The sequence below is a fragment of the Anastrepha obliqua genome, chromosome 3 (assembly GCF_027943255.1).
Source record: "Anastrepha obliqua isolate idAnaObli1 chromosome 3, idAnaObli1_1.0, whole genome shotgun sequence".
Taxonomy (NCBI): Eukaryota; Metazoa; Arthropoda; class Insecta; order Diptera; family Tephritidae; genus Anastrepha; species Anastrepha obliqua.
The window spans coordinates 112,949,817-113,021,905 of NC_072894.1; the positions used below are offsets into that span (position 1 = coordinate 112,949,817).

At 34.0% G+C, this 72,089-nt stretch overlaps 1 protein-coding gene across 1 annotated transcript; it reads right to left on the reverse strand.

The window, feature by feature from the left end:
- Positions 1-15,639: 15,639 nt before the first annotated feature.
- Positions 15,640-42,388, reverse strand: LOC129242161 (uncharacterized). Its single transcript, XM_054878725.1, has 3 exons — positions 42,020-42,388; positions 41,518-41,936; positions 15,640-15,694 (listed from the first exon to the last, which is right to left on the reverse strand). Exons 1-3 carry the CDS (start codon positions 42,026-42,028, stop codon positions 15,640-15,642), a joined length of 483 nt encoding a protein of 160 aa, XP_054734700.1. The 5' UTR covers positions 42,029-42,388.
- Positions 42,389-72,089: the final 29,701 nt, after the last annotated feature.

Genomic DNA, 72,089 nt, shown 5'->3' on the forward strand with positions numbered 1-72,089 from the left:
ATAATCATGAGTGATGAGGCCCATCTCCATCTTAGCCTTTTTCTTCGAAGACGTCGCGGGCCAAACGGTTACTGTGAATGGTAAGCGCTACAGAGCAATGATCAACGAGTTCTTTTTGCCGCAACTTGAAGAATTGGGATTGGAAAACATGTGGTTCCAACAGGACGGTGCATCGGCACATACTGCACGTGCCACAACCGATATGCTGAAGGATGCATTTCCCGGGCACCTAATCTCCCGTTTTGGCGATTTGCACTGGCCAGCAAGATCGCCTGATTTGACCGCTCCAGACTTCTTTTTGTAGGGCTTTTTGAAGTCGCGGGCTTATGTCAACAAGCTTTAGACTCTTGCAGCTCTTAAAGACAATATCCGTCAAGAATGTGAGGACCTATCGCCGAAAGTTTTGGCCGAAGTGATGGAAAATGCCATAAAAAGGGCTCAAATGGCAATCAACTGTGGCGGCGGCCATTAACATGACATCATATTCTCGACTTGATGTAAAAAAATTAAAAGACCAAATAAAAATAATCCACAAGAAGAATCAAAGTTTTTCATTTTTTTTTAAATTACAGCCAAAAACATCGCAAGGTTACTTTTGCGCCACCTTGTATTATTATTCACCGGTTTGCATCAGCTAATGCCTTTATCGCGGCTTTATCAGTTTCAACTGGCCTTCCAGAACATGTATCAAAATTGTCGAATCGAAATTTTGCAAATCAGTTCTGGCACTGGCGTATTGTCAACACATCTTCTCGACACACATCGGTTAATTTCTTTCTGGTTCGAACAGCATTTTTACCTTTTATATAGTAAGGAAGTAAAATATGACGAAAATGCTGCTTATTGCTCTCCATATTTAAAGGGCACCGACCAAAAACTACTGCGTAAAATCAATTGAACTTTTTCACACACAAACCTTGCATATCAGCTGTCGAAATATATAATGACAATGCGACGTAAGTGTGAAGTTAGTTGTGAAAAAATACAATTAAGTCCTTTGTCGGGAAAAAACTAAATTACTTTCCGAACAACCTAATAGTACAGTAAATTATTATTATTTTTTTAATTATTAATATTCCAATAGGATGATTAACTTTGCGCTACCCTGTTTAATAAAACTTTTCACCGATTTAAATGCAATTTCTTTGCATTACCACTAACATTTAATTTTTAGCACTTTTATTTAAATGCATGCTGCTACACCTGCGAAAAAAAAGATTCTTGTCTTATCAATCAAGAAATACATTTCGGAAAATTATACTTTTTGTGCTTGGCTTTAGGTGAATAATATTTCGATTCACTTGAAGAGGTTAGAATAAGCACAAACCTGCCTCTATTGACCAAAGTACTTGAAATAATTTCAAATAACTATAAAATTAGCAACTAGATTTTATGATTTATGAGCGATTTATAAAAAGAAGTGTGGCTTACGAAACACCATCACTTAACTAATGGCTTTGGAAAACTACTACAATAAGTCACTTAGAGGATTTCAATGCGTATCAATTGGCTTAGTTACAGCTATGTTTGTGCAACACTTAAAAACTAATAAATTCACTTGTTTGTTATTGACTTTATGTGAATGTTGTATTTGTATTAAATCACAAATGTCAAGTATGTTTTGGCTCTTTTGGGTGATTTTAAACGCTATATATCATTTATGTATGTGTATGTGTGTGCTATAAGCAAGTAAAATATGTATAGCCACTGTATTGTTACACAATTCCACATTAATGATTATTTATTTTTTATTTTGTTTTCGTGGTTCATTTAATTTGTGATAATAATCAGTTTTCATTAATTTATTATGCCACATATTTGAACTATTTTGGAAATTTGTTATTTCAGTTATCACTGTTGTAAATTTATGAGGTGTAAGAAATAATCACAAATAACAACCATTAGGTTTTTCTTTAAAACAATGAAAATCAATGAAAAAAACATTAAAAATATTTGTAGATTTTTTAAACCGAAAATCAAAATAATTTATGGAATTTTTTTTAAAGCGGCGATCTTCAAAAAACTAAAGACAATAATGAAAAGTAATATGTTTTTTTTATTTTCTATAACTTTTGTAGATTTTTTAAAGTGGGAATCTACAAAAAACGAAAATTAAATAAAGAAAATATTGACATTTTCTATTTTGTTTTTAGAATCGGTGATCCTCAAAAACACAAATAAATAAACAATTTTATGGAAATCCCTAGAAGTTTTTTTTTGATTTTTTAAAGAGGGAATCTCCAAAAAACGAAAATTAATTTCATTTTTTTATTTTTTTTTAATATTTTTGAAGCGAAATTTTGAAATAAAAAATGTATGGATTTTTTTTAACTTTTTGTAGGGTTTTGAAAGCAGAGATCGGTAATTATGTAGAAGAGCGGCCCTTCAGAAAATCAATATTTTTGTAATTTTGTGTTCGAAAAGGAGTTCCACGCAAAAATACTGTGGATTGCGTAGCCGGAGTTGGACTGATGAGGGTTATTTTTTTGAAGCGCGGCCGAAGGCCGCCCACGCGAAAAGGAGTTCTACGCAAAAATACTGTGGATTGCGTAGCCGGAGTTGGATTGATGAGGGTTATTTTTTTGAAGCGCGGCCGAAGGCCGCCCACGCGAAAAGGAGTTCTACGCAAAAATACTGTGGATTGCGTAGCCGGAGTTGGACTGATGAGGGTTATTTTTTTGAAGCGCGGCCGAAGGCCGCCCACGCGAAAAGGAGTTCTACGCAAAAATACTGTGGATTGCGTAGCCGGAGTTGGATTGATGAGGGTTATTTTTTTGAAGCGCGGCCGAAGGCCGCCTAGGCGATAAAGAGTTCCACGCAAAAATACTGTGTTAATTAATTTAATTTAATTTTAATTACTTTATTATTTTTTTTAATACGCTTAATATCATTGTTTTTAAGTTTATTCTTGTTGTGTCGCCCGCCGGATTTGATATTCATATTAACAGTAAATCCTACATAAAAGTATAGTTCCCCCGTTCTTAAACACTCTTTTACAATACATTTTATTGATATCATTGAAAAAATTTTACAAAAATATTGATTTTCTGAAGGGCCGCTCTTCTACATAATTACCGCAGAGATCTCCAAATAATGAAAATCAAACAAAAATTTATGGAAAATTATGGAAATTTTTTTTAAAATTTTTTTTGAAGTCGAACAGCAGATTAACGAAAATCAATAAAAAAACGTATGTAATTTTTTAATTTTTGCAGATATTGAAGAAAGCGGTGATCTCGAAATAACGAACACCAATAAAAAAATGTATGGAAATTTTGTTAGACTTTTTAAAGCGGGGTTCTCCAAAAAACGAATATTAATTTTAAAAAGTTATTGAAATTTTTTAATTTTTTTTAAATATTTTTGAAGCGAATTTGTGTAGATTTCTGAAAGCGGTGATCTCCAAACAACGAAAATCAAACAAAAATGTATGGAAAATTATGGAAATTTCTTTTAAGTTTCTTGAAGCGGGAATCCCTAAGAAACGAAAATCAATAAATTTTTTTTAATTTTTACAGATTTTGGAAAGCGGCGATCTCAAAATAAAGAAAAAAAAATTTTTTGATAAATATTTTTTCAGAATATAAAATAGAATATAATCCAAATATTTTGGAACGATGCTGCGAAAAATCCTTCTATACTAACTGACCCACCCTAGTGCACATAATTGTAATTAGCAATAATTAAGTGAATCAAAATGCTACCAACTGTACACATACTAGTCAATGATAATGATGATCAGTTAAGCCTGGTTTAAAATATGGGCATATGCCTACCTTTAAAAATCGAAAAAAATTAAACAAACTGGAGAACAAATTTTCTTTATTGATTTCAAGGATTTTGTATATCTAGCCGCATGCAATTTTAAAGGTCGAGCCAAGAAGCACCGAAAGATTTGGTAACTCCTAAAATACCCAAGGTAAAGAGCCTATTGTATTTAAAGCTCTGTAAAGTAAAGGGTAGATAGGCAAGGAGGAAAGGAGAGAAATAACCGAAGGAAAATGTTAGGATAGAGTAGAGGAATGGAGGTATCATAGTCAGAACTGTGAGAATTTTCCAGATTTTTTTGTAAATCCGAAAATATACTCCAGCTCCTCCTTCGATGCCGTCTTTATCTCGTCAATCGTAGCGTAGCGTCGTCCTTTCATGGGCCTCTTCAGTTTCGGAAATAAGAAAAAGTCACAAGCGGCCATATCTGGGGAATACGGTGGCTGTGGCATCATTAGAGCGTTTTTTTTTTGCCAAAAAGTCGCGCACAAGTAGTGATGTGTGAGCAGGGGCGTTATCGTGATGGAAGAGCCAATTTTTGTTCTTCCACAAATCCGGGCATTTCTGGTGGATTACTTCAGGCAAATTGCGCATAACTCGCAGATAATATTCCTTATTGACCGTTTTACCCTGTGACAAGAACTCATGATGCACAACGCCCTTACAATCGAAGAAAACGGTAAGCAAAACTTTTACATTCGACCGAGCTTGGGGCGCTTTTTTCAGTCTTGGTTCGTGCGACAACTTCCATTGAGATACTTGAGCTTTGGTTTCCACGTCATAACCATAAACCCACGATTCACCACCAGTTATGAGCCTTTGGAGCAAATTCGGGTCGTCGATGACGGAGTTCAACATCTCATTAGCAATGTTCATGCGATGCTGCTTTTGGTCGAAATTGAGGAGTTTTTGTACGAATTTTGGGGCAACCCGTCTCATGCCCAAATCATTAAGAAAAAATCGAATGGCACGAGCCCATCGATATATCTAGGTCCTCAGCAACTTCTCTTATGGTGATTCGACGATTGGCCGACACCATTTTCTTCATTTCATCAATTTTGTCTCTGTTGTTGAAGTGCTCGGGCGTCCGGCACGCTTTTCGTCGTTCACATTTTCTCGGCCTTCTGAGAACATTGCCACCGTCCAAAGTAGCTTCTCCGTATGACACAGTCAACACTCGGAATGCATCCGCGCACTTAATATCGTTTTTCAAACAAAATTTTATACAGTTTCTTTAATCCATCTTTTTGAATAGCTAAAAATCGAAGACGAGCCGAAATGCTTAAATTAACCAATACAAGTCTTGTGGTGCGTTTAATTTTTCCACCAACTCATTAAGTGTTTGTGAACTTCAAAGATATCTAAAAGATTGGCGACTACACACATATGTAAATATACGAGTATATACACATACATACACACATACATTCATGCACACATCCATACATACATATATACATTAATCTTATCTTGGTGGTAAAATTTTTCAAGGTTCGCCGACCTTCCACATGAAAACAGTTAAAATGGAGTTGGGGCATGCCAAAATAAAATAAATACATAGCCTAAGTCAATAATTATTATCTACATATCGCTATCGATAAATCCAAAAAAAAATTTGTGTACCCTTGTCCCATATTCAAAAAAAAAATACCATATAATATGCACATATTTCTTCTCCAAATAATATAATATTCCTGTTATTGCTTCAAAATCTGTTTGAATTTTTCGGGTGAAGTTTTAAGTTTCTCTGCCTTACAACCGTAGTGATGAGAAACTAAAATAAGTTTAATATGGCGTGTTATATTCGCCTAAGAAATATAATTATAAAATTATTTACATTTCTTTCATTCAATGATGTAGCGTGATTCAATGTGGTCGAACACTCTGATCGCAGTAACGATGCTATGAGCTGCCTACAGAGAAAGCTTTGATGAAATTGTAAGATATGCCAGAATAGATATTTGCTTCAAGTTGCTGCGTAAAATCAAGCTGAGTGTTATACTGCTCAAACCATTGAAGTTCGGCAAAACTTTGCCAAGCTATAAGAGCTCATCCGTTCTCATAACTTTGGTGGGTTTAATGAAAAACCTCAAATAATGAAATGAAGCTAAAGAACTGGCGTTTGATGCTGTTGCTTCTTCAAGTCAATTTCACGCTCAATACAGTGGAGTTGTATTGAACGATTATCAGACAGAACGAGGAGTGTTTCCATAAACATTATTCCATTTATGACTTTAAGACTAAATTCAGTAGGGGTAGGAGTAAGGGGTAATTATAAATTACTACAAAAGCAAACTTTTTACAAGTTGATAAGGTAACGGCAATGGATTTTTACATAGAGAAGGCAAAAAATGTACGTATAAAGCTAACGGCTGGATTTTATATTAGACGTGGTCAAAGCTGTCACCCTTTTCGCGTTCTTATGTTAAATCATCTTAGGAAACTATGTGTTTCCTACGTTTTAAATATATGTTGGTTTCAGCAGTTCTATCTGAAAAATAACGCGGAATATTTGAGTGAAATATTTTAACCTTCTAAATACACAATGGATGGGCCTTTCATGTCTCTTTTTTGCAGGGCAAAAATTACTCATAATATACGGATACAACGGCCTAAATCGAAATGCCAAGAAATTTGACTATGAGCTTCTCAGCTTCCTAATACACCATAACTCAAAATTCAGTTGCCAGAAATAAGTCAAAACGGAAATTTTGAGCGCGCAGCCAAACAAATTTTTTTAATCCACACTAAAGAAATTAACCCGTGAACAGAGCTACCTAGAAACTCAAGTCGTTAGCTGAAAAAGTCTGGCCAGACCCGGGTTCATACAAATACATATATATATATATAGAAATTTAGAAGATATGCAGTGCGAGTACTTCAAAATGCATTGTAATATTTTCTGAAACACATTTGATATTTTCTGATCTGAACTTTTTTCTTTGTTCTAAGCCTCTTTCTACGAAAGTTTTATAATAAAAGAATTCTGTTTTGAGATGTTGAAATTTGTATTTGTTTTCATTTGATACATTCTCTACGTCAGTTTTCTGAAAACAAATTATTTTTATGGTGGTTGAGATTTTGTTTTCTCTGTATGTTGGGGATAGTTTCCATGTAAGTTTTCGGACAACAAATTCGTTTTAGGGTAGTCCGAAATATGTTGTTTTTTACATTTCTACATAAGTTTTTAAACCGGTAGTAGTTTTTCGGAGATGAAAATAATATAGTAATCATGGAGCCCCTTAGCACAATACGTCGTTTACAAAAAATCCATTTGAATGGCGAAATAATGACAAAAAATTAATTTAAAAAATTTTTTGGGTGGTGGAAAATATTTCTTTTGTATTGAGCTACTCTCCACAAATAAAATCACTCTCTTTCTGAACTTTTTTTTCGATAGTCTTTACAATTTTTTTTTTACTATTTTCTTTTTTCTTCACTGTATTACAACCCGCTCTATGTACATATATATTATTACCTATATATTTACTTATACATGCGCAGATACATAAATTAAGTTGGCTAGACAACTGAAAAGTAATTGAATCAAACAAAGTGTAACAAGAAAACTTGTTATTGAATACTAAAACCAATACTCAAAGCACGTAAACAGAGATAAAATTTACTATAAATAGGCAGATAGTAAAATATGAAAGCTCGAACGTGTTGCTGAGACGCCATAGCAAGCAAACAAGTGGTGGGAGCTGGAATAGGAGGAACGGCGTTTGCATGAAGAAGTAAATAAAAAAAATTGATATAGGAAATTGATAGGAAAATTGTAGGTTTTTTGTTTGTGGTAGGATTTTTATGTATAGAGAAAAGAGGATATTGTTAAGAAATCTGATAAGAATAAATGAAATGAAAAATATCATACATACGTACATAATTATTATATATCTATGAATATTCACACACATATATACAGATTTTGAAAACCGGAAAAGTACTCGGCATGCGCTTTAAGTGCAATTGCGCCATGTATAAGATCCAGCTGAAATTCCATTTAGTCTATAACCCGTAATTGTGATAATTACATTTTATTATTAATATTGATTAATTGTTTCTTGACAAGTTGTTTCAGAAATGCAAATGCCGAATTTAATCCTCTAACTCGTATTTAACCCGCTATTGCACTTGGACGCCGATGGGCGCAAACTTTTAAAGTTATTTATTTTTACTATAACTCATTTTTATACGGCTTGCTTTTGGTAGCTTTCAAGTAAATTTCTAAGAAGAAAATTAGATCAATATGTAGGCATTGTGTTGGAGGAATGAAAAGTTATTGTCAGAAGTCAACGAAAAACACAAGAAAGTTGACTGTCTGTATTATTTATTTATTTATTTTTAAGTTAAGTTATTAAAAAATCTAATCTCTAAGAATCGTAGCTTAGAAAAAAATGTTGACGCCTAAATATCGTCTTTAAAGGTAAAATGATATTAGGTGTACAAAAACAGAGGGATGCATCGGAAATTTTAAAATTTTGAAATCTTCGAACAACATTAAAAAATATATTATAATATAAAAAAATATAAAAATGGGCGCGTTCACTTCTGTTTGGTGCTCGGCCAAGTTTTTACTCTTATTTACTCTACCTCACACAATTGACGAGGTTAACTTAAAGACGGCAAGAAAAACGCGATCAATACTATTCAAGGTACGACAAAATTAAGCTTTTACATGCCAAAGCTCGTCTTCATTCACTGAATTGGGAATTTCTACCTCACTCGCAGCATTCACCCTAAATTTTCGCTTTCACCCTTCCGATTATCACCCTTTCCGGTCGATAGCGCATAATCTGTCGGGATGCCGACATGGGACTAATCAACCAATGAGCCGGATTTAAGCGACATACTAAATCTGTGGCATGGCATGAATATCTGTAGTAAGAAAGAAGAACTACAAATATCAGCTGAGTTACGTCAGATGCTTGAGAGAGTATCAACACAGAGGAGACTTCGCATATTTTATTAAAAGGCATTTAGCGGGTTCCAAGAATTTTTTAATTTCTGTTTTGTTTTGTTAAACATCATATAATTGGCGAATTTCAAATTTTTTAAGGGATTTAGAATACCTCCGTAGATACGCGGTAAATGGTCTTTGAAAACGCGCTAGTTGTAATTTTTGTTTTGTTGAAAATATATTTACCTACAGGATCGTTTATCTTCTTGTTCTTCTATTTTTTAATTTAGATCTCCCATTATTGTTTATTAATACCTGAAACCCATTAAAACCAATTTTCGTTAAGATTGATTACGTTGCAATGATTTCCGTTGAGCATATTTGTAACTCCAAACTCATATTTGAGTTCGGCGATTCTATACCTTCAGAAAGCAAAGTATCAATTAAGGAAGAAGAAATATTTTAGGATCTATGTTTTTTGTTATTTCCATAAATAATTCCAACGCTTGTTTTAGACATTTTTTTATTTATTATATGCACATTTTGTGACTGGTGTTATTGCAATATGTCAACAGCAAATATAAATAAATCCTCTGTAACTTGTCGTAAGACTCACTCGCTACTGTTATCTTCTTACTCTGTTTTAAATGCTGTCCTTAATTCTAGTATCAGGATTCTGGTTAATTTTTCACATTCATCGAACATCTAACTTGTATAATCCCTAAAGCGTTTTCTTCACTTGCCTTGTCCCCTTATACAAGAAAGCTTCCATATAATGTTTTTGGTAGGTATAAACTGTTTTCTTCATATAAAAAAAAATTCTCAAAAATCAGCACAATTTTTAAGCCACTCAAACTCATATCAAAATTTAGTGGGCTATAAAACTGCGTACTTGAAATTTATTTTTTAATTCTCACTAAAAATTTAATGAAATTTTGATGACAATTTTTATGACTTTTTTTTAATTCTTATTAAAAATTTAATGATATTTCTATGAAAATTAGTATAGTTTTTTTTCTCAATTTGCATAATGTTTGCTATTCGCATTTATAAGATTTTTGCATGAAAAAATTATTAACATTTAATAAGAAGCAAATAAATTGTGAAAACTTTCCAAGGGGTCACATACGTCCAGAATTTTCGAAAAATCGATTTGCATTTTTGTTTACAGATTATTATCCTTTATAGTTTTAGGCGTATTTATGTGGAAATCGATTGTAAAAATTCGCTATGGATACAAAGTTATGGTAGAAAATGTAACTGCCTGACGAGAGTTTGACGCGCACAACAAAATGTACTTGAAAGTTTAAACTCGTTTTTCTCGAAACTACTTTTCCGGCACGGTCTGCATGATAACTCATGCAGTTTTTTTATTTTTGGTGCGTTTTTTTTAATATTATAAAATGTTTTCTCTATAGTCCATCGAGCGGGATTTTTGATATTTTTATTAAAATGTTTTATAAACATAATTAAAGTGTGACATTTATGACGTAAAACGCATACTTTGCCGTAAATTGCAACATTTTTCGAAATTCAAAAATCTGGCTCGACAACTATAACTACAACTTTATTTTACAATTTTTCTTTTTTACTTTTTACAGATCCTGCAACTTTTATTTTCATTGTACTTTGGGTCACGTAATTTTTTATGTACTAATTCTGTAAAGAAAAACGTAAATACATTTTTTTATAAAGTTTTGTACTAATAAGGAATGTATACAATTTTTTGTATTTATTTCTATAATTATCCCTTCTAAAAACAGTTTTTCTTTCAACGCATTTTTGACGCTGCTGGACGTATGTACCCCTTAATGCAGTATATTGGGTAAATGAGTAGTTTCATTGCTTTATTTAGAGAGCGAGCACTGAATGTATACGCTTTTTTCTTAGATTAAAATATGTTATCTTGTCTGTAAGATTATATAAATTAGTAATTATAATACAAATAATATGGCTCAAAATTAATCACCTTTTCGGCAAATTTATAATTTTTGCAATCATATTTGAACCTTGTGAACCACACAGCTGCAGTAAACAAAAGTGCGAGTAAAAGTCAAAATAAAGACTTGCATCACTCCAAATAATTGTTTTTTTATTTCGAAAAAAAGTTTTGAAAAACAATTGGATGATGAATAAATAAATTAAATATTCATCTAGAAAATCTGTCAATTGCTAAAAACTGCCTCTGAAAGGGTTGAAAAAAAGCGTAAATATCAATTATTTACTACTCAAGCTACAAAATGACTAAAATAAGCGCCAATTTAGAAGATTTTTTTCTTAAGTAATAAGTACTAAAATTATTTTAGGTATATTAGAAAATGAGGTCTATAAAATGATAAAATAAAAAATGTTGAAAAAAAGTTGTAACCACCAAATTTTTCCGAATTCTTTATTTCCATTCTCACAGTTGCATGTATCTGAAATATTTGAAAAAAATCTGCAAGCGTAAAAATCATAGTGCGGAGCACTGAAGCTAATTTTTTTTTTAAATAAAAAAATCACTTAAATAACTACTTTGAAGTAAAATAAATATTTGCTCATTGAGATAAGTTCAAAATGTTTAATATTTGTCTATGAAAATTATTGAGAATCAAAATTTAACAGACTGATATGACCGACACAGTGACAACCAAAAAAAAAAGGGAAGTCAAACATAATAAAATATTAAGTAGATATATTGTATGGACGTGTTTATACATACGCACATACACATAAATACATATATACAAGAGTAAATATGTATTTATAAGAATGTATGTATGCACATATCTACACACTTTCGTAGACGAGACACTCGCAGTGAGAGAAGACTAACGTAAAATACTAGAACACCATTTCAAGGTAATTAATTCATTACAACAGCTGATACGCGAGTGCGTGAAATGGGAGTGTTGGAAAAATTTAAGTGTAAGAACGAAAGAGAGTAAATATTGCTTTAACGCGGCTACGCCGCACGTGCAAGATGCCAGCAGATAGTCAAAACGAAGAGATATGAAAAAATAAAAAATTAAAAATATATTGTGATAATACTGCTTGAAGGTTAATACCGGTGAGATAAGTGACAGGAGTGAGGCTAAAATAATTATTGGAATTCAATTTCGATTATCATTGCCTAACATTTTTTTTTTAAATTTTGGCTTTGGTATAATTTCATCTCCCATATAATTTTAGCTAAAAACGATTCAAGCCACATCATAAATTTAAAAACGTTGAGTTTCCTTTTTTTAATTCTCTGGCTTGCCTACTTTAAGGCCTAAAATCTTATAACCTATCAGACACACATTTTCCCATTTGCTTTAGTTTCTGAATCCAGAATTCATTTGTAACTATTTAAAAAATCTTTTTAAATTGAATATAACATAGACAGTAAGCCCTGTTTTGCTTTTGGTTTTTTATTGTTAGTGGGACAAAAGTTATTTTTTTATCTAAAAAATTTCATATGCACTTGAAACTATAGATTTTATATGATCATTTTCTCGTCGATTTAATTTTTAAATTACTTTAAAAACTCATTTAATTTAATACCGAAAAAGAAAGGCGAAAATGAAACTGGATTGAACCTACTCTCAGCAGAGAACACGATAATGTTGCCAAACGGGCTTTCAATGGAATCTGCAAAGAAGTCAACGCAGTGGTCATCCATGTCAAACTTGCATGCGTGCAATCTCCAACGAGAGTTCCTCAACCACCACCTGGAACCAAATCAGACGCATAGCAGTTGACAGAAATCTTTGACAAACATTTGTTTGCTCCCTATGTTCCGACTAGGAACGATATAATATGCAATACAATGTTTTTCTTATATAGTTTGTTTGTTTTCAATTGAGAATGCCATCTAAATGTATAATTTATCACGGAATAAAAACAAACAAAAAAACTTCAAAGGACTAGAGTGTCAAAGTTGTGCGTATCCATTGCGTATACTTCACTTCTTGAAGGAAATTTCAACAATTTTTTTTAACGTACTTGTAAAACAGTAGGAAGAACGCAGTCCAGGTATGTTTTAATACATTTTTTAACATATTCTTTTTCTAAAATAAAATTCATTAAAAAATTTGAAGGGTATTTACAATACATAAAGTTACATTTTTAAAGAGCATTATTCTACTTTATTTGGCTTAACGAAAAGTAAAAAATTTTTTTTCAATAGCTGGATGTATACGAGCATACTTTTATGTGCTATGCTTATTAGCATCATAAAATTAATAAAACCTTTTGTTCGAAAGTTTAATCATTTGATAAAGTATGACGTGCTTGCCTGTTGTGGAAAATAAAGAATGTACTGCCGACGAAATGTTTTAATATCTTAAAAGCCTACCTGTCCGAGAGCTATTTTCACGCCAGATGCGAATATAAGTTCTTTGACCTGAAAGCGATAAAAGCTGGTGTGCCGCAAGGAAGTGTGCTTGGTCCCCTTTTCTATCTACTTTTTACTCACGATCTGCCGAACAGCAGAAATTGCTTTACAGCAACATTTGCTGATGACACTGCAATACTAACCGTCGGAAAGACAGAAATAGAGTATACTACACAACTGCAGCTTGCTATCAATAAAATATAGAATTGGACAGATAAATGGCACATTAAACTGAACGAAACAAAGTCTGTACACATCAACTTTACAAACAAAAAGACCAACTACCTGACAATATACATGGACAGCATTAAAGTACCATACTCTAATACAGCACAGTATCTAGTGACGCTCAACACGAAGCTTAGGTGAAAAAGAAAAGAGAGAACTGGACCTAAAATTCCAAAATATGCGTTGGCTAATATTGATTCAGTTACCGCAACCATAAAGAAATTTGCAAAGTCGCACGCAGAGCGACTAAGCAAGCATGTGAACAATGAAGCCTTGATTCTTAACGAGAATACAAAATGGAAACGAAGGCTCAAACGTAAAAAACCTCTGGATTTAAACTAATAAATAAATAAAAATCAGTTAAAAGTATGAATTGTATTTTGCTGAGGATTAACATTAATTATTTGTTGTAACAAAACTCCACAAAAATTGCTCGTTAGTATATATATGTAATGTTATACTAGTTGCAATGAAAATACTAATCATAAAAAATAAAAGAAATTTGAAATTTTTAAGTCTTTGATAAAATCGAATTTGTGAAAATTTTAAATATTCAGTGCTCAGCATTTCTGTATAAAATTTATAGTTTCATTTATTTATTAATCAACAAACAGGATGCTAATATATAAATGCAAACAAAGACTTTATAACATAAGTCTTCTGAATACTGTTAGAGTGAGAAAATCTAAAGAAGAAGAAGAATAAGCATTAAATTGATCTAGCGTACTACCCTAAAAGGAGCATTCATTCCATAAACAGCTTTAACAGTACCCACAAAAAACAATTCACTGCAACGGAAATTGCGTGAGGGAACATTTAAATGAATTTTATTCAGCAGATACGGATAATATAGTGAGCCCGCACTCATATCAAAGTCAAAACATATCGACCACAGAACACGCCTGGACTTTAAGGACATGAGATTTATTACTAAGCAACTATATTGGGGATGCCTTGTGAAAAGGCGCATTCATTAATGGTGGCACTAGACCAAGAACAATATTTTGTACGCTTGATTGTCAACGAAACGTATTAAGAAAGTAGGAAACAAAGAATGAATTGGCTTTGTTTCATTCAGGGTTGACAGCCACATGGACACGGCGAAAGAAAAAAATCGAATCAGATGAATTTCCGCTAATTTACCTTTAATATATTCGCCTTGCCTTGTAAATTCGCTTTAAAAGTAACGTCTTTCCTAATAAAAAAACAAAAAAAAACCAAGTCGGAAAATGATTTAATTTTATTAGCTCATAATGAAAATACGAAGAAATAAAGAATGAAAATGAATAAAAACCAATAATCACACAGGGTTGCATTCAGAAATAAAAATTTTACCATTTCTGCAGAGCTGCATTTCAAATTAAAATATTAGTTAAAAGAAAAATAAATCCATTAATTTCTCGGCAGATGGTTATAGTAATCGATATCTCGTAAAGTATCGATCAAACGATTTAAAGTTAATCCTTATTGTGAATGTAAGGTTTTAAAATAAAAAAAAAAATATTTTGCTATTTTTTGTTGATTCTATTCAGTTTTCTGTTGTGAGTTACCAGCTGTTAATAATTACAATTGTTACATTTTACAATTTCGGTGTTTCTGGTGCCGATCCTGTAACTGGTAATTACGTGCAATTTTGCCTTTGTCGATTCCGTTCAGGCAGTTTTGTGTTAAAGGAAATGTCGATTATGTCGATGAAATCACAGCAATACTCGATGTTAACCGGCGTTTTAGTAGTCGTAGCATCGCACAGGAGCTAAAGATCGATCATAAAACAGTTTTAAATCATTTGCGCAAAAATTTTACCCAAAAGTGATAGATTTCTTTCCACTAAATTTCCAAACTAAAATGAGTAAATCTAGTTGCAGTGTTCCATAAATCTAAGACTTGAACTGTCAAAAAGATTTGCACTTTCGGCAACTTTGAATGTAAGTACTTTGGAAAGTCAGCATTTGCCCACTTCCCAAGCGCAGTTTCACAATAAAAGGAATGCGTGAATTTTAACTTTTATGTGGAAAAAATAGGCAACAAAAGAAAAAGTTATAAAAATTCAACTGGAATTCTCAGCCCCTTTCCTGTACTAATTTAAATTTAAAAATAGAATATCCAATATGACTGAGTAGCAAAAACCTTTCTAGAAATTCTGATCGAAAGCAATGGAATTGGGGGGAAATTATTAAAATTTTTGTATAAAATCTGAAAATTGGATTCATATAGGATTCAATGGATTCAGAAATTATAGAAATGCTCAGTTTGTGCGCTCATCGAAAAAAAAATAATAAAAAAATAAATAAAAAGTTTCTCTACTGCTCAAAATGTTGATTTGATTTTCTTGTTGCGAGGTGTATACTGATATATTCTACATAAGAATTTATTGCTTGGTTTTCGGTTAAACTGTTACATGGTATTCAATTTCATTGTCGTAATTCGCCTTATCTTCCAAGCTGTCGAGTAAATTTTGAAATATGATTGTTCCATCACTAGTTGTTGTTACATTCACCTTCAATGGTACATTACCTTGTTTTTATGTGCATACGCATGAAGTTACACAATATTTTATTCATTCGTATTGCTAGCATTGGTATACACGCATGTAAGTACACACAGACATATGTAATTTTATGTACATAAATGCAAACATTTTAAGTAAACACATGTGGAGATGAATGTAACAGACTTAATAATACATACAAACGTTTATATTATATAATTTTTAACACCTTTTTGAAACACACAAATTTGCTGCTGAATGGTGAAATAATCTTGGTCTTATTGAGGAAGCTGGGCTTGAATGAGGCACGGTGATGAGTAGAGAGCACACAAAAGCAAAACTCATTTTCATTCATTAATTCACGTTAAATGGTACAGGCGAAAGATGAGACACTTTCAAAAGCAGTTCAAATATATCCTACACACCCTTATGAGAAATTGTAAAGTCGATCAAATACTGGATCCTTGCTATTCGGTGAGTAGTTCGGTGAAACCCTCTTCTATGAATTCTGATACTTAAATGGGAGAATTTGGGAAAAAGTAGCCCATAACAATGTTTTTTGGAAATTTGTTAAATTATTGTGTATTTTTACAAAGTTTGGAGCATTGAGTTATATATACTAGGTTGTGCAATAAGTTTCGCGGTTCGATAAGAGAACGCGTTGCTACTTTTGTTATATTGGTTCACTCTTCATATGATCTTTCGTGATTTCTGATTTCAATCTGTGATGTCTGAATTCATTCTTTGTTTATAAGCCATTTATTATTGATGTGTCACAGTATTTTCTACCTTTGAAAAAATCAAGTATCGGGCAGTGCTTAAATTTTTATTTTTGGAAGGTTTAAAAGCACCGAAAATTTATGAAAGAATGTTGAAAGTGTATAAAGAGTTCTAGCCATCAATTAGTACAGCAGAAGGATGGATTGCTGAATTTAAACGTGGTCGTACAAGCCTTGAAGACTAACCACGTCAAAGGCGTCCGAAAACAGCAACAACACCAGAAATCGTAGAAAAGATACAGGTTATCGTAATGGAAAATAGTCGAGTGACTGAAAGAGATTTAGTAGAAGCCCTAGGCATCTAATTAGGCAGTGTAGGCAATATTTTGGTGGGGTTTCAAATGTTGATGTGGTTCCGCATTCGCTAACAACGGAATAAAAACACATTCGAGTGCGACTTTCCCAGCAACATTTAAAGCATTTTCGAAAGGATAAAGTGGATTTTGTGCGTCGATTTATCACTATAGATGAGAAGTAGGGCTATTACCATAATTCTAGATCAAAACAACAGGTTAAAGAGTGGTCTGAATCTGATTCCGCGGCTGCGAACTGAGTTCATGTCCAGAAATCGGCCAAGGAGTTGTTAGCATAAGTTTTTTAGGATGCGAACGGAATTTCGTTTGTAAATTAATTGCGAACTAGTATAACAATAAACTCCGAATATTATTGTAACCTTTCAGACCAGCTAAAGGAAAAAAATGGGGAAAAATACCAAGTTTGCAAACGAAAGAAATTGTTTTTCAATAAGACAACTTACTGTGTCACAAGAGCATTTTGAAAATGGAATGAAAATCCATGAATTAAAGAATTAAATGACCCCTAGAGACTTCTAACTGCTTCACAACCTAAAAACCTGCATGCTTGGAAAGCATTTTTCATCAAATGCTGCAAACAGCTGTGAAAGCAGTCCTTCCAGATTCTGACTTCAAACTATAAAATTGTGTTTTGTTTATAGAACCGCAAAATTCCTTGAACAACCTAGTACTTAAAAAACATATTATTTCCACTGATATTCTTTGGCATATGTAAATCTATATATATAAAAATGAAATGATGTTCGTTCGTCCGCATTTTTTTCGGCCGATACGAGGCCAATTTTATTCGTTCTTTTTTCATATTATAGGGATCCACTAGGGGAAGGTTTTTAGCAAAAAAAAATTTCTTTTAAATATTTTCTTCATATAAAAAAAAGAAAAAATCAAAATATTGTCCAAAACAAAACTTGCTCGATTGTTAGATTAAAGTAAGTTTCGAATCGACATTCATTTTATGTGTACAACTTTTTTTGAATTTTTTGTATTTGTATTGTGATACAGAAATGTATTGTATACAGAAATTTCAAATGATTCGAATGAAAATTTTTTTTTTTTTTATTTTATTTCTTCCATAAAATATTACACCTGTCGTTAGACAATAAGTAATTTGATTTACAAAAAGATGGAATGAGAGTGATATTGAAGGGCCAATGCCCCCAAGCTCATTTAGAAGAAATATATACATATTATTTAAAAACAAGTGGTTAACAAACAATGATATATACGATTAGTTGACAATTGATTACAAGGATTTTGCAAGATCTGTTGGTGTTTGACGGTTAAGCCGACTTTGGGTAGATTTTTCTTTATTTGGTAGTCTTCTCATCATAGGATTTGTATGCCTTAATAGTCTATTTATGTGTCTTCTGCTAGCGCTTTGTATTGTTTCATCAATAGTATCGATGTCAAGGTCGCGATGAATATCTGCGTTAGGTATGTACCAAGGTGCATTAGTTAAGGTCCTAAGTATTTATGAAAATAAGGTTTCAATTCAATTGAGCAATGCTTTCTTTGACCAATTCTATATGGAAATGAATGCGTTTGCAAACGATGTTTTCGGCTATGAACAAATGTTGGAATCGAATGAAAAAGGAAAGAAACGCGAAATGATAAAAAAAATTCTTGGAAAATTTAAAATGAATGGTGCTTCATTGGAAAAATTCAAAGGTAATAAGAACATACACAAGATAAAGTTAGAATTCGAATTTTTAGATTTATTTTGTTTATTTCTCATTTTTTTCAGAAGTACACCACACAACAACTCATTCCAACTCTGATTTTGAAATCCTGTTGGAATTGGTGATCGATAATTTTGTCACTATAATGGTCAATGGAAATTTGCGTGTATCAGACCCTGCATATTATTTACCATATCAACTTTTTATGGAACATATGGACCAAATGAACACAAAAAAATAATTTAGTTTTATTTTGATTTTTTGCAACATTTTGGTTTTCAGTTAATACAATAAAAACAATACTGTTTTTTCGTGAACACAAAATTCTAAATTTATTACGTTGTTTGTTTAGAATTTTTTTAGAAAAAAAGTAAATTTTTTGGTTTTGAGGAAATTTGTTTATTGTTGCTATTTGTGAAAGCGTAGATATTTGTAAGTATTTGACTATAATCCTAAAAGTTAATGGAATACCACTATGACACATAGAAAACATTTTTTCAAAGGGGTGTTTTTCGAAAATTATAAAAAAAATTGTTTTCAAAAATTTTGAAGAAATAAAGTAAAATAAAAAAATTTCGAAAGCATGAAATTTTTTCAAAACCAAATTTTCCTCAAAAAGATAAAAGAAATTTCTTCGAAGAGGTGTTTTTCTAAAATTACAAAAAAAAAAAATTTTAAACAAATAAAATAAAATAAAACTTTTTCAAGGGTATGAAATTTTTTCAAAACAAAATTTTCTGAAAACCAAACAAAATTAAAAAAAAAATGGTGTTTTCAAAGCATTTCATATTCCACTATTAATAGAGAATACATTTTTTCGAGGGGGTGTTTTTCAAAGCGGAAAAAATTTTTTTTAACAAATCAATTTAAACTTTTACAAAAGTATGAAATTTTTTCAAGAACAAAATTTTCTCAAAAACGTTAAATTAAAAAAAATAGTTTTTTCAAAATATTTAATTTTCAGCAATTAACTGAGAAGAAATTTGTTAGAGCGAAGTGTTTTTCAAAACTTCAAAAAACACTTTTTAACCAAAAAAAATAAACCTTTTTTCAAAAACAACAGGAATGATAACATTGCCTAACAATTTCTGCACTTTTGCACAGTCTAAAGAGGCATTGATACAGAGTGTATTTCCAAACATAGTTCAACATTACAAAAACCATGATTGACTCAGCGAAAGAGCAATTTTAGCTGGGAAAAATAAGGACGTCAATGATATAAATTCAGCTATTTTAGATCAAATACCTATTGACATAGTTGCGTATAAGTCAATAGACACTATTACTGATCAAGATGAGGTCGTAAATTATCCAACTGAATTCTTAAACTCACTCGATTTGCCAGGCTTACCACCTCATAATTTACGATTAAAAATTGGAGCACCGATTATTATGCTGCGCAATAGTAATGTGCCCCGACTTTGCAACGGTACCAGACTCGCTGTGAAGAAGCTAATGGGTAACGTTATCGAAGCAACAATTTTGAAAGGGAAGTACAAAGGAGAAGACATTTTGATACCCTGAATTCCACTGATTCCGGCGGATTTACCATTCGATTTCAAACGTTTGCAGTTCCCTATTCGCCTTGCCTTCGCTATGAGAATTAATAAGGCGCAAGGACAGTATCTACAAATGTGCGGTATTAATTTAGAATACCCAATTTTTTCTCATGGACAATTGTATGTAGCTTGCTCACGAGTTGGCAAACCATCGTCATTATTCACGCGAAAGATGAAAAAACCAAAAACGTTGTCTACCAAAAAGTGTTACAATAAAGTTCGAATGAAATTGTATCAAAGAATTTGCTTTGTTTCGTATTAATTTTATTCTCTTTCAGCAAATCATTGAATTTATCGTCTAGCGAAGCGGGCGAGGGTACGCTAGTTCAGTATAAATGAATGAAGATTCGTACTCAAAATATTACTCGGTGAAGATAAGAGCGCGTTTAAACGCAGTCACTTGGGCAGTTTGCAGCCATAAGTCATCATCATATTGGCATTACAGAAGACGGACCATTACCTTCTCTACAAGACACCTCCGTTCTTCTAGACAATCCACTTCCGCCCTATGTTGTGAGCTTCTCATCTTTCGTATATCGTCTTCTATGTTTTGCTACCATTATCGCCTTGGCCGGCCTCTCCTTTTGTTAGTTCTGGATTTGCTTTAAATACTGTTTTTGCCCGCTCTTCCGTTGCGCATTCTCAGGACGTGTCCATACCACTGTAATCTTTGCGAATTTATAAACCGTATTACATTTCGTGCTGCAATTAAAACACTGAGCTCGTGGTTATACCGTATACGGTGTGCATCGTCTTCTAATCGTATGGGGCCGAATATTTTTCTAAGAATTTTTCTTTCAAGCCCCATCAGAAAATTCACGTTATTCATTTCGAGGTTCCAGGTTTCAGAGCCGCAGGTGACAATCGGCCTTGTTATAGTTTTGTACATCTAGAGCTTTTCTTTCTTTAATATCAATGAAGACTTCATAAGTTTGATATGGCTAAAGTATGCTTTGTTAGCTGTCTGAATACGGTCTTGTATTGATAAGGACGGATTCAAATTTATGCTGAGTACTACCTCTAAGTATTTCCACTCTTGCATGAGCTCATGAGCTCAAAAATATAACTTCCGATTCTTATGTGACTGCCATGAAGATATCGTGGTAAGTATTTCGTCTTTTTTCTCCTTTTTTATCTTGCGGCCTACTGGCCTTGTAGCCTGCACAAGCCGCATTAAAATGCTCTGAAGAGCCTCCCTATTTCTCGCAAGAATCACAATGTCGTCAGCGTATGCGCATATTTATGTCGATTTATAAAGACATAAGTGGTGAACTTTTAGATATTTAGCTCACTTTGGTATGCAAGTGTGAAGGAATGTGAACTGTGAAGTACAAACTCGTGCATACACACTTACGTATACGCATCTAACAATATTAAATTAAAAATAAATTTTGATAATAACAATTTTTTTGATAAAAACTATTTTCTGCCAATTCATGCTAATACACTGTGCAACAGGCAATTTTACAACAAAAAAACCAAAAAAAAAAGTCGCAAAAAAATAACAAAAAAAAAAAGAAAAAATTAAAAAATAAAATACATTTAGAGAGAAGTACTATAATTTATTTATGCTTAAATAAAAAAATTAGAGGGAAATTTTGAACGATGCTCAAAGAAAAATCTTAAGACGATAATTTGTCTTTGTGTACCAAAAAAATTTTGTGTTTTTTAATTCCACAAAATTTTCTTTTTTATTTTATAACTTCAAGTGATAATACAAAAAAAAATATTGTTGAAGTGAAATTTTTTATTAATCTGGTAAAGAATTTTATGGCATTTTCTGATATCCGGCATACATATGTTCGCCGTTGCCACGAATGAATCATTCGATCAGTCCAATTTTTGACTACTTTTTCCAGCAAATCTGGCTGTATGGCGTCAATGATGGCTTGAATATTACAATAAATCGATTGTTAAACCAGTTGAAACGAAATATTTTCGATGGTTTGCTGATTAATTTTTGAAAAAAAATCAGTCAGTATGGCAAGATAGCGCTCGCCATTCGCCGTAACGGCAGTTCCTAAAGGAAATTAAAGTGGAATTCATTTTAAACCTTGTATTGGGGAAGCGTTATTCTGGCGTTAAACGATTCTTGATGACTTGCCAAACCTTACTGAACACAAACGTCAGCACAGTTTGCCATTCTCAGCTGATATCGACAGTTCTCATGCATCTAAAAAAGCACCCTGTGCAAATTCTTATTCCACATTACATTGCATTTTTTAGATAATTTTTTGAATTAATCATGTAAGTGAAAACACTTTCAAAAAGTGTTCATATCAAACAGAAAATCTAAAATGCGCATTTTACTATATTTGACCCCAACTTTCGTGAATATATTGATTTTTCCTGCGTTTAGAAACGTTTTGTTTTTTGTCGTACGGTGTTATATGGTATATAAAATCACATAAAACTAAGGTACCGAATGCCAATAAGTTAATTTTAATATCAGTTAATCAATTTAGAGTGACAAATTAGTCTGGTGTGACAAGTAGGCCAAGTTAAAAAAAGCTGAAATGCGTGAACACGTAATTGCGTGTAATTAACATATCGATCAATGGCAGAAAGTGTGTATAAAAATTGATAGTAATAGTTGATAGTCTGGGATTTTATATAATTTTGGGGAAAATTAGCGATGTGTATTTTTATATCAAGTACTAGCTGAGGCCGTAGTTGATGGCAATGTCTTATAGAGTTGATCAAAATATTTTACCACCACAGGCTTGTGAACTTTTATGATAAAAATTTTGTTAAAAAAAATAAATATCTTTTTATAAAAATTAAAAAAGTATATACATATATAAAATAAGTTCATAAAAATCATATCCCTAAGTGGCCACTTAAGAATTTTTCGAGTGCTACAAAAATTGTTAGTTACTCTAATGTAATATGATAAGCGAAATATCTGCAAACTCAGAATTCATTAAATAAAAGACACATCCACTCAACAGCTAAACTGGGCAAACAACCAATACACAGTAGCCATTTTATTTCTGTATGTATAAAAAAAAAACGAACATGACCAAAATGGGTATTCTAGTTTTTAACCCAGCTTACATTTGCAAATAAATTTAGAACTAATTGTCGGTACTTTCCAGTCACGTGCCCTATCATTAGCGCAGTGAAGTGTACGTAAATACAAGAAATTGGTACTTTCCCGAAGTTTCCTTGATGCGTCACTGAAAATTGGTATGCCGGAGCCTTACTTAGTTATTTATATTGTTAGTAATGAGAATATTTTTACTAAAACTTAGAAGGAAAGACGTTCGGTTGATGGTCGGTATCATTACAGGACACAACCCATGGGGTCAGCATATGAACACCATTCGAATCATTGAGGACCCAATTTGCCTGTCGTGCTTGGAGAAGGCGGATAGCACTGAGCACTTTCTCTGTGAGTGTCTTGCCTTTGCTAGAGCACGGCTACGAGTTTTGGGTTCCGATGTCATGAGAATAAGAAATATTCGTTCTCTAAAACTGGTGGGTATTTACAGATTTGCCAAAGAATCTGGAAAATTCTGACAGGACTAACTATCTCTAGCTCTGTCCATATTCTTTCCTATCTCTTTCTCTGATAGTTTTCTCCTTCCCTCCTTGACTATCTACCCCCTTTCCAGAGTTTTAAATACAATGGGCGTTTTAGCCTGAGTGTTTTAGGAGCCACCAAATCTCCTGGAGCTCCTTGGCTCGACCGTTTCAAATTTCAAATTCCAATGACATGGAGTCCAACTTATTTTGAAATTGGCTGACGCCCTCGCAGCCAGTGCCACGAATCTGACATTTGTAGAATAAAATTGTATTGTATACATTTTTAAAATAAATAATAAAAATATTTGTAATTATTTGTTTATTCTTCTTAGAATTTATTGGATTTTGTAAAATACGAGTCTGAGGGCAATGCAATGTATGTTTCTTCACAGATTTACGTATGCATGCACATGTAAAAATTCGTTGGAGAAATTAGTGAGTACGATAGGCTTAATATTGAAGGACACAAATTAACGCTGTCCTTTTTTTTGTGTTATCCCATACTGTTCTCGTGTGAGCAGACCCCTAATGATATTTGGTGGGGAATATTTTCGTGGAACATTTAAGGCTTCAGAGGGGCCGTTAGAGAGGCCTCTATAAATATAACATTTTTCAGATTTTTAAAAATAAGGGTCAAAATGACCCACACGCGCACGAAATATTATACTAAAATGTTCAACAAAAGTATGCGCCTTGTTTAAATTTTATTATCAGCTCTTGAAGACAACATTAAAGACAAATGTAGTTTTATAGGAGTTTTTTGAAATCGTGTAGGTCAACTTGAGCACAAATTTGAAAAACTTCAATACACTATAAAGTCCCAGAATGTGATATTTAGGCACAAAACGGCATATAATCGAATAGTCTACAGCATTTTCGGCTTCATAATTGCCTTACCGCAATCTTGTCTTTTTTTTATTGGCTGCTTAATTAGTATGGCTGCTTAAGTAATGCTTAGAAAACAAGGGTCTTCGCGGAGTTAGCTATGGTAAACAATTGGCAGATCGGATTCTGCAGTGCAAGTTATCTTTATCACTAAATTAATACGGATCAATTGGAAGCCCTTCACCAGCAAAAGCACATGGAATATCTTAATACGAATCAATCTGAAGGCAAAGCAAAGCCGGAAGATCAAAAGTATGGATCCTCCGTGAAGAGCGCCACATAGTCGCACCACTCATGAAATATCGGAAAATAATCTCCCGACTTCTAAGTGGAAATAGTCAGGAGTCTAGGCAAAAAACAAAAAGAAGCACAAGGCACCCGTAATTGCCTACACCATCCCGATTATCATGGCTGAGTGGTACACCATAAATCATACATTTCTGATTTCAACGAAATTAAATGATAATTTCATAAAAAAACTCATTAAAAATGAGTAAAGTTTTTTTGAAAAAATAGCATCTTCTGTGATGAGGCAAAATTTAATGTTTTCGCAACAGATAACGATCCAAAAGTTTGACGAAAGTGCTTAAAGAGCTAAATGGAAGGAATCTTTTTCTTACTTTAAAATATGGAGGAGAAAAGGCCATAGTTTGGAAAATGCATACCTACATTTGGGGCTACAAAAATTATTTTTATTGACAATAAAATCGCCAAATGTCTGTGTTTGAACACTTTGAAAAAAAAAATATTATACTGCGCCGAAACTTGGTATGTACCCTACAAGCTTCTTGTTTCAACAAGGCAATGACACTAAGCACTTATGTATCTCGTGCAAGAGTGGCTCTCTCAGTTAATAGATTTGCATTCAATTGAGCATATCTATGAGCTATTAGCAAGCTTAAAATAACGACATCCTGTCCTAGTCTAGCGGAGATCAAAGATGACTTTAAGAAGCTCAACAAAAGCGCGGGCGAAGATGGCATACAGCGAGAACTATTGATTACCGACCGGTTAATTTTAGCGGAATTCTTTATTTCCACAGCACCGCCGTCTGAGACAATGAAAAACTGTCTCCGTCCTGGGCAAAATGCATCAACGTAAAGCTGCCCAAGAAAGGCGAATAACCCTCAACGCCATCTTGAGGACATGAACTTAGCCGCTGACATCTGCCTTCGCACTCATTAACTCACTGACATGCAAGCGAAGGCGGACAGACTTGTCACGCTGGCACACACTGTCAGACTGGAGGTCAATATCGCTAAGACGAAGGCTATGAGAGTCAACTATAATAAAACAAGACATGTAATGGCTTAAGGGTTCCCGGTGGAGTTTGCCGAAAGCTTCTGCTACCTCGGCTACGCTGTCAAGGCAGACGGCGCAGCAGATGAAGATTTCAACTGCAGACTAAACAAAGCCAGGACGGCGGTCTTGCGAATGCATACAATATAAATTACGAATATTCAGATCATATGTGAAGCCTGTATTGCTGTACGAAAGTGACACATGGCTGGTATCAAACAGCATCACACAGAGGCTACACACAGATGGCCAAACAGCATCAGCAACGAAGCGCTGTGGAGATCGACGTATGAGAAGCCTGGCAATCGTATGGAAAATCAAACGTAGAATGTGGTGACGGATAGGTCACACATTGAAAAAACCACTGCATAGTATCACGAGAATGGCACTGGACTGGAACCCGCAAGGGAGCAGAAGTCGTGGTCGACTAAAGAATACTTGGAAGAGGTCAATGCTGCGCGAGCTAGCAGATGCCGACATCACATGAGACAGCGCAAACAGCCCAGAACCTCTTGTCGAGACCTTATGCTCCCGAGTGGAACAAACAAGAAAAAACATTAGAAAGGAGAATCAGAAAGCATAAAAACCATTAGTGACATCATTAAATCTTTCGATCCTGATCTGTTTGTTAGTTCGACTAGATTTTTGTTTTTTTTTTTTAAATAAAAATAACAGTGCTGGTAAACCTGGGATATTGCGAAATTGCGAAATTGCTCTCAGGCAACGTTCGACTCGAATTGGCTAAAGGCAGCTCGAAGTGTTGATTGGGAAAAAATTTCAGCTAATGGCACCAAGGTCTTGGTAAAAAACCAAGGAGAGTTAATAAAGTACTCAATAAAGGTTTCATTTGAGTGATTTTTTGCTGAAATATTTTCGGTATTGAAAAGGGTGTCGCAAGTTTTGTATTGTAAGGGGGGCTTCTTATGGTACCATACAGTTAAAAAATAGTTAGTTGTGGCTTCGAATTCCCTAAAAAATTGTTTAATCGTTGAAAAGTTTTCCATATAAGATAATGCAACACCCTCATTTGCTTAGATACGAATAATATTTTTACCTAAAATTGTGGGTTGCTCTATTGTTTTACAAATTTTTCTATTTTAAGAAATTACATTGAAAGTTTTTGTTTTGAAATATTCAGTAAAAATTTTACTTTTTACTGTATAATAAAAATATTTTCCTAGTATACAAATCAAGCTCAGTTTCACCGGTATTTACTTTCAAATTGTGGGTGCACAACAATACCCCAACAATACCCCACCACACTATGCACACGGGCTAGAATTACGCTTAAAAAACAATGGTGATGATTACAAGAGGCCATCGAACGAATAGGGTGTCAAAATATGCCTTTATTGTACCTGCTATGATTTTTACGCAGACTGTTGTATGTGTCAGTACTGAAGTTGTTTCAGTTTTGCAGTTGTTTCCGCTAATGTCGTTGTTTTTGTCAATAAATTTCATATTATAATATATATGGCATAGAAATTAACAAAAAGAAAAGGGGAAAACAAATAAATAAAACTAAAGCTTAAAGTTTACTGAATTAGAAAATGTATTTTTTATAGGTGCAAAGAGACTCGTTCACTGTACGCAGGGTTTCTCGTCTAAGTGCACATTTGTATGTTTAGTTGAAGTACATTGTTTTTGTTGTGAGCAATACTTACTAACACAATTTGTACTTTTACGCCACCACTTAACTTCACATATGAAACATTAGATTTAACCTTGAAATATTCTGGCGTACCTCAAAGCAATACTCTGCACCATTTATTTTTCTTTTTCCTGTTTTCTTTACTACTTATTTTCCTACTACTTATTCATGTGTTATCTATTTTCCTTACGAGGCATCTTTTTGCATTTTCGTTTATCACAAAACTGATAAGAATACTTGTGAGGGAATGAAGAGAGAGAGAGAGGGATCAAGTTTGTACCTACTTGCGTACACAATTATTTTGTTATTTACAAAAAAAATGTTAAAAATGTGACTTATTTGCTTTCTAATGTGTCTGATATATTTGTAAACAATAACAAATAATTCAAATAATAAATAGTAACAAAAACGAAAAAAATAAAAATAAATAAATTCATGAAGCTTTAATTATCAAAAAGAAAGGCCAACGTTTACATATATGTATGTAAGTGTATGAATGGGTAATGGGTAAGTGGTATCACTTACAATACCGTTTGAGTACCAGATCAATCAATAATACTTTAATCACTATTTGTGATGTGCGGCTGGGTGTAATAGGTGCAAATAGTAATCGCTTGAGTCATCAACAGTAACAGAGTTAAGTAGTCAACTGGCTCAGTACTTTGACTGAGCGCAAAAGTGGTTCGAGTGATTATTTGAGTTACTTCCGTTTTTTATTAATCTTTAAGAGGTATTATTTGTATTTCCCAGAACTGCATTCAAAATAAAACATGCATAAGGAAGTAAATTGGTAAAGGAAATTAAAGTGGAATTCATTTTAAACCACAAATATTTAGAAAAAAAATAATTAAAAATAGTTAAAATAGTTGTAAAATTTGATCATGTTAAGTGAAGCTTGTATTGTATTATTGTATATTATTTAATTGTATATTATTTCGTTTATTTTCATTTTATCGCTTGTGACACTGGTCATTAAGCGATGTATATAAATCCTGACCAAATTGTTAAACAACATACTTAATGTCAATGGACAGATGTATAAAATAAATGAAAAAAAAAAATTAATTATTGTATGTACTAGTTACGTACTAATTACATATTAGTTGCATGCTAACTAGTCTCATACTAGTTGCTTAATAGTTGCTTACTAGTCGCATACTAGTTGCATACTAGTCGCATACTAGTCGCATACTAGTTGCTTACTAGTCGCATACTAGCTGCTTACTAGTCACATACTAGTCGCATACTAGTTGCTTACTAATCGCATACTAGGTGAATACTAGGCCTATAATAATTGCATACAAGCGGCATGCTAGTTGCATACTAGTTTCTTACTCTTTGCTTACTAGTCGCATACTAGTTGTATACTATTTGAATACTAGGCCCATAATAGTTGCATACTAGCTGCATACTAGTCGCATACTAGCTGCTTACTAGTCACATACTAGTTGCATACTAGTTGAATACTAGTTGCATACTAGTTGAATACTAGTCTCATACTAGTTGTATGCTATTTGAATACTAATCGCATATTAGGTGCTTACTAGTTGCATACTAGTTGCTTAATAGTCGCATACTAGTTGCATACTAGTTGCTTTCTATAGAAATTTTAATTAAACAACACTTTTGCGGTGCATTTGATTTGGTGATAAGCCAGTGTAGGCCTATAGGTATATTTCAGATTGATAAATTTCTTACTCGTTCAAATATAGGGGGGATAAAAAGTTCAGAACAGGTCTTTGCTTCACTCTTACGATGGAATTATTATGCTTATCCTAACCTGTCTTAAGTCAAATGTTTTTTATGTTGAATCTTTATTTACCAAGTAATTGCATAATTGACATACCGGCTAGATTGCATGACTTCCATCGTTTATTCTGCATGTTGTCGATTGGCCCAACAGGGTGAATGTCACCATATCACCAGAATAGATTGAATGGCCTCAGCGCTTTGCGGTTGCATTCAATATGGTATTGGGCTCATAATCAAAATAAATTACGTAAGCCACCTACTTCGACTTTCATCTTGGTCGTACCGGTAGTGAGAAATGTGTCGAATTTTCTATTTTTTTGCCTCAATTTGCAAAGTATATAACACTCAACAGGCATGTCTGAACACAAAACTCCCAAATAAATTTCTTTGAAATTAAAAAAAAGAATAATTTATCGAACTTCACAAACCTTTCTTCTTTTATTTTATCTTCAAGCTGCCTTTATTGGGAAAATCCCTTATTAGTGCTCTTTAAAGTGTTCAGTTTATTAACGCTGAATGAGCTACTCATTTCAGTTCCGAGAATTAGCAACTTTTATTGGTAGCAGTTGAAAAAATTTTAAGGTGAAATATTTTAACGAAAAAAAAGTACTCTCTTATGCAATTTGTTCCGCTTGCTATCAACTACTTAGCGCCTTTCCGCTGTCTATTAACCCCCGCTGCACTCACGGCTATTTCTGCAACTCTTACCGCACTCGCTTCCTTGTTCATATTTTGCTTAGTTACTCACTCTTTGTCGTAATTAGGACGGAGAGCTCATTAAAGCAAGAAGAATTTGTTTGAATGAAAAAAGAGAACGGTAAAGTAAATGTAATAAAAAGAAGTGAAATTATCAAGTATTCATCACTCCATTGGAATGTGGCGCAGCCGTAGCCTTAAAATTTTACAGACACTTATTCATAGTATGTATGTATCTATGTGTGTATGTATATTTGTATATTTGTATATGCAAATAAGTGTATCATGCATATCGTGCAATTCATTTGCTTGTTTTTAAAGGTATTTCATCACACGTTTGTATCCATAAAAAATGTCAATGAAACAGTTTAAATGAAAAATTCCTTATGTGCTATAGGTGATATAAAAGCTGTAAACTATAAAAAGCAAGATTAAATTAATGCAAACAGATGTAGAGTTGGTGTGCTAGAAAAAAGGGTGCACTTTTAGATGGAGTAGTAAGCTTTTTTTGATATGTAGTAAAGAACAGAGAAAGGAGGAGAAGAGGAGCAAATTTATACCTTTACTAGCGACGGCAAAGTTGTGGAATTTAAATCGATATTTTATGACATCATTTATTTATGAAAAAATTTTAGTTTTTTATAGCCGAAACTCTCCTATTCTAGATCTATATGCTCAAAGATTATATATACCTCTTTTTGACTATTGCAGAAGCCACAGATTCCATCTTATTTATGCCGCCCCCCCAAGCTCGTGATATACACCTGCGCGATGCCAAACCGGTTTGTAGGACAAGTGTGCTGCGAGTAGCTTGAGCCTATAAGACAGTATCCGAAGACACAATCCGTGTTATTGCCGAAAAAAAAAACGTATGACATGTGTGCACCCGAATTACATAACCTCTTTGATAGACCAAGTGTAGATCAAGGAAGCAAAAACGAGGGCAACGAAGCTCAGAGCTTAGTGAATTTCCAAGAAAATGGGGCTCATTCTCCACTGGTCGCTGGACACACGAGCTCCACCATATTGCCCCACCTGCCATCAAGAGCTCGGGGACGTGAAACATGTTCTATTCCACTGTCCTAGGTTCACAAGAAGGCGCGAGGAGTTAACCCTGGAATGTGACATACAACTGAGTGTGTCTGACCCAATAAACAGCATTCACAGCTCAAAGTACTGCTGGTATGCGGCGTGCAAGTTTGCTAAGCTGGTGATACGGTCGCTTAGTGAGCTCGATGAAGAAAGGCTGAGAAGGAAATGGTTTGAACAGTACCAGGTAGGGACCTATAGCTATGATGGCTGAGCCTGTATTCATTTAAAAGCAGATTTCCTGTGGCGGTCGAGTAGAGACGAATTGACAACTACCGACGACTCAGTTCATCACTTACGACTAAATCACACAGTGCTAAGACGGTATTCTTTTGATCTCAACTACAGTGGAAACAATTGGAGACTATCTTCGACGCATTACCTCCATGCGTCCTTGGCAGTGGGCTTGGCCACAGGTAGTTAAATATGCTTAATTGACACAATCATGGCTCTGACTTGATGTAATGCAAACATGCAGTCTCGGCTTGAAGCCAGCCGAAGAGGGTGGTTTGTTTTAGTGGTAGGTATTCTTTGTTAATTTCTCTGCAGTGATGTTCCTAAAAACTATTTCCTAAGAATTTGAGACTTCTTTAAAAAAAGTTAAATTTTTGTAGAGGTGTTTTTGTCATTTCTGAGAAAAAAAATGTTTGTTGCTTGCATTTTTTTAAATTATCGTATTTTTCTTCATATTTTACACCATCTTAGGAACACATTTTATTTAAAGCGCTCAAAATTAAAATGGATAAAGACAAAATGTCATTGAGGTTAAAAAATTTCCGTAAAAAACCGCAAATTTTTGTAACTCGCAAAGCAAACTTGAAAAATTCTTTTACCGGAAATGACAAAAACCACCGGCTGGCACACATACATTTTGTGCTCTTTGCCGAAATTTGATTGTAATATTTTTTTAGATATCTAAATTAATGTAAAATTTAGTTTAACTCATAAATTTTTTAAGACTACGTCCTGAAAAATGATTTTGAATTGAAGACTGCTAAGAAATGGCAATACACCTCCGCTGGTTCGGGAGTAACAGATGAATGAAGCCTTGATAAATATTTGCCCGCACCTGCTAGTCGCAGCTAAGGCAGAAGACAGCCTCCTCTGTGTTGCCAACTAATTTCCGTACAAAACCGCAAATTTTTGTAACTCGCAAAGCAAACTTGAAAAATTCTTTTACCGGAAATGACAAAAAGCACCTTTTTTAAAATTTTGCTATTTTTTATGGAAGGTTCTTATTTGTAGGAATTTTTTTTTGAAATATCCAAACTGTACAAGATAGGTGCTGAAGCCAATAATTACTTCTATTATTTATCTACAAATTATTATTATTATTATTAGAATCACTTTAAAAATTATTATTTTTGAGTTTATATATTTTTTTCATATAAAAGTCTTACGATTTCCCTAAAATTTTTATATTATTATATTTTTTCTTGTAGAACTACTAATTTTCCAGATAAATTCTTAAAAACGGTATTTCGTTTTTATTTCATATTTTCAATTGCTAATATCTTGCAAAATGAAAAAAATCCAAAACTTTTTACCATTTATTTTCTAGAGGTGGCGCAAAATTAATCATCTAATTTTGTCTTTGAATAACTTTTTTACGAAACAAAAGTAAATATTTTGAGTAATTCAAATTTTTAGTTTTATAAATATGATTGACGTGGGGCTCCATTTGAAAAAATTTATAAATCTTAAATCTTAAGTTCAAGAGAAATCTATCAATTCCATTTGTCATTTAACTGCCCTAATGATAGTTTTTTGCATTTTTATAAATTTTTTTTTTTTGTTCGATAGATTGCCATGCGGAAACTTTTTTTCTAAATATTTTCTAATTCACTACCAATTTTTTTCATCCATTTCCTTTCAGAATGTAAGAATTGTAAGAAAACAGTTTGAGTAGCAAAGGATTTGCCTTAATCTCAGTTTCTATAAAAGTCTGAATTTTATCAACTGCGCTTGCTGATTTGAACACAGTCATCCGGGAACTGTGGCATCAAAGCGGCATTTAGCACTTGGGCGTTAAGTTCTTCGCCGCCAACTTAACCTAACTCAACCTATGTATATCAAAGCTTCCACTACTAACAAATTGCATAGCAACAATATTTTTTGCTCACTGTTACAATTTAATTATCTACCCTGCAGGGAAAATTTGAGCTGGTGTAGCAAATTTTGTGTTGAAACTGGTATGAATTTGCCAATTATGAACAAACAATAGTTAAATTATTTTTGTCTTGGTCTACGTTATCGACTATCCCGAAGGTAGCAGCTGTGCTTGCTAGTTACTGCTTGCTTTTCATGGATATAATTTTTCGTCGAGACAGCTGTTCAAAGTACCAGAAAAGTGGAGCAGAGGCTGATTATTGCACCTCCTGAAACTGTACTGAAAATAATTTAGTAGTTGCTTGTATGGGGAAAAAGCGTAGCGTGAACTAGTCATGATTCCAAATTCACAGCAAAGCTCCAGCCTGGTAGTAGAAAATTTTCCGATAGGGTCTTAACTAATATTTGTGATCAAATTTAAGTCCCACACAAAGGCACAAATATACGTTTGTATGTAATTTGCACAGCTCGAAAGAAGCGTAGTGAAAGCGCTTAAATAACAGAACCGGAAGGAAGTAAGCTTTTGATAAATGTTCAAAAATTGTTTGCAAAGTGCCCACATCATATGAAAGGTTAGATACGACCAAATTTTTAATTATGTAGTTTTGCGAATTAAACGCACAAGTAGGTGATAAATTCTAGGAAATACAGATGAAAAAATTTTATCAAGAAAGTCTCGCTCTTATTCGTTTTTCATGGAATCTAACTTAGCACAAAATATTTTTTTGTTTTTGTATTTTTAACTATTTGGCAAAATGTCCAAATCATGACAGGAAGTTCGAAAACATAAAAAGCTGCAATGGATTAGTGGATATTTGTTGCGATAAAAACGCCGGCTGGCACACATACATTTTGTGCTATTTGCGGGAATTTGATTGTAATTTTTTTTAAAAGATCTTTAAAAATAAAATTTATGATTTTTCTCCAAACTACGGCCTGAAATTAAAGTGAATAAAATTCTAACGCTAGAAGGCCGAAGCTCTGCCCATTCAATTAACCCATTTCGGCAGCTGGTCGATTTTTCGACCACCAACTTCGGACTTCAATATCTCAGAAACTAAATGTAAATTTATTGATCAGTTTTCAGAAATTTTAAATTTGGAATTTAGTTAATTTCTAGAGCATAATTTTTTAAGAAAAAAAGGTTCAGGGCAGATTTTTGTAAAAGAATGAAATTATCACTATTTTTACGTGTTTTTTGTGCAGATGAAAAAATAATGAAAAACAAAAAAACAAATAATTGTTACTAATTTATTGTGAAGAGAAAAGATGAAATTAAGAGAATCAAAAAAGTAACATATCGATATTGCAATAATTTTTACGGCTTCATGGACGTAAACTTTAGTGGTCGAGAAATCGACCGCTGGCCAGGAACTGTCATGTAGGATAGAACAAAATCTAGCAATATGTTTTTCTTATTGAAAGAGATGAAGAAGAAATGTTTTCTGATATTGAAAGAAATGTTTTCTGAAATTGGTAAGCAATCAATTCTTTTTGTATACGTATATAGTATAATTGCACCATTTTGTAGGCTCAAAATCCCCCTATGATCTCTTTACATTGTTTTTTGATAATAATATTATCAATATTTCACAAATGAGTATGCAAACCAACACAATGCTCCAATTAACATCACGCCAATCGAATAAGTAGGTTTATTGGAATATTGTACCTATCGGGGTACCATACTTTGCCACACATTGACCACTACTGGTCTGTTCAACCGAACATGGGGGTTCCAATTGTGAAGCAGGCTATGAGTCGTAATCGGTTTAAAAAAATTAAGCAGTTTTTCCATCTCGCTGACAACACGAATTTAAACGCAGCAGACCGTTTTGCGAAGGTTCGTCCTATTACTGACGCTCTCAACAAAAAGTTTATGCAGTTTGAGTCTTTAGCCATAATCTCTATAGACGAGCAGATGATTCCATACTTTGGACGCCACTCCTGCAAAATGTTTATCAAGGGAAAGCCAATCCGGTTTGGGTTTAAAACATGGTGCTTATGCTCTGAAAGTGGGTACTTATTTTCTAGTTCATTGTACGGGGGAGCAGCAACCCCTCACGGTAAAACTATTGGTCTAGGCGCACAAACAGTCTTAGACTTGCCTGCCAACGTATCTGACCCTGAGTGCCACATCATTTTCTTTGATAATTTTTTCTTTTCATACCATCTAATGTGCCTTCTGAACGAACGTTGATTTTTTGCACTAGTACTATACGCGAAAATAGAATGGCCGATTCTCCTTTGAGAAATTTAAAAAAAGAAATACGAGGGACATTTGATCAACTACTTGATCATCAGCAAGAAATATTTACTGTTCGGTGGAATGATAATGCTATAGTCAATGTTATAACTAATAACTCCACAGTCAATCCAATTATTAGCACTAAAAGTTATTGTCAGAAGAAAAAACAAACTATCACTATCCCGCAGCCAAAAGTTATTCAAGAGTATAATCATGGCATGGGTGGTGTGAATCTCCATGATAATGCGGTGGCAAATTATAGAATATGTATGAGAGGAAAAAAGTGGTGGTGGCCAATATGGACAAATGCTCTTGGTAACGCAATGGTCAATGCATGGAAACTTCATCGTATGATGGCAAAAATTGAAAAGATAAAACCACTCTCACAATTAGATTTTCGTTCCAAAGTCACAACAGAATTATTGAATTACGACAAGGACGAGGAGGAGTATGAAAACGAACATGGAGATGAAGGTCCATCGAACCTTCCTCGGATCAATGAAAGGGTACATGCCGTCATGGGAAGCATTGAAAACAAATTTCGACGGTGTAAATTTTGCAAAAAACATACTATTTTTACTTGCAAAAAATGCAATATTCATTTACATACTAAATGTTTTGATGATTATCATAAAAAATTGTCAGCTGACTTTTCTATCAATAAAACAACAAAAAAATATTTGTATTTGAAATAAAATGAAATAAATTGACTTCGTGTGCTAAATTTTTTTCATAAATGTAGTATTTTTTTTTTAATATATTTGACGGTTTTTGGCCAGCGGTCGATTTTTCGACCAGTCCATATCTAAAACACCGATGGTCAGAATTTTTTTTTTTTTAATTTTTCTTGATTAAGGTCCTAGAAGCACTGACTAAAAAGGAAATGGAAAAATTATGTCGAATTCTTGTAGCGGCCGAAGATGGGTTAATATACAAGTTGGTGAAAAATTAATCAGCCAGCGGAATTTACATTTTTTGCATTACTTTAATTCTAGCATATTTTACATCATCCGTGGCGAAACCGCGGACTACTAAGTTCTCATAATATAAACTATAATCGGCAGTCTAATATAAACACAAAACCGCAAATATTACCGCAAATGTTGTGTAAACACTTATTACATGAATAAAAGCCACATCGAAATTGAATAACGCTGCTAAAGGCAAGATTTATGGTTACATTGTCTCCGATTAGTTATTCTACACTTGTAAGTGTATTCGATGTGGTTATGTGGTTTTGCTTCCGACACGTTTACGTTTGTGGTTTTTATTTTTCATATCGACTTTATTGTAGCTGTAGGCAGCGCTTATAATGCCAACCCAATATAAATAGATTGTAAGTACTTATGTACCTTCATTTAACTACGTAAATTATTGTTTTTCTTTAAACGCATGTCTAGTGTCAGCTGTAATTTTCCTAGGAGAAGCATTCGATCTACATGTATATATAAATTCTCATCTGCAATTCTCGACTCAATGAATGTTTTTGAATAAATTTTTTACTAAGTAAATGGTAAGGGAAATCTTTGTTTTCCAAATTTAAATGGCTTTTCTATTTCTTTAGAATTCTTTATGGATACGAGCGCCCCTACTCTTGAAACATATTATAAGTTTTCTAACTTGATTCAGATTTGGCTGAGCTATTCAAGTTTTTCTTTAAAAATAGCATCAGAAATCTCGTTAACATTCAATATCTTCAGTTTTTTCTGCAGAAATAAAAAAAAATTATTTCCGATGCAAAAACATTGACGATTTTATCATATGGAAAATGTTGTGCTCTTATGTAAATTTATATGTGAGCCAAATAACGTTAAGTCTATCCAACTAAACACTTTATGGCTTCAATTTTGATTAAATGTAGTGAAGACGCTTTAGTAAAAGGAGGAAATATTGAGTGATTGCAGAGATAAAGGGATCCAAAAGTAATTTTTTTAAGTCTGTTTTTCTTTGAATTGTGAGTTAAATAATTTTCGGTGTAAGAGAAACCAAATTAAATATTTTCTGCAGGAGATCCCCCGAAAGTACCGAGAGAAAATTCAAAAATCTTAAAAAAAAATTAAACAAAAAATATTAAAAACAAGCTTTCTGATTTTTCTTTTTAGTTTGTTTTCAAACTGCGTGTTTTAATTATGCCTAAACTAAAGTCTGACATTTCGGTAAAATGTAAAAAAAGATTGCAATTTTTTTCGAATTTCGAAGTTTTTGCTTTTTAGCTTATGTCCAAATAAAAACTTGAAATTAAAAAATTTGTACATACGTTGTATTTGTAAATTTGTATTTTTCGAAACCGTTGCTTTTTTAATTATCCTAAATTGAAAACTAAATTGAAAACGAGACACTTAAAACACATTTTTTTTAATTTTGATTTGTATTTCCATAAACTTGCTTTTTGCAATTATGCCAAAAATCATTTACAATTTTTTTGATTAACTGTTTTTGAGTTTCGACAAGTTTGCGTTTCATAATATACTCCAGTGTAAACTGGACTCTTAACTAAATTTTTTTTCGAAATTCGGAATTTTTTTAATTATGCCCAAATGAAAACCTGGAATCAAATAACTCTTTTTGAATTACTTTATGCTGAATATTGAAAATTTGCTTTTTAATTATGCCCAAATGCAACACCGAAATTTTTGCTTTTTCCAATTATGCCCAAATGAAAGCTTGAGATTAAAAAAAAACCGTTGTTTAAAATTTTTTCGAATTTCGAATATTTTGCTCTTTTAATTATGCCTACCTAAAACTATACTTTAAATTTTTTGTTTAATTCAAAAATATTTTTTTTTTTATTTAAAAAAAAATTAAAAAATTAAAAAGTTAAAATTTTTTTTAAATCAAAATTAAAAAATTAAAAAAAAAATTTATTTAAACAAAATTAAAAAATTTAAACAAGTTTTTTTTCATTGGCTGGGACAGGAGGCCATCGGCATTCTGTTTTGTAAAATGCTTGAAGACTGAAGTGGACAATAAAAGCACTTGGAAAGCACTTGACAAGACTCCCTAAAACTAAAAATACGAACCAGTAATCGAGAAAAATACGCTGATCAATGAAGGGAGCACAAAAGATCTTTCAGGTCGCATTGCTAAATCCTGCAGGCATAATAATCATAATAATAAGACCAAAATTCGTACATCACCAGTACGTTGCCATTCAATTTTTTAACGAAACGCTTTTTGTAATTTGTAGATTATTATTATTATTAGAAGGCCATTACGCACTGCGACCAGAGTTGATCTATTGTGCAAGACCTATTTTGTAACCCTAGAGTTTAAGGCTTTTTATAAATTTTAGCACTATTGTGGGTTTGTTGTTCCAAAGATTACATGGAGATACTACGATACCACCAAGGTGGTGAAGTCTTTGTCTGCCCAGCGCAGGACATTCACAAAGCACATGTTCTGAGCTTTCTATATCCATTTCGCAAAAGCGGCAGACATTGGTCTCTGATAGACCAATGTTATTTAAATGATACCTCAGGCTGCAGTGACCTGTGAGGTATCCTGTTAGAAGACGCAGATCTACTCTGTTTAGTGAGAGTAGCTTGTCTGATATTCCTTTGTTGGGACTAAGAAATTGTCTGGCTTGACGCTGACCGGCACAATTTAGCCAGTGTGCAGCAAATTTCCTTTCTTCCCATTTCCTGAGGAATTCATTAATGTGGCTTTTCGTGAGTCCACAGAAAGGCTCAGGACCAGTAAGTTGCATATTTGCTCCTTGTTTTGCGAGGTCATCAGCCATTTCATTCCCCTCATGCCCTTCATGTCCCGGAATCCAGACTAGATTTACTGTGTTGAGGTTTCCTAACATGTTGAGAAGGTTTAGGCAATCATTTACCAATTTAGAGGTGATAGTTGTTGATAGAAGGGCTTTTAGAGCCGCTTGACTATCAGAGAGTATATAGATGTGAGTACCTCTCATTTTCCTGCTAAGGCATTCTCTCACACATATTTCAATGGCATGTATTTCTGCCTGGAATATTGTTGGGTAGAGTCCCATCGGAATCGATTTTTTAAATTTAGGCCCATTGATTCCTGCCCCTGCTCTACCATCTTCCAGCTTGGACCCATCAGTGAACCATAATTGAGATCCAGGCTTGAAATTGATAGAATTAGTTCTCCAAGTTGTTCGTTCATTAATAATAATTCGGAAGTTTCTGTAGAGAATGGGTTTGGGAGATATTGTATCCACCCTGTGTAGTATAGGAGTGTGTCGAAAGTCTTCTAAGATCTTTAGATGTCCTCTCATATCTCCACTTTTAATATCGGCGTTGCCTTTTAGTCTTAAGGCACTCAATCTTGCTTCTTTTTCAATTAAGATGGGAAGCGGTGGTATACCTAGGAGCACGCCCAAAGCGTCAGTTGGGCATGTTTTCATTGCTCCTGTTATACCGATGCAGATGAGGCGGTACAATTTATTAAGATCGCTTGCCGCCTTTCGTTGCTTAACTTTGGGCCACCATGCTATGGAAGCATAAGTGACTATAGGCTTAACAACTGTAGTGAATGTCCAGTAGGTCATTCTGGGGCTGAGCCCCCATGTTTTACCAAAAAGCCTTGTGCAGGCATAGAATGCCCTTGTGGCTTTTACAGTAACTTTCTCAAGATGCGAGTCAAGGTTGATACCAAGGTAGTTCGCCTCTGTGGAGAGTTGTAGAGTCGATTCATTCAGGACAGGACATTTGATGTTGATATTCCTTTTCCTGGTGAACGGCACTAGCGCAGTTTTAGATGGGTTGATAGAGAGCCCTTTGTCAGTGCACCATTTGTTGATTATGTTGAGGGCTTGTTGCATGCGGTTAGAGATGGTCTCTTCATGCCAGCCCACTATATATACTACCAGGTCATCAGCATAGCCCTGGGTGTGGAATCCTAGGTTGTTCAGTTTGTGGAGAAGTTCATCTATTACTAGTGTCCACAGAAGAGGAGAGAGTACTCCCCCTTGCGGGCAACCTCTTGTGGCCTTGATAGACTTTATTCTTCCTCCTAATTCTGTACTGATCGTTCTGGATTTCAGCATCGATATAGTCCATCGTCTGATGGGTTTAGGTACGTCCTTTTGAGATAGGGCATTGTTGATTGCCTCATAGGACGTATTATCGAAAGCTCCTGTTATGTCAATAAAAGCGCAAAGTGCGATTTGTTTTGACTCAATAGCTTTTTCAATAATGGTTACCAGACTGTGTATTGCAGTCTCAGTAGATTTACCTTGTTGGTAGGCAAATTGAAGTTGGTGCAGTGGGAAATTAACCAAGTTATTCTTCCGTATGTGCTGATCCAATATTTTTTCCATTGTTTTTAGGAAAAATGAGCTGAGGCTAATCGGTCTGTATGACTTAGGCAATTGTTCGGGTTTTTTCCCTACCTTTGGAATGAATACGACCTTTACCTCAGCCCATTTCGTAGGGATATAACCTAGCAATAGGCTTGCTTTATATAGTCTGGACAAAGTAGGGACAATGTATTGGCTTCCCTTTTGCAGAAGGCAAGGGAATATCCCATCAGGTCCAGGAGATTTGTATGGGCTAAATGTAGATATAGCCCATTGTACCCGATTTTCATGGAATAGCTTATTTGCCAGCTTTAGGTCCTCTCTGTCAGCATCAATGGTAGGTTCTACCAACATTGTGGACTCATGTAAAGCATGGCATCCCGGGAAATGGGTGTCCAGTAGAAGTTGGCTAGTTTCTTCTGGGTTTTTAGTGTAGCTACCATCTGGCTTTTTCAGGGTACATATGCCGTTTGAGTGATCCTTTGATAAGGCTTTCTGGAGGCGGATAGCATTAGGAAGATTTGAAATCTTATCACAGTGATCCCTCCAGGAAGCTCTCTTAGATTTCCTCAATTCTTTGTTAAAGTTGGTTAGAGCTCTTGAGTAGGAGACCCAGTCCCCTGTTTGTTTAGCTCTATTCCATAATACTCTGGTTTCATGGCGTAGTCTTGAAAGCGTACTATTCCACCAGGGGACATCCCTTCGTGGTTTTTTCACTTTTTCCTGACAGCTCTCATGAAATGCAGACGTAATGTTTGAGTGGAGTTCATTTGCCTCCATCTCAAGCTCTGATTTAAGCACCAGGTGATGCTTAGAGTAGTTAGCACTTTGTTCTAAGTTAAAGTCAAAGACATTCCAATTTATATTCTTTGGATTTCTGTAAATTGTTATGTGCGGTAAGGTAGCACCTAAGTCAAACCTGATAAGACTGTGGTCCGACATTGATGCTTCCCCGGACACATGCCAATTTGAGACTTCTGATAGTACATTTGGACTGCATAGGGTAAGATCAAGTACTTCCTCCCTTATTGCATTCCTAAATGTTGGTTCATTGCCTCGGTTTACTATTGATACATTATATCTAAGTAAGAATTCAAGAAGGCACTCACCTCTCGCATTGATGTTTGTGCTGCCCCATATCGTATGATGGGCATTCGCATCACATCCTATTATCCAGCGTAGGTGGTTCTCCTTGCAGTAGTTGACTAGGGCTACAAGTTCCCTTGTTGGAGCAGTTTCCTCATCTCCTGGAAGGTAGGCAGAGGCAATGATTACCTCGTGCTCGCCTTTGTCTGTTGGCACCTTGGTCCAGATCGCAACGAGATCGGTGGTAGTGAACTGCGAAATGGGAATGAAGGTTAAGTTATTGCTAATTAAGATTGCCGCTCTAGGGCGATCATTGTTGGCATAGATTAACTTACCATTAACATCTTGGAGTCCCTCAATGACTCTGTCACGTACCCACGGTTCTTGGATTAGAGCTATATCCAAGTTTTGTTTGTTAAACCTCCTTGCTAGTTCAGCCGAGGCAGCCTTTGCATGGTGGAGGTTTAATTGAAGGCATCCGAGTTGCCTTCTATTGTTGCTTAGGGTAGCGTGTGGCATTATCGCCTCTGTTTTTTGGCACTGGCTGCCTTTTTCTTGCCTCTGTTGCTACCCAGCAAGGCCGCTTCCTCAGCAGAGTGACGTTCGCCTTTTTTGGTCCTCTTTGGACCATTATTTTTCTTGTCGGCACGAAGCGGGGGTCGCATTCTTATGCCTTCCTCTACCCTTTGAGCACTTGACATTGGTGCAGGCTTGGTGGCGTGTGGCGCATCTTTAGAGCAACATGGCTGCTCATCAGTTTGCGTTACGCTCACTGCGTTTGCTGCGATCGCCGATGTCGAAGTGCAGGGTTGTTCCTCGGCCCGCTGCAATGCGGGAGGCTTGGGCGCTTCTGATTCAGCATCCTTCTCCGGAGTTTTGGCCTTAGTTCTAAGTTGAACTGTGCTAAACCCATAGTTCAACCAGGAGTTATTTTTTTTTATCACAATGGCGGAGATGGGGTCGATTGCGATGGTTAGCTCCGTCACCTTACCCTTTTGTACTCTACGTAGTACCCGCCATTCCTGAACGTTCAGGCCAGAGTTTTGCCCATCCAGGAGGCTGAGGATGTCCTCTGTGGATGTGCTGTCCAGTTCTGGAAAGAGGCATGTGAAGATCAAAGGCCTTGGTATGTCCTTTTCTAGAACGATCCTGATTTGCGCATCCTTCCATGGTTCAAGTTTAGGCATTGCTGCCTTTAACCAGTCGGTTGTTTCATCGTTGCCACATGAGACAACTATGTATCCTGCGCGGAAGGTGCAGCTGTTAAAGATTGGCTTGGCACCACCAGTCTGCTTTTTCCTTATGCTGTCCAGGATAACGTGTTGAATGGCCTTTAGTTTATCCGTAGGCCATATCGTTGCCGGATAATCAGGTGGTATGATACCCAGCTTGGTGCTACATGCAGCATCCTTGTAGGACATTTTAGCCGTCCCTTCTTTCACCTCCAGGTTAGGCACTGTTGCCTTTGCCCTTTCGGCTTCTGATGGGTCAGTTGTCCTTTCCACTAAGTTAGCTCTTTTGGGAGATCTTTGCTTAGGGGTGGTGCTGCTGGAGCGCTGACGCTTTAGGTTCATTGGCTGCTGTGCTAGTTGTCGCGCTTCTTCAATGGAGTGACCTTTACCCAGGTGGTACCTGAGTCGCTTTCTGGCGGCACCGCTGAGCCGCAGATTCACTCCCATTTCCGCTCCATTCTTAGCCGAACCTGTGGTTTTTGAGGGAGAAGTTAAGAGTTTCTCCTCTTCCTCTGGTGATAGAGCGGAAGTTTTCCCGATGGGCCCTAGGTCCATTTCGTCTACTTCCATCTCTAATTGCGCTATGGCAGAGGTCGGGCATTCGCTGCCTTTTGTTGCCTGCGGCAATTGTTGTTGTTCGGCAGTGGCTGCCGAAAGGTCACTGCTGACCTGGTTTGTATAAGGCATTGTTGCCTTTTCTTTGTTTTTGTTTTCATCGTTTGTTTCATACATAAGTGAGTCCCACGAGTAAAGGGGAATGGAGGTCAAGCCGCAACAGTGCCCCGGTGTTGCGGTAAGGCTAATTACAACCAGAGGGCGCCCGGTATCTGGAGGTCACCGTTAAAAGACACACTGACGTAGTGCCATTCATCACTTAGGCACGGTACGAATAACACCTGTGATTACGGGTTTTTTCGAGTTTGCCTCTCTAGATCCGCCATTTTCGGTCGAAAGCAGGGGCACCTCGTGCAGGAGTGGAATATTACCACAATGGTCGGTCTTTAGGCTTTAGGCAGTTCCTGCCAGTCGCCTCTGTGTGCCCTACCTCTATAATAGAACCAAAACACACTTAATTGTAGATACACTTGTACGTACACTTTTTGCTGTTCATTGTATTCTGGTACTAGCTTAATGAGGCCGAAGCCAGGTCGTAGGATTTATAAACTTATATCTTTCCCCTTTTCTTATCTCTTTCATGGGCTTTTAGATTACAAGTTTTATTTCAAAAATTACTTTATTGCAATTTTTATTATATTTTTTTTTTGGTTTTATTTTTTTCTTAAAGAACAAAAGTTATATATAGTAAGGTTTTATTTTTGCAACATGGTTTATATACTTTAAAATAATCATTATTTTCTGTTCCTGATCTATCTTTTGACCTTTCGTGCTTCATAATACTTTGCCACTTATAAAGTAATTCAATGAAATAAGTAAGAAAACAGCTTGATTTATTTTTCTAGGATAGAACTATTTTATTTATGTAGAATAGAACTAACTTTTTTATTCTACTACTAAATACTATTACAAAAAGAATTTGAGTTAATAAGAAATAGTGATTGCACCATCATTATCTGAATTAATTAACGAAATGCCACGCGCCAGCACACTCCACTACTGGTGCCGCTAATACGAGTATGCTTTCGTTAATAAGCCAGCCATTCATTTTTATACTTGAACATAAGTAAAGACAAGACAATAAGTCACCGTCATAAGATGGATGGATTAACTGCCGTGTGCAATATGCCAGTACCTCATTGAAATGCTCGCATTATCAATATTTTTATGTTTGGTGTAGCCTGGTTACGGCCACCACTGTTGCGGTCGCTGTTTTGCTGTCTAGAAGACGATGACGGTTTATTCAACTTGTACGGGCGCTAGTTTGCGTCGATATACATATGTGTATATGTATGTATGTAAGTATATTTATTAGGGCGTGCTAAATTTATTCTCCACTTTGTTTCGGCGTCCGAAGCATTCTACTGACAATTCGGAAAGGAAAAACCCATGGAAGTATAGCACTAAAATTGCTTTAGAGTCTATTTATTTGCTATTTAATTTTACTTATTAATGCGTAATACATTTTTTTTCATAAAAAATAAATTTGGGATAAAATGTGTGCATGTATGTGGTTTTTGGGTATGAGAAATTAATTTCTGTTATTTATTTTACTGAAATAATTTGCTCTCGTCAGATACCGCATAATTTGACAATTGCCGAAAACAGGAGCCGTGTCGATTTGTATGGAGAAATGTTGAAGAAATTTAGCCGCGGTATTTCAAAGCACCTATGACAGCACCACAGGTGACGAGTCTTGGATCTATGCATACGAGCTGAAAATAAACAGCAATCGACAGTATGGGTATTTCAAGATGAGCTCAATCCAACAAAAGTTGTTCGAGGAAAAAACACCAAAACGCAAATGGTCGCCTGTTCCACTAGATACACTTAAAGCAGTAAATTTTAAGAGATACACAATCATTTCTTCCCAAAAGTTTTCTGAGGATTAAGGAAATCTAAGCTCCGAAAACGAATCATCCTTCACAAAAGCAATAAGAGCTCTTACGTGCCGGTTCACATAAGAGAGTTTGTGGGAACTAAAAAGATCGAATCAATGGGTGATTTGCCTTACAGCTCGGATTTGGAAACTAATGGTTGCTTTTTGTTCACAAACATCAAAAATAAAATGCGATATCAACGTTCCTCAAGGACTGAAGAATGCATTACACAACTGTTGAAGCCTTTGGAGGCATCCACTTCTGAGTGGCACAAGTGTTTTGAAACTTGGTCAAGCGAATGCTAAATTGTACTGACTTCCAAGAAAAATATTTCTAAAAACATTAGAGTTCTTTTCATTAATATTAGTTTGGCGCACACCCTTTTTGGGTGTTTCGTTGAGCTCCTCCTCCTACTTGTAGCGTGCGTCTCTATGTTGTGCCACAAATGGAGGGATCTACAATTTCAAGCCGACTCCGAGTGCCAGATATTTTCTATGAGGAGTTTTTCATGGCAATTATTTTTACGAAAAATTTAAAACTTTATTAATATATTTTTGATCTTAAATATGGGTCAAATATACCCCGTTTTGTTATATAATTTGTTGCCATTTTAAAGGTAGCTTCATAATACCTCTCTCATAGATGTCTTGGTCCTTATTGGCGAAAAACTCTAGCAATCGATTTTCCAATCTCGAATTTTGATAATGGTAATGGCTTGATGCCAGGTTCAGACTATACGGTGGGTGCATTATAATTTCCCAAACAAGCATCCGGAGTTTTTGCTGAGCCACTAAAGATTTGTGTAGCCTTGCGTTGGCCTCTTCAATTCAGGCCGTTTCCGGTCAATAGCTAGCTCCAAAGGCCGAGTTATTGAGAGTAGAGATCTGAATTTAGTGTTGGGCTACACGAAAGCAAGTCATAATAAATGATTTTTTTTAAGTCTCATCGAAACACCGTAGAACTTTCATGATGGCTAATCCTGGTTTGGCCACTGGTTGAGCTGATTTATCTCGCTTTGAAGACGATCGTTTTGGCACAATATTGTCGTTTGTGACCTCTTTCTCATCCCCAGTCAACATCCGTTTAAGAAATGGGTTGTTTTTCCTTCTTTTGGCCAATGCATTAAAATAAAAAAAAAATTAATTATTGGCGCGTACACTTCTGTTAGGTGTTTGACCGAGCTCCTCCTCCTATTTGTGGTGTGCGTCTTGATGTTGTTCCACAAATGGAGGGACCTACAGTTTCAAGCCGACTCCGAACGGCAGGTATTTTTATGAGGAGGTTTTCCATGGCAGAAATACACTCGGAGGTTTGCCATTGCCTGCCGAGGGGCGACCGCTATTAATAAGTGTATTTAAAATACCTATATATATATATATATATAAGGTAAAGCTCTCTCTCTCCTTTTCCTCTACGTTGTATCTTTTTCCTCTTTCACGGAACGAAAATGCACAAAACGTTGCATGGCCTTGAAATTTTGCTCTTCATTCTCGCTCGTCCATCGACGCCTAAGAAGTTTCAATTCAAAAATTGACCCACCTTAATGTTTATATGCATGGGCTTCTACTCGAGCTTGTATGTATGCCTTCATAACTTTTTATTCCCATTGTATAATTTGCTTTGTGAAGTGTATTTATTGTTATGGATTTAGTCCATCGATAATTTTTGCAAAATAGACTAAATGAGCGACTCTTGATTATTTATGTATTTATTAATTATTTTCATTGTGTCTGCTACTTCTGTGTAATCTTTTGGCTGTTACTTGTTACTTTTGTTTGTTACTAGTATTTCATAAGTTTTTGCTTACATTTTGCTTTCATTTTTTTGGTTTCGTTTTTGCGCTTCAAGAGTGCATTGACACCCGGGCATTCTCCATGGTGCTGTACGCTTCAGCCAGTTTTGGTTTTCAGCTTTGTTATTTTGTTTCTTGGTTAATCATTTTTTTTCACATTTGCGCTGTTATAAAAATATTTTATTGAACCATTTATGACTCTTAAATTTTATGGCACTAAATATTTTGGTATCTTCTTTGGCCACTAACTTTGACTAAAACCTTTCATCATATCTATAATTCCATTTGCACGTGTGTGTGTGTGACCATGTAGAGTGTTTGCACATAAATATTGCTGTCAATATTGTCTTATTAGCACAAAATAACAAATTAACAGTTTATTGACTGCCGCGCGTCATTGACAAATCTTTTTTACTAAAAAAAAATATACTTAAGTATGGAAGTGTGTAAATTATACATTTATGAATTATTAAGTTACTAATATATTGACAAAAGGGTGCATGCGACTAATCAGTCCATACCTGGCAAGTGAAAGCCTGTGAATAGTCCCACGCCATGCCTGTTTTGAATCTCTACCCTAAAACTTATCAACTGAAAATTATTTATTGCCTGTCTCCCTCTAAGGAGTGAAATTAATGCCTTAGGTTCAATTGCCTTAGCTACAACTTCTGCAATAGACGAATCTAAAATCACTTAAGCCAATTCTAACCTATTCATTTCTTCAACAACCGTATACGCCACCAGATTACTGCATCATTTGCCAAGTCCATATCTACCCTGCCACTAAAGCAGCCCATGAAGGGGTCTGACCCATCCTCTATAATTTGTAAATATTCATCTGGAGCATAATCACTGAAGATGAAGATGACTTAATTCCTTTCTCAATAAATAGGCTTCAGTACTTTGCTCGCACTCGCTGCATGCAACATTTTCTATTTTTGACCGTGCTACATAATGCACTCCCCAATCATAAAGATTTACTGCTTATTTTCTCAAGTGCTTGCCACTCAAGTAGCACTGCGTAGGTAACTGTGCATATCGTACTTTTTTTATATTTATTTACATACAGAGCATGATTCATCACCCTTTGCTATGAAAAACTACTGTGTGAAAGAATTGTATGAGAAAAAATCCATTCAACAGAAAGAGTAAATAAAAGATGAGGAAGCACGAAAAAAATCAATTGTCTTCTTTCACCCTGCAGTTGCTGGCATCCATTATTTTTTTTTAACACGAATCATTAAAGTTGTAGGTAAGTGGAGTAAGTAAATAAATACAATTATAAGCGCATATGCGTTTTTTGTGTGGCTGTAGGTACTATCCTGCAGTGGCGACATTGTAGTAAATTTCTCTGAAAATTTATTTCTTTGCTCGAGTAAAATAAGAAGTTAACTGAAAAACTTAAAAAAAAACAAGTTTTTGTTTTGAGATTTGTAATTTTTAAATGAAATTTCAGCAGTCAATTTTTAATTTGTATTATTATTATTATTAATTTGTATTATTATTATTATTATTACAATATTATTATTTATACTTTTTATTTTTTTTTCTGCATAGAAAAATATTTAATTTTTTTGCTACTATGTTGTAAACGGAATATCTTTGGCTTATTTTAAAAAATAAGAATTTTTTTTAATTCTTTAAGACAAAATTGACTTTTAAAAAATTAAAAAAAAAACGTTATACTCGTTTGTCGATCGTTTTTAAAGGAAGTATCTTCGGCTTTAATTTAACAATTAAAAAATATATATTGTATATTTTTTTAAATTTAAAGTTAAAGTATAATTAAACAATTTTTCTAAGAAAAAAATCAATTTAAATATTTTCGGTTCTATTTAGCAATTAAAAAAAATATATATAATATATTTTGAAATTTTTTACAATCAAATATGGATATTTGTAGGCATTTTAATTTTTTCAAAAATAAATTCAATTTTTTGCTTTACTTTTTAAAGGAAATATTTTCTGTTTTTTTTAACCATTCAAAATATATTTTTGTGGATTGTTTTACAATAATATCATATATATTTGTTAACATTAAACCTACCGGTATTTTATGTATTCCTATTCCTACCAATGTGGGTCAAATGACCCGTCTTTAAAATATTATACATATTATTAAGATCCCTGTTAGGCCACCAAGCTTTTTTGGCAGCTAATAGTTTTGAAATTAATTAAACACTTTAATTTTCACAAAACTTTATAATTTATTTTTCGCACTTAGAAATTTACGCGTTCGTGTGTTTGTTAATTCCTTTACAAATGTTTAAGTTCACCGGCCTCAGCTGATGTCGAGATTCAAGTCTCGAAATATTTGCTTAGCACAGCTTATATATACTGTATGTACATAAGAATGTACGTCGATACGAACGTTAGGAAGTGACAAATATGGGATAATGTGTATTAATATAATTCAAGGACAAGTACAAGAATTAGGGTGACCAGATGTAACGAGTAAAAAATATTACAATGTTATTAATTGGAGTACAATACTAAATTATTAAATAAAAACTATACAATTAACCCTATACTTAAATTATGTCATGTAAATTAGGTGCTGCTCCCAACAATCACATATAGGTATTTCTCTGTAAAACAATTAGCAAGAGAAGAGTAAATCTTGAAAAATACATTCGATGTATTTTTTAATAAAAGTCGTGAAGGCAAATGACGATTTAATAATGTTATTTCTAAGAACTTCTGACAAAAAGTATAAAATGGGTCATTTGACCCGTCCATGGTAGGTTTAGTGTTAAATTTTTTTTTGAAAAAAAAAAAATTTTTGTTTCTTTTATTTTTTAGAGGAAATTTTTGTTATTCAAGTAACTTGTTTTCGATTTTTTACATTAAAATACACCTTTTATTTTTTTAATCTATTTGTAGGGGAAAAATCATATTTTATATTATTTTTTAAAGGCTCTTTTTAATAATCAAACAATTTTTTTTTAATATGTATGATAAAATATATTTGTTAGAATTTTTTAGGAAGAAACGTTTTTGTTATTACTTTTTAAATGAAAAGTCTTCGGTTCTTTTTAACCATTAAAACAATTTGTTTTGAATTTTTTACGATAAAATATGCTTTTAAACTGTTTTTGTTTAGAAAACAAAAAATATATTTTTTAAATTTTATTTAAATATTATAAATAAATTATAATTTATTAAAGAATATTTTTAGCACCGTTTAAATATTAAAAAATTGTGTTTTTCTTTTGTGTTTTTCAAATCTAATTTTTTTTTAATATTATATTTTGAAACATGTTTGTTCAGCCTTTCCTAACAATACATTTTTTTTCTACTTTTTATGAAGAAATATACTTGTGAAAAAATTATTTTTAGGAAAAAAATCATTTTGTTTTGTATTATTTCTTAAAGGAAACATCTTCGACTCTTTTTATCCACTTAACAATTTTTCTTTAATTTTCTACTGTAAAATATAATTGCTGAAACTTTTTTTTCCTTCTTTTTTTTGAAAAAAAAAAATTATTTTTGCTAGTATTTATTTATTTAATTATTCAGTTGATTCAATCCTTACAGAGCAAGAATAAATCTTTTAATTATTAGTGCTAGTCACAATAGGTTTTAATTTTCATGGTTAAATTTACAAATATATTTTAAGAAAGAGAAACAATTACTTATCATTACTTATGAATTTTCTATGATAAAATACAGTCATACTTTTGTATATTATTAATTTTTCAACGGTCTCCTGTCATACTACTTGACAGTCAAGTGCCATGAGGACATACCGTAGGTCAAGAGGGAGTTGGGTTCAAGTCTCACACCACGGCCTCGGTCATAGGCATTTGATGCTGCCTCTCCTCCACAAAAAAAAGAACAAGCTCTAATTGGTCATTTTGCAACTAGTATAATACTGTCCCCTCTGGAACTAGTATTGCAGGTGATTGACTAATTTTGCAATTATATTCATCCCCTTCTTATTCTATACATAACTTTAATCGATAATTTTGCCCCTAGTACAATACTAGTCACTCTCGAACTAGTGTAACTTCATTGATGAAATATCAATTAATGAACTAGAATATTAGCTGAGGGATGCTTTGCATATGCACATTCATACGTACATATGAGTAGATATGCATTTCTGGCAAATAAATATTATTTCGACAGGAGTAGAACACATTTTAATTTCTTAGTAAACTCCGTATGATTCATGCAGACGATATTTTTTTCTCAGAAAACAAAAAAAAAAAATTAAAAAAAAAACGACTGACTTTAATTTGTGAGTGCGTGCATGTGCTTGCGCTACTACATATGCATGTGTGTGAGTAAAATTTTGAAGCAGCTGTTTGCCTCTGAACGCAACATGTGTCGGCCAACGTATGGTGGTCGTGGACTTTGCACCAGCAACAGCAGGTGACTGCATGACAAGAAAAATTGTAAACAAAATGGATTAAAAAATTGGCAAATAAGCGGTGAGAAACTATGAAAATGCGTGAGCTCAAATAGAAAGAAGAAAACAAAGATTGAAAGCTGTGCACATTCAAGTTAGTAGATGAATCATGACCAAGGCGAAAATGTGTTGTTGAACTTTGCTAAAAAATTATAACAAAACAAAAGGTATTAAGAAAGTAAGAAAACAACAAAGCATATTGACAGCAACAAATTATAAATTCATATATCAGCGGATATTGAAATTAATGCCAAATTACGTATGTATGTATGCATGTGTACCAGAGCTGCTAGTTTTTTAGAAAAAAGCTAATATAAACGTATGAATACACGATTTCACATGTATAGGTATGTATGTATGTATGTGACTACATTCATCATCCATCGCCTGAAAGTGTTGTGGTTTGGTGACACACGCGCCCACACATACACATCCATCTAAAGCAGTTTTTCTCTCAAAACAACTCAGTGTGATTTGTATAACGGCATTCATATACTAATTCATATTTGGCTGAGCGAAAAAGTAATGAAATATTCATAGTTTTACGTGTCTGGAAAATAAAGAAATACAGCACAAAAGATCAAATGCTTAGCGGCACGACAAAGTAGCCACCGCAGTGGTCTTATTCACATACAACATCACGTACAACAACTTGTATATGGCCGTAAATGCCCTGCAGGGAAACTTTTTGCCAGCGAAGTAAATTTCTAATTCGATATTGGAATTCTAATGCAAAATTATAATTATCCAGTACAAAAGTAGCCTTAATGTGGTTTCAAATTCTAGATTAGGTTGGGCGGGTTGTATAAGTATACATAAGTACATGCATAAATACGTAATATTTTTTTTTGTTTTTAATTTTTTGGAGTAAGCAGACAAAGTGTTAATCACCCAAGTTTGTTTTTGAATAACTTTTTTACTTAATAGAAAAATTAATTTTATTTTATATTATTAAAAAAATATATATCTTCTGCTCTTTTTAATTATACAATTTTTTTTTTGTAATTTTTTATGATAAAATATTGCAATTTTTTACAATTGATTGTAATTTCTTATAATTCCATTTTTTGGAGAAATTCAAATTTTTTTGCAATTGCTTTAACATGAAATATTAAAATGATTTTAAGTAATAGAAATCTTTATTTTGACCTTTACGCGCTCCCCTGCTTGGCTGCTTGCATATTGTTTACTACATAGTTCACAAGTGGCAAATTTGACTGCATACGACGCAGTTTGGGAAAATTATAAATCTTCCAATAGGGTGATTAATTTTGCGCCACCTTGTAGAGACAAAAAATGCTCTTTTTATTCCGTGTTAAATGTATGTAGGCAATTGCTGGATGTAGTAACAACAATTTGGAATAAGTGAGTTTTCCAGCAGGGCATGTTCTTTCAACATATGCGTGTATGTGTGTATGTATATGTCTACATATATTCACACTATTTTTATGAATGAATGAATGGAACCATAGAAAGTGAAGCAAATAATCGAAAAAATGTGAATCGGTGCGTCGATGAGAGGGACACATACACACATATATTTACATACATACATACGTGTATATATATACGAACACATTAGAAAGGAAGCAACAATTTGAATACAGTAAAATGAAAATTATTGGAATATATCTAAATTGGTAAAAATAAATCACAGATGCCAATTTTGTTTATATGATAAGAAAAATATGATTTGAGGACATAAGACTAAGGCATACGGATTTCCTTTGGTTCTCAGAGACTAATAGGATTCATTAGAGACCGAATAAACAAAAAATTTTCTAGAAGTTATAGTCATACATCTAGCAGAGCAAACCTCCAAACAGATACATTTTAAACTTTTAATGTTTAGACATTTTTGAAAAAAACCATTTTACTCTGAAAAAAATATAAAGAAATACATATATCTATGTATATTTGATTACTTACATATACCCAGCAGCTGACACAGTGAAATCATAGTGCCTTCGTTAGCTAGCATCTGCACTCAATTTCTCAAAGTCTCGTTCTGATGTAAGGAACTGCTAGGAATTGCTTTTTCGATTAAACTAAATGTTACATTTATTGGGCAGTTCCCAATATCAGTGAGTTCGCTATATCAGGAAGTACAAATAACAGCATCCATACCGCGTCAAGGCATCCTATTATGATAGACGTTCGGATAGGTCACTAGTACTGCCTCGTCGGGAAGATGTTATCCAACTAACATATACTCGTATGCAAGCGAAACCCAAAAAGGGCAGCGTAAGACTAACTGAATGCTACAGGAATCTCATAAAATATGGTATTGATCAAGAGGGCCACAATACGTATGATGAGAAAAGGAAGAAGAGTTAATTAATGCTTGCATTCTGCCAATAGTGAAACATTTGGAGATGCTTTAGAGCTGTATATGCAGTGAAGGTGCTGGGTTGGCAGATTTCGTTATGAGAAGAGTTCTCTCGGGGCAGTATAGTGCGCCAGAGAAAGCTTTAATATCACCTCTGTAAGGTTATGTTACCTTTATATATCCGGAAAAAGGAAACGAACGTGTAAATGCTACGGTTGCTTTATTTCAACTAACTATACATATGAAAACTAAGAATAACGATTGAACAAAATGTACATGGCTTGCTATGATTCTTACAATCATGGGTTGCTATGATTCCTACAACCTCAACAAACTACATTTTGAGATGCTATCGTGGCTTGCTGTGGTCCGAATTCTTACCAGACTTCAAGCCGATCGCAAATTGTTAGGCATATCTCAAAAGAAAGGTGTACTAATGGATTATTAATACGATAATAATTTTAATAGAAAATTTAAAGCAGTCTGAGAAAATTTCAACGAATTGCGGAAAATAAAAACCAATTTTTATTGGACCAAATTTTAAATACAAAATTTTAAATGCAAATACAAAAAAAACGTACAGGTAACAAAAAAATTGTCTGCAATAAAGAGACAACAAAAAAATATTATTAAAAAAAATGTATTTAACTAATTATAACTGAATATACATTTTTTTTCATATTTATTGAATCAAGAAATAACAGAAAATGTAAAATACGATTTTCTCCGAATTTCTAGAATTGATTGAAAATTAATATAATAAAAAAAAATTATTTAAAATATGACAAGAGATTTTATGCCAAGTGTTTGAACAAGTTACAAATTAATATAATAAAAAAATGTATGGAGAATATGGCATACACTTTTATCCAAAATTCTTGACCTAATTAAAAATTAGTATTGTAAAACCATCACTTGAAAATATAGGCTAAGATTTTATTCAAATTTCTAGAATTAATGCAAAATAAATATTATAAAAAAATCAATTGAAATTATAGCAGAAGATGCTATACAAATTTCTTTAATTAATTATAAATTAATATAAAAAAGGAAAATTGATTGAAAATATAGCTCAAGATTTTATCCAAATTTCTAGAGTTAATTGGAAATTAATATTATAAAAAATTAATTTAAAAATAATCGTACGTTTTTATCCAAATTTCTTGAACTAATTAAAAATTAACATGAAAAAAATATATAGAAAGTACAGGAAACGATTTCATCCAAATCTCTTTAATCAATTAACAATTAATGTATTAAAAAAAAAGCAAATGAAAATGTGGCAAACAATTTTACCCGAATATCTCGAGTTAATTTAAAATTAACATAAAAAAAATGATCGAAAATATGGCGTAACCTTTTATCCAAATCTCTTCAATTAAATAAAAATTATCAAATTTCTTGAACAAATTATTAATATTATAGAAAAATTATTTTAAAATATAGCATACGATTTTATTCAAATTTCTTGAATTAATTAAAAATTAATAAAATAAAAAATGGATTAAAAATTTAGCGAACTATTTTATCCAAATTTATTGCATTCATTAAAAATTAATATGAAAAAAAATTTCATTGAAAATATAGCATAAGATTTTATTTAAATTGTTTTAATTAATTAAAAATTAATATTATACAAAAACCAATTGACCACGCTGTCGCAGCGAAAGCAAGTGCAAGGCATTCGGCCGAAATGAAAGAAAGTGAAAATAACAAAAAACAAAATCAAAAAATAGAAAATTCACTTAGCGAATGTAAAACCAATTAGCAGCAGACGGATTTCGGTGAATTTACGAAAAAAATGACGTCAAAAAAATTGTCTAACTAAAAATAAAAATACCACAAAGAGATTTTCATCATTACACAAAGTCTTCTTTGTATTCCAAAAGAAAAAAAATATTATACAAGCATGCACATATTTAAATGCGATTTTGAATTATAAACAAAAGTGAAAATAATCTAAATTTTTGTGGCAAATTGAGTTATATACTCCCACACAATGGTGGTGGTGGCCCGAGCACTAATGGAAAGCAAATCGAACAGATCATTAGCGCGGTGCAAGCAAGTACATAAACATTGGCACACAAATACCATACACACATGCACATGAACATTTGGGTAGATGTATGCATTTATAACGTAAATATGTGCATGTGTATGTGTATAATTGTGTGATTTTGGCTGAGTCTGCACTGATTTTGCTCATTGCTCACTCAACGAAAGAGCTATTTACTTTTGATACTCTTTCGGCTGCTTGGCATAGCTTGACAATGAGGCAAGCGCTAAGTATAAAGATTAATCTGAATTGCTTAGTAGCTCACCTGCCGCCTATGTGCATGTGTGAGGATGCGAGTGTAAGCAATTGTTGGTTGGCAAATAAATATTTGTTTGTTTTACTTTTGGGTGTGGAATTTTAATAACTTTGCAAACATACCTGGTAATATGGCTCCTTGTGCTAGTCCCAGCGAAAGCGTCAAAATCAGCGCCAGTAGCAACATTTTGTTCTGATGAAAAGTGATTGAAGAAAATGTTGAAATTTCCTTGTGCACTCACTCGACTCACTGCGTTGTGCCTGTGTGGTGACTACGTCCAAGTTGGTTTTGCTTGGGGCACGAGCCTCGTTGCTTGAATTTATGATTGGGTTTGTTATTTTCAAATTTAACACTTAACACACATTTTTTGGTTGGTTTGCAATTTTTTTTTTGCACAAGAAATATTTTAAATATATTTTTTTATTTTATGAATAATTTGAAAGGGACGACTTGCAAGTTTTGGGTGAACAGAGATATTATTTGTGCTAGGAGTTTATGAATACAGTTATTATGAAATTATTTTTAACAATTTTCTTTAACTCTTATTAATTTTAAGTAGGTTGTATGTATGTACAATTATTTATTTATATTAAATTATTTATGAATTTTTATTATTACGCATCAATATTACGCTTTCTCAATTTCACAACCACTTTTCACTTGAGATGTTGGGCGTGCTGTAAAGAGAATAAAATAAATATTATTAATATTTAATAATTTAACAATTCTTGCTTTTATTTACTACTAAAAATAATTTTTCACACTTCACACACAAACAATTTTTTTTTTATTTACTATCTACTAAAAAATATTTCTTGACATTCTAATTTTGATTCACTGATCTGCACTTTATTACAACTGTCAATCAGCCAACACTTTTCGGGATTTCACACAAATTTACTAGTCTACCAATGCCGCAATCACAGCGGGGCTTTAGCTGTACCATTTCTAAACCTTCCCAAATGTCTTGCTTTTTTCGTCTGTCATCTGTCAACGATATTCTGTTCATTGCTTGTTACGTTTCATACAACAATGCATTTTTGCTGCTCTTAAAAATGTCAAATTACGTGCCTTCAAACTACAATTTGCGGACATCGTTGATTTTTGATAGGCACAGTGCTTCAAGTGCATAATTTTAAAGGTCGGAAGATAGATGCCGCATGAACTGACTGAAATGCAGCAAGAGAATCGAAAAACCACTTGTGTAATGCTGCTTTCCCGGTTCAAAAGGAAGTCTTTTTTGCATCGAATCGTTACGGGTGATGAAAAATGGGTGTATTTCTCCAATCCCAAGCGTAAACGATCTTATGGTCCGCCCGGCCACAAGCCAAAAACAACGTCAAACCAAATCGCTTCGGCCGCAAGGCAATGCTGTGTATTTTCTGGGATCAGCGTGATTTCGTACGAGCTATTAAAACTTGGTGAAACAATTGACGGTGCACGCTACCAACGACAATTGGCCGATTTGAACAGCGCTACATACCGAAAACGCCCTGAATATGCCGATCGGCGTCACAAATTAATTTTTCTTGATGACAATGCTCCGCCACATCGAACAAGAGCGACCCGGGAATTGGTGGAGACGTACGATTGGGAACCGCTGGTGCATGCGGCTTACTCCCCAGACTTGGCGCCTTTCGATTATCATTTGTTTGCATCGATGGGCCACACATTTTCTGAGCAGCGCTTCAATTCTCACGAAGAAGCCAAAAAATGGCTCGATGATTGGTTTGCGGACAAAGACGGCCAATTTTTTTGGCGCGGCATCCACAAATTGCCTGAGAGATGGGAAAAATGTGTCGCTAACGATGGCTATTATTTTGAAGATTAAATTTGTAACAAATTTTCGTTAATAACCGTTTGAAATTGAAAAAAAGTCTGATTTCATAGGTATGTATCTACAAAAATGTGATTGTTAGGGAAATCAATCCGGAAATTTTCGGGATTAGTTTCTGTTTTACAAATAAATTAAGGTAGTAGAAAAATGTACAAATTCATAATGAAAGCTAAGTATCTAATTAAAGTACTTTCACCTGAATCCCTCCAAATAAACTTTAACTTTAATAGTGCAAAGGCGGGCGTTGGTGTAAAATGAGTTCCGAAAATTTTTGACAAATATTAACATTTTTATGCTATAATCTCAGTAGGAGAAACCATTTATGAACATGCACAAAGAAATACGCTAGAGATGTTGGTCCCGAAAATTTCGGGATTAACGCGCTATAAGATATATAATATTTTCAATAACTTCGCAATTAAGTTAAAGGGAAAAAAGCTAATAAAACACATTTATTTATAGGACGTTCACGTGAATCCAATTAACGCAGCGCTAATTTTTTAGCGGACAAAGAACAGCAGGAATCTGCAAAGTAACCAAAAGTAAAAACAAAAAAATGTTATAGCTAAACAAATTTCAATTTAGTATGCATTCATTTCTTGTGGTTGAGACTTCTTCTCAAAATTAGAATTGATTGGAATGCAAAAATATTTTATCACAAAAAGGGGTAGTAAACTACGAAAGAACATACTTTTTTATAAAATTTTTTTTATTGAATTGAAAAATCACCTACGATAAATTATTGACTACATTCAGATGAACAGACTGACTGATAATTAAGAAGACATTTTTCTCGATACTTTACAATTTTTATATAAACTGCATTTATTTTTATTTTTAATTATATCCTGTAACCTCTGTGCAATTAGAATTTCGGCTAAACTTTTTTTGTTTAATTATAAATTTTTTTTTCCAATTATAAATAAAAGACCTGTTGATTGAATGGTTGCCGTGTTTATACTATGAACTCTCCTTAGACTCGGAACTAAATAACAATTTTATAAAGTTGCTATCCACAGCACGAGCAATACCTGTGACCTTCTTACATAGCACAGCAGAGTGAAGGGACTGTAAGCAAATGCCCACGGCCGTACAATCTCGTATGAAAGTAGGTGAGGTTGCAACCTTTGCGGCGCCAGTTACGCGGAAATTATGTAAAAAATGCACATAAAACGAAATCAGCAAACAATTATTTCTGTACCAATATGCACCACATATTTTTATGCTTACACATTAGGGTAGAACTTTGTTTATTGAGAAAAATATTTATGCTTAGCCTTCAAATAAGAATAACAAAACTTTGTGATAGCGGAGAAAACCTGTAACCGACTTTCACTTACTAGTGGACATTCCTAAGCATAAGTTGCAATCAACACCTGGTCGATGTTGAATTCAAATACTCTGAATAGCTACTAAAGACCGATTTGGTCACGTGCCAATTACGAGAGGACATCTCTTGTGGGCTGCCATTGCTGGAGCGCTTAGTGTAGAAGTAAATATATTTTAAGAAATGAAATGTTTCCATTAAAATCTTATTCAAATAAAGAACCTCTTAGAAACCTGATAATAACAAGGTAAATATCCAAAGGCTGTTAGATAAGTTGACAGATTTCCTGGATGCCTCTTAAATTTATAAGGCCACAGAGCTCCAATCAAATGCAAAATGTCGTATTCTATATAAAATATTGAAAGTTTTCTATTCCCAACGAAAATTAGTTTCAAAGTGATTTTAAGTATACCTAAACAGGAATCTAAGATTTAGAAGGCAAATTTCAAGTTCAATTCCGCCGGCCACCTCGGCCTCGTGCGAATTTTATGTTTCATCTGTGGGCAAGCGGCTGTCGCAGCCGATGGATTGTTGCGTGGCTAGCATTAAATAGCGCCCGGGTCAAAATAAGAAGCATGATCAGGCATGAAACACAAAATGACAGAAAAAAAGTTTTTAAGGGCGGACGCTCTTCGGCAGGCAAAAGGAAGCCTCAGAATGTACCATATTTCTGCCATAAAAAAGCTTCTCATAAAAAATTGTTTGCCGTTTGAAGGCGGCATAAACGTCAAGATATATAAAGCAAATAGAAGGCGTAGCTCGGCCAAACACTCAAAAAAGGGACTGAACGCCAATTATTATTATTATTATAGCGGCATTTATCCTAGATAAGTACATGGGAGCTAGAGGTGTTTATGTAATGGGAAGGAACTCTTAATCTCTCTGCTATAGGTGATTTCTGACCACAAAAACCAGCATTCGAGGCGCTAATTATCATCAACATCTTTTGGAGAATATCATTAAGATGGCTCTCAACCTGCAAACCATATGGAAGCAATTTTTTCAAGAATTCGCGATGTTTGCTCCCAAAAATCAGCAGAAGAAAATGTGCTATTATCAAATATCGTTTCTATGAGTGCTTTGAGCGAGTTTAGGAGTAAGTTCAAGAATTTAAAGCTAGGTTTTGAGTATTCTAATCAGCGGTTAATCAAATTTTTTTATTTCAAGCAATTAGATCCACCCTAATAATACAATATTGTACATGATGTAAGAAATCAAGCGCTAGATTCGGATATTTTAACTAAAAGTTTAATATTCGCGGTAGTAGTTAATCAAAATGTTTAATCTCCAGCAAAGTTGGACCACCCTACTACTGATTTGTTGTGTCACCACCCTTCACCTTAATACTATTTGTTGCAAGAAACCAAGCGCTAAATTCGGGTACTTTTAATTAAATTTTCAATATTCTCACCAGTCGCTACTCAAAATTTTTAACTTCCAGCAAGTTGGTCCTACCTAATAATAAAAAAAATATATTTTATAAGAAATCAAGGGCTAGATAGAAGCATTTCCAACAAAGTTCTTAGTATTCTTAGCATTGGTTAATCAAAATTTTTAATTTTCAGCAAGTTGGTCCACCCTAATAATAAAATTATTTTATATGTTATAAGAAATCAAGCGCTAGATACAAGTGTTTTTAACAAAATTTTCAATATTTCCAGGAATGGTTCATCAACATTTTTGATTTCCAGCAAGTTGGAAACAAATAATAAAAAAAATGTATATTTTATAAGAAATCAAGCGCTAGATACAAGCATTTCCAACTACGTTCTTAGTATTCAAGTTGGTCCACCCTAATAATATAATACAATATTTTGTAAGTTATAAGAAGTCAGGCGATAGAAACTTGAACCAAATTCTTAGTAGGAGGTCAATAAAAATTTCTGATCTCAAGCAAATTAGTCCAACCTAATGTAGTGCATGTATGTTGTACATGTTGTAAGAAGCCAAGCGGGTGGCTAATTAAGTTTGCTTAACTGTAGTAAATTGTTTGTTTAATTTGTAATGAAATGAAGGTATTTAAATATGTTGCGCGGTTTGTTCGTATTTTTATTTTTTTGTTGTTGTGTGTTTTTGTTTTTTTTGATGAAGTGATTATACTTTTCGTTTGAAGTAAAAATTGTAATGTTGATAGATTCAACAGAAATTGAAAACGAAGAAAAATTGCATTACCTTTCTGGGGCCGGCGATAAAGCAAAAATTAGCTTTACGTAATGCGGATGGCGCCTCTCATGTCGGAATAGCACGAGGAGAGCATTAGTAGGGTTTATTAAGTAATAACAAAAGAACAAAAATAAAAAATAATAATTGCATTGACCACAAAAAATACAGCGCTTGCTACAGAAACTTTCGGCTGAAAAAAACCAAAAAAAAAAAATTTTACTAACTAAAAAAAGCCATTAAAGGTTTTTCTACTAGACTGGATTATTTCAATTTTTTTCTAAATTCAGCGCCTAAAAAATGTATTTTTAATTTTTTCGCTAAATATTTTAAACAAGTTGTAAATCCTCATAGCTTAAATTTCCAAAATAAAAAAGCATAATTAAAGCCTTGAAAACGAATGATTATTGAAGAATATCGCTATTTCTCTTCGAAATTTTTTAGAAGCGCTAACTAAAGACTCTATGAAAAGGAAAACGCTGCCATAAAGTTTAAAAGCTGCTTATTAATTTTCAGAATATTGTCATTAAAGTAGCATAAAAATTCTATAATATATGAATGGGCGCAGAATTTTTATTATTCAGTTAAAAAATGGAAATTAATACATTTGACATCTGAATTTGTGTAATACCTTTTCAGTTCCTTTTTACAGTTTGCTATTTGCCAATCCAATGAAAAGTACGCCAAATTGTGAATGAAAAAAATTATATGAAAAATTTTAAAATTCAGCCAAGGAAAACAACGCAATAAATTTTCAAGAAAACTGGTTGAACTTTTTGTGAAATTATTTTTAATTGTTTACCAAATGATTGAAATATTTGGATGACTGCCACGATTTAGCTGCTTTAAACTGATGATTAAGCTTAATAAACGATTAAAAATATAAAAGCATTTTTTTGTAATTAATATATGTTTATATATATATGTATATATATGTAGTTATAAATATTATTTGTATTCTTTAGCTAAGATTTTCAATACATACAGCGTTCGATGTTTTTAACGTGAGTGTGTCCCGGCGACGGTCCGACACCAAGGTGCTCAAAAGCACAACAGATCAAATCAATGCGTTGGCCAGCGCCCCAAAAACGCAAAAAATCATTTTACGATACCAATTGGAAGTGCGGAATGGACACATTAACCGCCTTGTGGGGCTGCGAGCCCTATCTAAGCCCTTGTCGTACTATGGGTGCGGCACCCAGTTGCAATGCAACTCTACATCGAGCCAAAAGGGCTCTACCCACATTTGGGTGTTGAACCACAACCACCACCATACTCCCCGAAGGGCCTACCTCAAGAACAGGTTAGAGCAAGCGGTGAGACTTCGTAGCCATGACTACTACTACCAGTTGAGTTTCCATATACATAGCTCTGAACTGGTGGCCATACCCCAAATCTCATAACAGCACACAAAAACTAAAATTAATCAACTGAACGCCTTCGCCGTCTAAAAACTTCACGCGCATACTAACTTACAGTTCGACATTCCGACGGCTGGAGACCACACCACGCACATCATACCGTCTATCGTTCCAACTAATCCCAACACCCACAAGATCACTAATCGGGCATTCGCAGAGAGCATGCACCCAGTCCTCTCTTAGAGACTCACAAGCACATTCCTCACTCACTAGACAACCGCCTCTCATGCAAAAACGTTTCAATATATACAGTAAATACCTTGAGCTGAAGCAATAAAAATGGGATATACGAAATCTTCTCGGATGAGCCAAATTTCTAGTACGGAACTAAAAATAGCCAAAACTAAATGTATTAACTCTTCCATTCTATACTAAATATTTTGTCGCAGAGAGCGGCATTACTGTGTGAACATTTATGTCTTTGGATGTTTGGCAGTTTAGAGTTCGCAGCTATCCACAATATTTCATTGTTTGTCCAAGAGACGAATTGATTTCACTGCATTGGAATTAGAGCAGGAGTTAAGCTGAAGCAAATGGTACCACAATCAGGCATTGAAGGGCGAACGTTTGCTCCTCTTCTCTGCGCACACAACTGCAATTGCTACTAAAGTCCAAAACCGCAACAAGGTCCTCAAATCGCTAGCCGACAGTACTTGGGGCAATGACAAAGAAATGTTGCGGGCGACATTTAAAGCAATTGACCGACCGGTTCTAAATGACGCTGCGCCTATTTGGTCCAGTGATACGCAGTGTACAAAGCTTCAGGCATGCCAAAACACTGCTACTCGGACAGCGACGGGTTGTCTTCTGATGACCCCTCTACAACACTTACATAACGAGGCACAGATGCTCCCTGAAAAGGAGCACAAAAACTACTGCCATGGGCGCATAATTTAAAAAACGATGGATCAATAATTGACATACGCAACCGAATATCTAAGGGACGCGTTGCCCAGCATGGGCAAGGTAAGGAGATCAACCCACATCTCCAGGCACACAAACTGAAAATATTTGATGCCAACGTGAAGTCGGTAGTTCTGTATGTATGTAAAACATGGAACTTAACAACAAGCATATCACAATCATTGTAATCCTTCCTAAAGCGTTGCCTACGGAAGATAAACAGGATATTCTGGCCTGATATTATAAGCAACTATGATTTTTGGGCGGCTACCGGGCAAACACCCGTTCATATAGAAATTATGTGTCGCAAGTGGCAATGGATCGGATACAAATTGCGCAAACCATGGGATGTCATCGCAAGGACAGCGATAGGTGCGGGAGACCAACCAATATATGGAGGCGACAAGTGGCAGCAGAGGCGGACAGAGCAGGCCGTTCTCGGAGGCAAATTGAACATCTACAACATTTCAAACCAAATAATAACTTGTTTATTGAGACCCTACGTTTCATTTGGGAACTATGGGAAAATATATATATATATATATATGTATATAGACACCTGCTTGAATCAAAGCCGCCTACCAGTCATATCAGGAAGCTCCGCTTCAATTACTCCGTCGAGATCCAGGATAAAACAAATTCCCAACTACTGGACCGGACTGCATTTAGACAGAGTATTAGCGGCATTCTTCGGGGGACCCTTACCACCTTCTTAAGCTCACGACCCCGGAATGCCGTAAACGGTGTCCAACCACCATCCATGCCAGTTGAGTAGCTCTAGCTACCCCGAGAGAGCCGCGTAACTTGGCACAATTACGTTCGGGATGCTGTAGCAGGAGAAACTCCTACCTATCCAGAATGGACCCAGTCATACTAAGCATATATCCAGCATGTGAAGGCACCGCGCACGACACTAACTACTTTTTCACATGTCCCATCAAACTCTCTCATCTAACAACCTTCTTCATCTGTACCTAACCTGTCAAAAGCGCAAGTTTCCTGGGTCTACCGATAGATGAGCTAGACGAAGACGACCGGTAATCTACACTGCACTGACAGGGTTAAGTATACAACTACAACAACAACAACAACAATGGGCTATTGAAGGGTGACAGCACCGCAACCTAAATAAAGCACACAATTTACTGGTATTTTACTTATTTCTTCGATCTATAATTCGATTTTATTCTGAAGTCATCCTCATCTTTTTTCGGCAAATAACGACAGACTCTTGGCACTCACGAGGCTAGCTTTGTCTTCAAAGCCAGCCGTTTGCTAAATATTTAAAAAGGCTTTGAATCAAATCTTTGATTAAATAAGAAATTAAAAATAATAAAAAGCAATAAAGCACAAAAACAAAAAAATGAATTAATAAGAAACTAATATTTAAATTTATCGCAAGTAAGTATTGATAAAAAAGTATCTTCCGAAATTAAAAAAGGAAGAAAAAACCAGACACAAATCCTTGCTAACTTTCTGATAAAAAAAAAATTCTGAAACAATTCTTAAAAAAAACAGTTTGACTAAATAAAACAAACAAAGAAAACAAAAAAAAACTAATACAATAACAAACGCACCTTTACTCACAAAATTTTTCCCTTTTTGCTATGGAATTTCTCTTCAAACATTGAATACAAGAAAAATAGAAAAAAAAATATTTTTTTTTTATAAATACGAGTACAACGCTTATGGCGCATTTGCTTATCAAATCGTTTTTTAATCAAGCGATAAAGCAGCGACAGACGACATAGAAAACTAATGGCATAACAAAGACGCAAAAAAGAGAGGAGTCACGGCGAAAACCAAAAAATGAGAAATGCCAGAAATTAAAAGAAGAGGTTCAAAAAACTATAAAAGTAAACGCAAACAAAATACCAGACAGTACAATAAATTTTTTTTTTTTTGTTTTTACAACTGCAGGAAAGTTATTTTCGTGGGTTGCACACAAACAAACTATTTCGATGGGGGTGAGTAAAGAGTAAAATAGCTAGAAATTTGAGAGAAAAGTGGAAAGAAGAAGAAAGAAAGGTGAAAGTATGGAGCGCGTGGGGGGTGAATAAAGCAAAAAGGTGGAAATGAATTTAACGCTTTAAGGGCTGTGGGACATAATGCCAGCGTGAAGAGAAAGTGTACGTCATCGATTGACACGTTTTGACTATTTATTTATACACTTTTTAATTTGCAATATTTTTATATTCAAATATAGTTCACACTACAACAACCACATAAACCAAATTTTCACACTATGTAAAAATTTATAAAAATTCGGCGCATTTTAATCAAAGCTTTTAACTTTTTAATAAGAAGCGAGTATGCAGTTTTGTAGTCCATTGAATTTTGTTATTGCAAAATGCAAGTTTCAACTGGCTAAAAAAATACGTTGATTTTTGAAATTTATTTCTACTGACGATGTTAGGTGTTTTCCTTCATGTAACGGGTGCTTGAAATTTATATACTTTGATATATATTTTTGCAGAAAGTTCTGAAAACTCAAAAAAGTTGAGTAAATGTACATTATTTATTTATATTAAATTTTTGAAGCACTGTACGTTTTTATGAACTTTGGTGCTTTCTTACTAGTCTCAAGAGAATGAAGAGTCAAACTGGCAAAATTAATTTGGCATGCCTACCAAATTTATCTTCAAAATTTATGAAGTAATTTCTACTATGCATTCCAGAAGCTAAGGCTCCAGCGCTTTATTAGGTATAGCTTTAGTCCAAATATGGCTTCAAAACTGTGTAATTCAAAACCGTTCCCTACAGGCTCTGGGACTCGAAGTGTGACCAACTTCAGACCGCTCGCGCAACTGATACACGGCCTTCAGCAGTCTGCTAGTTAGCCAAATGACAGTCCAGAGTTATGCTTACAAGCGCGCGGAAGCATTTTGCCGAGAGTAAACGCGAAAAAAGAAAATCAGTAATGGATTTCAAACGAAAACGTGTGAACGCATTCTATTTGGCTGAAAAATTACAACCAGCGATTGCTCGTGAGCTCGATCACCTTAAAGTAAATAAAGTTTTTGTTTATCACACCATTACTCGTTACAATGATACTGGTAGCATGGCGAAACGTCATGGAGGTGGTTATCAAAGTCTGCAACGTCACATGAAATGGTTCAAAAAGTGAAGAAGCGACTTGAGCGAAATCACCGACGAAGTGTGAATCAAATGGCGAAAGAACTGAAAATATCTGACCATAGCATCCGCAGCATACTAAAAAATGATCTCAAAGTCAAGCTTTACAAGAGCCAAAAGGCTCATGATCTCACTCCAAAGCAGCAACAAGTCAGACTTGAGAGAGCGAAGGAGTTGCTTCGCTTGGCCGATAGCAGTCACTTTCCGAACACTGTGTTTTCAGACGAGAAAATTTTTCAAATTGAGCAATTCGTTAACTCCCAAACCGATAGGGCTTATTTGACCGATCATTCATACGAGAATTAGAAACATCGATTGGCCAGCAGGAGGCAGCACTCGCCCCAGGTAATGGTTTGGGCCACTGTAACCGCAGATGGGCGCTCCAATTGTTTTCATCGAGCCTGGCGTTAAGGTGAATGCGAAATATTATCGGGAAAGTATTCTGGAGGTTGCTTTGAAGCCGTGGGCAGACAAACATATCGGTGGCAGTTTCAAGCCGGCACCGAACGTTCTCTCTGTGAATTCCGAATGGTAATCACGCACCAACCCATTCGGCTACGGAGGCCGTCAGAACGAAATTGGGCAAATATTTTATTCACGGATGAATTTTCCTTCTAGGCGAATAGTTGCATACGTCGGTCTTGGGGTACTGTTGATAATCGACAGCTTTAACGAACTGTTAAGCATCATCTTCGGGGCTGCTTCTCCGAACAAGGATTTTACCCTATATTTTTGTTTACCGTCAATTTGAATGTAGTTTTGATGAATAAAATTTACCGAAGAACCTCATTACCAAAAGCATCAGCTGCGAAGATATTTGGTAAAACTAGCCAACCTTGGATTTTACAAGAGGACAATGATCCCAACTTTCGAAGCCGAAGTTGTGTAAAGTGGAAACAGCAAAATGGGATTAAAATTTTGAAGAGACCTTCACTTGCCCACACTATTGAAAATATTTGAGTAATAGTTAAGCAAGCACTCAAAGGAAAACAAATGGGATGGTCAAACAGTAATTGAGAGAAAGTTGGTTTAGTCGAAGGCCAATTACCTCCGCACTGGCGGCTCCAAGATGGAATTGGAAGTCATAGCAGGGGCTTTCTCTAAATCAGTACAATTATCTGTTTCCTAAAATTGCCGAATATTGCTAGTGCTTTTCAGGAAGAAGTCTTTGCGATCCTGCAGGCATGCAAAATGCATAAAGAAGATGTTTCCGATAGCTAAGTCGCAGTCAGAGCTCTGAAGACACCCTCTGCAAGAAGGAGGTTAACTTTCTTACGTTTGCAGGTAACATTTCCCTAATCTGGGTTTCATGAGATAGGAACATAGAGGGAAATGAGATTGCTGATGAGCTTGCCAGGAAGTGGACCGAATTAGTCTCGGAGACTTTCTACCTTGTCATCGACATTCCCTTGACTGTTGTTAAAGGAGAATTGCTCAATTTATTTCCTAGGAAAGCGCAAAAGAGACATAGCCACCTGGTCAGTAATCTCGAAACCATTAAAATGTACTCAAGAAGTAACGAATTAGAACAAAAAACCCAAAAAAATTACGTCACATTGCATTCGCAATTCGGATTTGTTACCTTTAAATACAGTGTTGAATTCAGCACAGCAAAAAGATTTAACCAATATTTTAAATTCTGATCTTAAGACGAGTAGTCACAGCTTTTTCCTGCTTCATAATTTTATTATAAGGCTATGATTTATAATAAAAAATGATAAACAATTGTCTCTGCTTTTTTTTATTTTAACGCATCCACTAAAGGGTTAAAAGCACGAATTTGTAACCTTTGAGAAGTTCAATTGACTCATTTAAAGTACTAGACAAGGTAGAGCAACTCCATTGCGAGGATGAAATGCGTGAAAGTCAAGCTGCGTTTTCATTTTGTTTGCTTTAATTGCTTGGTTTTAGTTCTAGTTTTTAGGGCAGCACTTTTGTGTGCTGATGAGTGATTTATGTCAAAAGCGCATGGAATGGCGTAATGGGACACGCGATGCGCTACTAAAATTGAAACATATAGGAGTTGTTCTGTTACGAAGGAAAATCGATGTCACCAAGGCATAAAAAGGGAGTAAGGAAAACTAAAAAAAAAATCATATAATAAATGGCTGAATATAACCAAAATAGGACAAAAATGTGGGTCAGATTTCGTTGAAAACTAAATTAGTTCAACTCTTAATGCACTCCAGCACATACAAAGGCACATAAGTTAATACAGTGGCATTTGAAAAACACACACAAAAGCGAAATACCGAAATTTTGTTGTTATTTAAAATACAATAGCAAAAACAAAAACTACACAAAGGCCAGTAATACAGACGCATTCTACGCAAGTGCCGGAAGCAAACAAAACAAAAATATGTACAAATTATACATACACACATATGCGCTATGTGTATATGTATATGTGCATATATGTATGCATAGAGTAATACAACAAAACACTACAGTTATTTGGCATTCAAACTGTAATTAAAGTTCAAGTTGTTTGGTCAACAAAAAAACAAAAAAAAACGAAAAAATGGCAAAAAATACAAGAAAAACAAACAAAAAATAATAATCCAACTGCCAACTAAACACACAGAAGCGGGTGAGCAAATACATAGTTTGCTGCTCTTTACCCTATTGTTGCTTTTGTTGCGTTTTAGCGTTTGGCTCGTGTCTCGTGTCTTGTGGCGCCCCCACAAACGCATCGCGTGCGCAAAACGTAGAGTTTGGATAATATTTTTTTTATTTAATTTTTTACTGTTTTTGATTTTTTTATTTTTCAAGTCTTTTTTTTCATTTACTATTGTATATTTTCTTATTTAGTTTGATTGCGTTTGCTTTCATGTCTTCATTTTCATTCATTTGGCAGCGAGCAAAATGCCGAATGCACACACACCCAGTGCACGCACATGCACATGCACACACAAACACACATACGCGCATGTATATGAAGTAGACACTTACCTACATATGTACATACATACAAATGTATATGCAAGCAATGCTGCAATGCGGCAAAATTTTGTCTGCTGACGAAATGTGGCAAATGAAAATCGTTGCAGTTGTTGTTGATTTTATTTTTTTTACAATTATCTATAATTGCGAAATATTTTGAAATTCGTGAAACTTTTGATTTTTTTGGAGGAAACACTTATTTATATTTATTTTATACGAATTTTCACCGCAGCAACATTTCCGTATTTATTTTTTTCTAAACACACACGAAATTAATTAATTAATGAAGAATTTAATTTTTTTAGGATTTTAGTTACATCAATTTTTATTAATTTTTTTATTATCATGAAAAACAAATATTTTTATATTTACGCTAAGCGGCGATTGATTTTTCTTAAGAGATGAATTTTTGTGTAGAGATTTTCGCAGTATCTAAAAAAATGCGTTTATGAAGTTTTTTTATAAATAAATATCCATTAATTTTACGCTTGTTTGCTAATCATTTTTTGTTTTTTTTGAAAAGTCCGTCAAATACCAGCCTTTGTGCTCTTAACAAATAACATTTTAATATTTTTTTTTATTTTTAATTTCAATTTTAGTTTTATATTTTTATTTTAATATTTCTATATATATATATATATATATAAATATAATATATTTTTAAAAACTTAAGACGAATTATTTAGGTTTTAAGCCTAAGTCAAAATTATGAACCTGTGTAAATCTATTCCAGATTTTCAAGCGTTTTATTTAATATCTTAGTGCTCTTAACTTTACCTAATTTCGCATTTAAATACGAAATGGGCTACACTTTTTAATCAAATGTCTCTACTTTATATTTTAAAACTTATAAAAATATTATAAGCAAAATAAAAAAATAAAATAAATTGAAAAATTTAATAAAATAAAATTCATTGTGCGGGCTTTCTTAATGTTTCTCATTTATTATTAAAAAGGATTTCTGAGTAAGCCAACTAAAAATTTATATTCAACAAGAAAAAATAAATAACTTTAACTTTTAAAAATAAATAACTGTTTTAAAATATTAATCAGTAATAATATTAGAATTTGTTTTAAGTAATCACCGCCATATTTAGGCCTATTAAAAACACTTCAAAAATTTCTAGTAAGGAAATTGAAAGACAATTTTTAAGTCAACAAATCGAACTTTAAATGGTATAAAATTTACTTTTTAAGGCAAGACAAACAAAATTTCAATAAAACAAGCTAAAAAATTATAAAAATATTAATTACGAAAAAAATACATAACTTTTAATAATTTTTGAAAATATTAAGCATTATTAAAATTAAAAATTAATTTTTCTAAGTAGTCATAGCTTTATATGAATTAAAAATAAGTGAAACAAATTTAAGTAAAATATTGTAATAAAAATAATCTTTAAGTAAAGAAACTAAAGAGTGGTTAAATTTTAAGTGCCGATATTAAATGTAGACCACACCTAAAAGTCAATATTTTTTCCGCATTTTATTTGACATTTTTCACAGACAATTTCAGACTAATTCAATTTGAACCATGGAAAGATACACAATCGAGCAACGCGTTAACGTTATTCAGGCTTATTATGAAAACGGGCGTTCAAATCAAAATGCATATCGCGCACTTCGTGATTTCGGTCAATTTAATCGTCCAAATGTGCGTACAATCGGAAAAATTGTGCAAAAGTTTGAGCAAACCGGGTCTGTAGGAGATATGAAAACACCAGTGCATGCTCGTACAGCTCGTACTGCAGAAAATATTGCTGCTGCTCGCGATAGTGCGGTTGAAGAGCTGTTCACCTCAACTCGTCGTCGTGTCCAACAATTGCACCTCTCATGCTCGTCGTTGATGAACATTATGCATAAAGACTTGCATTTACACGCTTACAAGGTGCAATTGACTCAAGACCTAAAGCCTCTTGACCATTTCAAGCGTCGTCAATGGTCAGAATGGTGGCAGGAAATGGCAACAGTGAATGACCAATTTTCGAACAAAATCATTTTCAGTGATAAGGCACATTTTCACCTCAGTGGATTCGTCAATAAGCAGAATTGCCGCATTTGAGCGAATGATAATCCAAGAGTGATTACCGAAAAACCAATGCACC

Bases quoted from the DNA above. Each gene is read 5' to 3' on its own strand.
- LOC129242161 (XM_054878725.1), bottom strand. The intron at 15,695-41,517 runs GTTTGACTTAGG...TTTACTCGACAG, and splicing joins TCGGACCACAGTCTTATCAG to CTTGGAAGATAAGGCGAATT.